General features: G+C 43.8%; 1 protein-coding gene across 4 annotated transcripts; it reads left to right on the top strand.

The window, feature by feature from the left end:
- Nucleotides 1–520: 520 nt before the first annotated feature.
- Nucleotides 521–31282, top strand: gapvd1 (GTPase activating protein and VPS9 domains 1). Of its 4 annotated transcripts, XM_046347451.1 has the most exons (30): nt 832–1042; nt 6346–6557; nt 7030–7297; nt 7504–8079; nt 8224–8307; nt 8436–8570; nt 9230–9419; nt 10063–10137; nt 11909–11944; nt 12192–12346; nt 12535–12664; nt 12896–13021; nt 16142–16315; nt 19333–19470; nt 20678–20812; nt 21464–21574; nt 21938–22018; nt 22687–23033; nt 23227–23314; nt 24090–24122; nt 24887–24958; nt 25080–25199; nt 25283–25412; nt 25607–25719; nt 26048–26207; nt 26496–26683; nt 26938–27151; nt 27378–27450; nt 27575–27772; nt 28126–31282. In XM_046347451.1, the coding sequence occupies exons 2-30, from the start codon at nt 6376–6378 to the stop codon at nt 28264–28266; spliced, it is 4473 nt and encodes a 1490-aa protein (XP_046203407.1). In that variant the 5' UTR covers nt 832–1042; nt 6346–6375; the 3' UTR covers nt 28267–31282. The 4 variants fall into 4 exon arrangements, with proteins under 4 accessions (XP_046203409.1, XP_046203408.1, XP_046203410.1 ...); XM_046347453.1 differs by lacking the exons at nt 832–1042; nt 10063–10137; nt 11909–11944 and adding an exon at nt 521–779; XM_046347452.1 differs by lacking the exons at nt 832–1042; nt 10063–10137; nt 11909–11944 and adding an exon at nt 522–779 and having other exon boundaries at nt 12189–12346.
- Nucleotides 31283–72089: the final 40807 nt, after the last annotated feature.

Below are 72089 nucleotides of genomic sequence, written 5' to 3' on the forward strand. Positions count from 1 at the left end.
CTTTTTTAAAGAAGGTCAAAGGTTATAGACTAGAGGCGGTGAGGAGAGGGAATGTGGACGAATATGTGCTTGTATGAAATCTACTCCACCCCTACGTCATCAAGCAAATTATGTTTACAGGGATCTCAAAATAAGTGCGTAAAGTGATAAAAACGAACTAAGTTAGTTGTGCAAAACATTTGATAGATACATTGATAATTAGCATATTGTTTTGAAACGTGCGTGCTTTTTCCTCCGACAAAACAAAAACTAATTCAATGAGGGTGTGGCTGATTTCAAAACTTTTCGGCAGACTCATGTAGATTCACAGGAGGTTGGTGACACCTTAATTGGGGAGGATGGGCTTAATGGTAATGGCTGGAGCGGAATCAGTGGAACGGTATCAAATACATAATGTATTTGAAAGGTGGCTATCGAGGAGGGGAGGACACTCTTCATTTTGCCTACTAAAGAATTGATGTCTCCTTGACTGCTTATTGGTTTCCATGGAGGAAAGCAGACAAAGGAGAGCGAGTGAAGGACAGACCTTTCTAAATGAGAAAAGGCCCTGGTTACCTTGTCCCAGAATTACCCAGAACGCACCGCATGGCCCACAACTCACGGGCAAAGTATGTAATGGGCGTTCATACAGATCAAAAAAGAGTTGACCTGCTAATTTCTTAAATTATTTCTGACCTCAACAGCCTTGAGTCTCCAAGAGGAAAACGTCTAAACGGCATCATTGTAAAGTCCAAACTCGGACGTCACCCTCAATGAAGTTGAAATGTAAAACAGTTAAGGTAAGGGTTAAGGTTTTAGGGTAGAGACATTCCAAGGACTCAAGAAAGCGCTGACCGCGTCCAGGAGCATTCTATGCCCAGTGCGCATGCGGGTGGAGCGCGTCTTCTCATTATGACAGCTAACGTTAGCAAGCGCTGTAACCCGAAAGAGGGAGTTCAGAAACGTTGTGGAATAGACGTATCGAGCTAACGAGTTATTGCTTACCGCAATTATTTCACGGTTATTGGGAATCCGTAAATTGTTATACTAATCAACTTGTTTGGTAAGTCATTGAATTAGTGTTATAGTTATGTTTGCATGTTTTCCTCGCAGGCCGCCTCCATGCTAGTTTGCACAGATAGCAGGCTAGCTAGTAGTAGCTGTTAGCTACTTCTTGATGTTTGAACACGAACGGTCCTCTGTGATTGTACCGGTTTGCTGCTGCAACTGGCCTACCACGGCAACATTGGCGTAGGTATTCCCTTAACATTGTCCCTCAGTAACTCGATATTTGGCTCGTACAGTACTAGTACTGCCAACATTTAAGGTTAGCTAACTTACGTTAGATCGCTAACGTTAGTTACCTTAACTAGATAACGTTAGCTAGCTATCGTTGTTGATAGCTAGCGCGTTAGCCATTCTCTTCGATAGCTTGATATGTTTGTTTAGGACATAACGCTAATAATTAGATAGCAAGCATTGGTTAGGTAGGTAGCTATCTCACTACTAAGATTTGCCAGCAGCATGATAGCAAACCAGCTGTTTAAAACCACTAACGTTAACTAGGTGGTACAGCTACTACTGTTGTAAACAGCTACTATCGCTTGTTATCATAATGCTTGCAAACCCTAGCAGTGAGATGCTAACAAACAAACCAAAAATTCCGCAAGATGTCGACTGTGCTGCATCAGAGTGAACAAGCTAGGGCCTTGACAAATCATAGGACTGGCTAGTTTGTAACTACTTCAATGTCAGCTATCGATATAGATTTTAAAATCAGAAATTCCGAAATGGTCTGTAGCTTTTTTTCCATGTTAAGGATGACAAAGAGGGGTTGTTATATATGGTTCTGGGCTGCTGGGCATGGCTGGCACACAAACGGTGGTCGCCCCTTTCATTACCCACCCGATCCCTTAGTTAGGTGTACAGTTGAGCCCCACCCACTGCAGGGGCCATGAATGTAGTGCAGTATGATGAACCATAGAAAAAGGCATGTGTGTATCAAGAGGGGCTCAGTCTTTTTTTAAACCCGATGGTCACTATTTATGTTGATTCAGGGATGCACTTGACATTTTGATTAGGTTCATTGTTTGAGCCAAAAAACACACACTCCTCAATTCCTGCAAATAAGAAGTGTGCTCCTAGCTTCTTTAATTTATTATTTAGTTATAGTGATCTACCAGAAATTGGATATAATTCTGGTTCCATTGAATCTCAACTGCCTCTGCCCATGCAATACTAGTTGTGTTTCGGCAAGGTCAGAAGTTAGGAAGTTGAACACTCCAGAGGATGTTTCATTCAGCGTTGAAGTGCACTGCCAGGCTTTGTCTTCCTGGCAGGCAGCATTTCAAACGACATTTTGCAAAATAAAATTTGGAGCATGAATATGTCAGTAAAGGTGTTGATTTAGGCCTATATCATTTATCCTTTTCCTGTATTTGGATGCTACTCCTTTACTCCCTCCCACCTTTGAACTTGAAGTCTCTAAATATTTCCTGCCAGCACTCCTCTTACCTACAGAATGCCCCCCTTTGGTTATGGTGTTTGTAAGAGGAAGCATTTACTAATTTGTCATCTCTGGGCTCAGATAGCCTAACTTAAGTTTCTAGGTATTTATGACAGTACTGCACTGGATTATTCTTTACATGGTTGGGAAAGCAGAAGAGCTAGCCAATCATTGAAATTACTCTCAAAGTGAAACTACTCACTGAAAACATCAATTGGGCTTGTAATGCCACACAGCATATTCTCCCCCAACATTGCCCCTCTTGTCAGTGGCCAGGGAGACACCAGTGTCAGTGCGATTCCCTCTACTTCTCCATCCCAGAATCAATAATCTGAACATAAACATGCTGAGCCTCCTAAGGGTACAGCAGTTGAGTATATTGTGTGTATGGCACATGCACTGTTAAACAGGGACATATGCAGGAGGCTTTGCTCAATAATGAAAATTGTTGTAGGACAGACATAGGCCTAGGCCTACTGGATGTGACAGACAACCTCTGTGGGGAACTCACGAGTGAAAGAGTGCTGTATGCCTGAGCTTCTGTGATGTAGCCATTTTTATCAGATCTCTATTCTGACTGCAGTGCACTCTCAGCTACCCTGCTCACCCTGGTTTTAATTTAATATTTTTAGTTTCCTAATCATCTAAAACAGAATATATGACTGTCCTATGTTGTCAATTGGATATGGGGAGTGGTGGGCCCAGAATGCTGGAATAGGCAAGGTAGAGTTTTGCTATGTCTCTGTTGTGTGAGCTCATTCTTAGAGGAGGTGATTGTAGGGAGGTGCAGTGTGCAACCCAAGGCATTGCACACAGGAGCTGGCAAATGTCTGCAGTCCAATGGAAGGAGGCCTGACGAGTTTCAAAGGGAGATGCGGCGGCTCAGCAGTGGTGTGGCGTGGACCATAGATTATGGTGTACTGGAGTTGGTAACTTTCTCATGCATACAGTCCTACTTGATCTGATGTGGAGGGGAAGTGAAAAGGGGACTTTGGCTGAGTTTCCAGTGCCTTTAGAAAGCCCTTTGTTCTCTTGGTTTGTGTTGTATGTTCAACTGAGGGAATGTTTGGGTTGTGTTCTAAACACCACGACTCTACATCACTGGTTCAGGTGTTGATATGGTGTTTTGATCAGATGGATGGTGTGTTTCCTTGTTCTGAGCTAAGGATTATGTATAGAGGGTTGGGGTGGCTTTGGACTGAGAATTCTATTTCTAGCCTGCCTGCCTACCTGTAACTACAGTCATTCTGTCTCACACATTCCAACCTGCGCCTTTCCCCACCACCTAGTGTTCTTCTGCTTTCAAGTTCCCCTTTTTCCATTACTTACTCATTGGGTACAGTGCATTCGGGAAGTATTCAGACCCCCTGACTTTTTCCACATTCTGTTATGTTACAGCCTTATTCTAAAATGGATACAAATTTTCTCATCAATCTACTCACACAACCCTATAATGACGAAGCGAAAACAGGTTTTTAGATTTTTTTTGCACATTTATTAAAACAGGAATACCTTATTTACATAACTATTCAGACCCTTTGCTATGAGACTTGAAATTGAGCTCAAGTGTGTACTGTTTCCATTGATGGTCCTTGATGTTTCTACAACTTGATTGGAGTCCACCTGTGGTAAATTCCATTGATTGGACATGATTGGAAAGTCACACACACCTGTCTATATAAGGTCCCACAGTTGACAGTGTTTGTCAGAGTAAAAACTAAGCCATGAGGTCGAAGGAATTGTCCGTAGAGCTCTGATACAGGATTGTGTCGGCACCAATGTGTAGAAAGGTACCAAATAATTTCTGCAGCTTTGAAGCTCCCCACGAACACTGTGGTCTCCATTCTTAAATGGAAGAAGTTTGGAACCACCAAGACACTTCCTAGAGATGGCTGCCTGGTCAAACTGAGCAATCTGGGCAGAAGGGCCTTGGTCAGGGAGGTGACCAAGAACACAATTGGTCACTCTGACAGAGCTCCAGAGTTCCTCTGTGGAGATGGGAGAACCTTCCAGAAGGACAACCATCTCTGCAGCACTCCACTAATCAGGCCTTTGTGGTAGTGGCCAGGCGGGAGCCACTCCTCAGTAAAATCCTCATGACAGCCCGAGTTTGCCAAAAAGGCACCTAAAGGACCTTGACCATGAGAAACAAGATTTTCTGGTCTGCTGAAATCAGGATGGAACTCTTTGGTCTGAGTGTCAAGTCTTGAGGAAATCTGGCACCATCCCTACAGTGAAGCATGGTGGTGGTGGCAGCAGCATCATGATGTCGGGTTGATTTTCAGCGACTGGGAGACTAGTCAGGATCGAGGGAAAGATGAACGGAGCAAAGTACAGAGAGATATTTGATAGCCTAATCCAGAGCGTTCAGGACATCAGACTGGGACAAAGGTGCACCTTCCAACAGGACGATGACCCTAAGCACACAGCCAAGACAACACAGTAGTGACTTCGGGACAAGTCTCTGAATGTCCTTGAGAGGCCTGAAAATAGCTGTGCAGTGACGCTCCCCATCCAAACTGACCAGGAAGATCTGCAGAGAAGAATGGGAGAAACTCTCCAAATACAGGTGCCCAGCTTGTAGCGTCATTCTCGAGGCTACCAAACGTGCTTCAACAAAGTACTGAGTAAAGGGTCTGAATGCTTATGTAAATGTGATTTTTCAGGTTCTTATTTTTAATACATTTAGATGAACGCTGTAATGTAACAGTTTGGATAAAGTCAAGGGTTCTGAATACTTTCCGAATGCACTGTAGGTCTACTCAACAAATCTCTAACGCAGAAATGGCTTTAATACCAGTACCAGGCCACAGTTCCTACAGTACCACCTGTCTGTCTGCACTAGGCCTATACCCTTTCTCTTCCACGCAGGACTATGACAAATGTAGTCCTCTCTCTCAAGAGAATACGGCACATGCATCATCTCATGGGCAAGTATACTAGTCGTTCAATAATCTATTGATTAACCTTATATACATTTGACAGAATTTGATTTAGCAGAGATCCCACAGTGTTCATGTTTCTAGAAAACTCCAGTGGCCTGTCCATCATTGGATTTAGCATACTAAAGAAACAGAGACTGCCTTGTGTATTACCCATGATGATAACCTTGCTTATTTGACATGTTTAAAATAAATGCTTCTAAGCCTCTACACTATTTCTACCTCAAACCACATTAATTGATTCTGTTTAATAGTATCAAGCATTTGCACTTGTTACTAGCTAGCAGGCTGTGTCCTCTGATAGCCGTAGCCTTCTGTCTGAGGCAGGGTTCTCTGGGCTGTTTTCACAGGCCTCCCAGCCTTACAATCTTGTCTGTTTTCCTCGGGAGCAGCCATCCACAAAGAGCCTTTTGTGTCATAGAATACTCCAGGAAATCATTTAAATTTAATGTGTTCTTTCTGGTTTGTGTATGTGTGTGAAGAAAAAGGGATTTGCATATTCTTTTGCTGTGAATAATACTACCAAACGCTTGTGTGTGTGTGAGAGTAGGAGTTAATTATTTTAAAGGCCGCCCCAGTATGGGGCCAGCTGCTGAAGATGGCTTGAAGCCACCCCCCACACCCCTCTTCTCTCTTTGCTGTCATTCTCAGCCAGTGGAAGTAGTGTTTCTACCTTCTCTTGACTACTGACAATCCAATTCCTCTGTCCGTGTGTGAGCTAGGATTCTGCCAGCTATGCATCCACAGGAAAATAGTTATTTCCAGCTCTTCATCTGAATTCCTCTCAGATATAGAAATGATACATTGTCCACGCTTATAAATCTACTCCAAAACTGCCCTGTATGTAGCTCTGCCCTGAATGTCTAGGACTCATTCTCCCAGTGTGACTGATCCCTCTCTTCTCTCACTCTTCTGCAGTCCTTTGCCTCTCTGCGTGAGCTGGTAAAGATGAAGCCAGACATCCACACTCTGGCCCATCACCTGAAGCAGGAGCGGCTGTATGTGGCCTCAGAGAAGCAGCTGATCCAGCGGCTCAATGGGGACGTGCTGAAGACTGCTGAGAGGCTGTACCGTGCTGCCTGGATCACCAAGCAGCAGAGGATCAACCTCGACCGGCTCATCCTCACCAGGTCAGCATGGTGCACCCACAGCTACTGTTACACCAGTGCACTTAATTGACACTGATCCAATTGTAGAATAGAAACAGTTCTAATAGGAACTCTCAATTAATTGGCAATTTAAATTGTCCTGCATTTTAAATTGTACAGTAATGTGTGACCTATTAATGAACTAGTAACTTAGTAGTCCCGAAGTCGGATTCCACAGTGTTAACTGTCTTATCTTCCTGATGTGATCATCTTGTTTATGGTAGATCCTGCCAAATACAAACATTGTGCATGCCAGACCCAACTGAGTATTATTTAGTTTAGCAAGTCAGAAGGGAAACTACAAGGAATAAGAGTAGTCCCGTGATCAGCAAGAATATCATACAATTACATTTCACTACAACCACTAATCAACATTGTGCCCCGCTGTTGCCTAATTCCAGCTCCTGGTTTGTGGAGCCTTCTGCTCTTGTAATTAAAGCTCTTTTTCCTACAGTGCTGAGGCTTCTCCGGCCGAATGCTGTCAGCATGCCAAAGTGCTGGAGGACACACAGTTCCTGGATGGTTACAAGACTCTGGGCTTCCAGGAGAGCATCTATGGGGAGTTCCTGGGCCGGGTGCGGGAGAATCCCCGGCTGGTGGCCTCCTGCCTGGTGGCTGGGGAGAGGCTGAACCAGGAGCACACACAGGGGGTCATTTACACTGTCTTCACCTCACTCTATGGCAACTGTATCATGCAGGAGGATGAGAGCTACCTGTTGCAGGTGAGCAGCCCAGACCTCTTCTGATTTATACACTTACACTATAAACATGCTGTTCACACACAGCCAATAGCCAGTTGCACACAAAGTCCAAGCAGCCACATGTTACTATTACAGATTCCCATAGGCAGTGTGATCAGGCAGTTAGTTTCTAACCTCTGCACTGCTAAAACTGATGGTAACAGTGCTGCTGTTTCTATAAATTCCAGGTCCTGCGATACTTGGTGGAGTTTGAGCTGAAGGAGAGCGACAACCCTCGGCGGCTGCTGCGGCGAGGAACGTGTGCCTTCAGCATCCTCTTCAAGCTCTTCTCTGAGGGGCTGTACTCCGCCAAGCTCTTCCTCACCGCCACCCTCCATGAGCCCATCATGCAGCTGCTGGTGGAGGATGAGGACCACCTGGAGACGGACCCCTCCAAGGTGACGGAGCGTTTCACGCCGGCGCAGCAGGAGCGCCTGTTTGGGGAGAAAGGCTCGGAGGGCTACAGGCAGAAGGTGGCGGCTGCTGTGGAGGCCAATGAGGCCAAGCTGGTGACCCTGGTCAACAAGTTCATCGGCTACCTGAAGCAGAACACCTACTGCTTCCCCCACAACCTGCGCTGGATTGTGTCTCAGATGTACAAGACTCTGTCGTGTGTGGAGAGGCTGGAGGTGGGCGAGGTGCGGACCATGTGCACGGACCTGCTGCTCACCTGCTTCATCTGCCCAGCCATAGTCAACCCTGAGCAGTACGGCATCATCTCAGACGCCCCTATCAACGAGGTGGCTCGCTTCAACCTCATGCAGGTCAGTGGAGGAGCCGACAGACTCATACAGCCACACTAGTCTTATATTGACAGCTTAGAGTACAAATCTTGTTTTAACTGTTAAATAACAAGACAAAATATTGTTACCTTTGTATGTATTCTAATCATTATCTTTGTCCTCTAGGTAGGGCAGCTTCTTCAACAGTTGGCAATGGCTGACGGTGATGGAGACCCCAGGAGGAAGAACAATTTGGCCAAGTTCGATAAGGTAATATCCTCAAACACATATCTTAATATGGACCGGTTTGCCCATGGGGTAGCTTTAATTACATTCTGATTACATGTTTTGCTTCTTGCCTTACTATTGAAGTTGACTGTCTGGTTGTGTCACCTCAGAGCTGCGTATCTGCCTTCCTGGATGTGGTAATCGGAGGGAGAGCTGTGGAGACGCCGCCCATGTCCTCCATGAACCTACTTGAAGGCCTCAGCAGGACTGTGGCGTACATGACACACAGTCAGCTGCTCTGCCTGGTACGCTGCTGAAGCCCAGAATCTGACTGTTATATAGTTAGCCTAGCCTAAGAATTGTATACCCCCATGTTTTATACAGGCAACAGTAGAGATTCCTATGTTACAGAAAATGTACATGATATGCCCAAACTTGTCAGAGCAGAAAGAGACATTTCACACAGGTTGTTGAGAGTGCTGTTATGTTTTAAGGACTGGTATTAGGGTTACAAAATTCTGGTAACTATCCCAAAAGTCACAGGTTTTCCAGAAATCCTGTTTGTAAAATTCCAGGAATCAGGAGGGAATAACCAGGAACCCTAGCTGGCATATACCATACTCAAGTATACAAAATAGTCTCTCATATTCCTGGAGTTACAGGAACCTTTCCTTATAACAGTGCAATAATCAACACTTACTCTAGCTGTATTCTGCACATTAGCATGTCTCAAGCGCCACTTTTAGTTTAATTTAATTGTAATTGTTATTGTTATTATTGTTATTATTATTATATATATTATTTTAGTTTAATTGTAAAGCAGAGCCCTGTACTTATCACCTATGGCATAAGTTCTCCTCCAGCTTAGCTATTCATGCATTATTAAAAACATCATAATTAGGTCCCACATAGAGACTATGATGTGAGAGTATTAAATGAAGTAAATCAATCGTATGGTGTTCAGGTGGACTTTGTACGGAGTGTGATGGCAGGGGACTACCTCCGGGAGGAGGAGCACATACTCCTGGAGACCCTAATGGCCAACGTGCCCCAGTCCCGCACAGTGAAAAGCAACAGTCTGGAGCTCACCCCTTCCAACACCCCCCAGCTTTCCCCAACCACCACCCCTGCCAACAAGAAGAACAGGAACTTAGGTACCTACCTCAGCTATTGTTACTGTACATGTGCAGCCACTGGCTCTCTGACAGATAGAATTACATACTGCTTAATGATGTACGGTGTTCATCTCCAGTACTTGTCATTCCCATTATAGGATGTCTTTTCAATAGTGTATTTTTCTGTAACTGATGGCACCAGTTGTAGAGTTCAGTTTGAATCTTCACTGAAACCAGCCTTAATGTATTTATGTACAAACTATAGGTTGTTTCATTCATGGTGATAAATAACCAGGTTGCTAGAGTTTTAATGGCTGCCTTAGAAAGCCCATGTTACGTAGGAAGCTAATGAGGTTCCTGGACTGTTCTACAGGTAATTAGCAGCTTCTAGATTGGAGCTCAATTCCAGAAATGACAACCAATTAAATGACCAAATATAAATGAACCCTTTTTAATTGGTACAGATGGAGAAATGTATACCTTCCTCCATTAGAAATACATTCATTAAATGTGAGGGCACAACATCCTCTGCCATGAAATAAGCAGCTTCAAGCTGCCCTAAAATATGAACCTTTTAGTCAGATTTTAAACTGTTTTATACTGTTGCTACTAAATATTTGCCCTGTATACTCTTTCACCCTCAACCTTCTTCCTTCCTCCTTTGCTGCCTATGAACGATCAGGACAACAGTTAGCAACGTCCTGGGATTCCACAACCACCACCCTGTCTGCACACATTCCATTAGTTACCCCTTTTGGTGGGTAGCCTGGCAGCCCTGTGAGGCTGACTAAAACTAGTTTGTTTGTACCACTGCCAGTCATAAACATACAGTAACAGCCATGATTTTAGCCATGTAGCTGCAGTCTCACTGCTTCACCACCAGATAGCGCTAGATGTGCTCTTGTCCATGTTGTTTTGACCATGCCTGCTTCGCCCTGTGCTTTAGTCTTGTTAACATCGTTTATACCCAGTTGTTTGCTGAATGTTTTCAGACGCATGCTTTTGTCGAAAGAGATATTAAAGTTGCTGATGTTGGGATTGTGCATCCCTCTGTTTGAAGGTCTTGCACCATAACCATTCTGTTTACATCTGGCCCTTCCTTGGACACTGTTAAAAAACCTCCAAACGAGCTTCAATGCCATACAACACTCCTTCCGTGGCCTCCAACTGCTCTTAAATGCTAGTAAAACTAAATGCATGCTCTTCAACCGATTGCTGCCCGCACCTGCTCGCCCGCCTAGCATCACTTCTCTAGACGGTTCTGACTTAGAATATGTGGACAACTACAAATACCTAGGTGTCTGGTTAGACTAAACGATCCTTCCAGACTCACATCAAGCATCTCCAATCCAAAATTAAATCTAGAATCAGCTTCCTATTTTGCAGACAAAGCCTCCTTCACTCATGCTGCCAACATACCCTCGTAAAACTGACTAGCCCCCAGCACTTTACTCAGCCAATTGGATGCAGTCTATCACAGTGCCATCGGTTTTGTCACCAAAGCCCCATATACTACCCACCACTGTGACCTGTATGCTCTCGTTAACTGTACCTCGCTACATATTCGTAGCCAAACCCACTGGCTTCAGGTCATCTAGAAGTCTTTGCTAGGTAAAGCCCCGCCTTATTTCAGCTCACTGGTCACCATAGCAACACCCACCTGTAGCATGCGCTCCAGCAGGTATATTTCACTGGTCATCCCCAAAGCCAACACTTACTTTGGCCGCCTTTCCTTCCAGTTCTCTGCTGCCAATGACTTTAACGAATTGCAAAAATCACTGAAGCTGGAAACTTATATCTCCCCCTCTAACTGTAAGCATCAGCTGTCAGAACAGCTTACCGATCACTGCGCCTGTACACAGCACTTCTGTAAATAGCACACCCAACCATCTCATCCCCATATTGTTATTTTTTGTTGCTCTTTTGCACTCCAGTATCTCTACTTGCACATCTATCACTTCAGTGTTAATGCTACATTGTAATTATTTCCCCACTATGGCCTATTTATTGCCTTACCTCCCTAACCTTACTACATTTACACACACTGTACATATATTTTGTGTTATTGACTGTACGTTTGTTTATCCCATGTGTTGTTTTTGTCGCACTGTTTTGCTTTAACTTGGCCAGGTCACATTTGTAAAAGAGAACTTGTTCTCAACTGGCCTACCTGGTTAAGTAAAGATGAAATAAAATAAATTAAAAACCACACAGCGCACAATGTAGGAACAGATTGTCATCCTGTAGAAGTCCATCAGGTCGGTCATTAGAATGGTATGCATGCCATGTGCAGAGTGTGACTGCTTCATTGTGTTTGGCATGCACTTATGATTTGTGAACCTGATTTGGATGCAGTCATTGACCTGTATTACACTGCACGGGTTATACAGCACATGTTATCTAAGCAGGGCCTAGCAAAATATTCAGTCTCTCAGGAGAGATTCATTGATTTAATTATTAAATGTGAGATTCATTAGTCTAATATTTCTGTTAACTGCAATACTTCTTTCACAATGCAAAACTGAAAGATTGGGAGCAACTAACAGGTTGGGAGCAACTTACAGGTAATCTAACTAGCAAAGCAGTCTGTATGTAGTTGTGTGTAGGTAGGTGAGTCTGTACGTTCGGTTATTTTATAGATGGTATATTGCCTACTTTTTGCTTTTGTTATAATTGAAACCGATCCCAGTCTTTTGCGCACTCTGAATTTCTGTTAATGAGTGAATATTAGAGTAACTCCTTGTCCCCTGCTAACCCTGAATATCTTATTTAGTTAGCCTCATCCCGTCTGTCTTCCTGCTCCCCCAGCAGCCTCCCGCAGTCGCAGCCGTACTGAGCTGGCCCAGCAGGGGGAAGCAGAGGCCAGCTCCATGGAATCCCTGCAGGAGGTGATGCCAGAAGAGGTGCTGGTGATCTCACTTGGAAGCAGCCCGCAGACCATCCCCGGCATGATGTCAGAGAATGAGGTAACTAAGGAGCCTGGATCATGAAGATTAGTTCATTAGGGAGATGTGCTGTAATACAGTTCCACACAATCGTTCAAATCAAAGATCAGTTACTTTTATATATACTTTTATGTAACAGATGTATTTGTCATTATTGGAAGCCCATATCAAGAGCCAGGGTGGCAGTAACCAGTGCTGTTCTCTCTCAGGTGTTGACTGTGCAGCAGACTGATGGAGCACAAGGGTACACTCCTGCAGACGACACCAAGCACCATTGCAAACCAGACAAAACCCTGCGTTTCTCCCTCTGTAGTGACAACCTGGAGGGTATCTCGGAGGGTCAGTGTGCTAACAGCCCACATGCCTTGCTAACTCAGTAGTTACTACAGCAACACAACAGAAGTGTTCAATGTTTGACCATGGAATTAATTTATAATAGATGTTATTAGTGTATCTTTTGTAAACCACAGTAACTGTTAATGTACCTCAAAAATAGGATTCAGAAGAGGACTTTGTAATCTGATGCATTGTAGTTAGAGATGTCACAATGTAATTGTTTTCTTTGCACAGGTCCGTCCAACCGGTCTAACTCTGTGTCGTCTCTGGACCTGGAGGGAGAGTCTGTGTCAGAGCTGGGAGCTGGGCCATCAGGGAGCAATGGGGTGGAGGCTCTACAACTGCTGGAGCATGAACATGGTGTGTTGTGAGAAATCATCAGCTACACTACCGGTCAAAAGTTTTAGAAACTCTACTCATTCCAGTTTATTTATTTGTTTTGCTTTGGCTTATGGTAGAGAAATGAACATTCGATTATCTGGCAACAGCTCTGGTGGACATTCCTGCAGTCAGCATGCCAATTGCACTCTCCCTCAACTTGAGAGACATCTGGCATTGTTGTGACAAAATGACACATTTTAGAGTGGCCTTTTATTGTCCCCAGCACAAGGTGCACCTGTCTAATGATCATGCTGTTTAATCAGTTTCTTTTTTGTTTTTATTTTATTTTTTAAATTTTTTAAATATTTTTTTTACCCAATTTCGTGGTATCCAATTGTTGTAGTAGCTACTATCTTGTCTCATCGCTACAACTCCCGTACGGGCTCGGGAGAGACGAAGGTTGAAAGTCATGCGTCCTCCGATACACAACCCAACCAGCTGTACTGCTTCTTAACACAGCGCGCATCCAACCCGGAATCCAGCCGCACCAATGTGTCGGAGGGTGCACCTGGCAACCTTGGCCCGCCACAGGAGTCGCTGGTGCGCGATGTGACAAGGACATCCCTACCGACCAAGCCCTCCCTAACCCGGACGACGCTAGGCCAATTGTGCGTCGCCCCACGGACCTCCCGGTCGCGGCCGGTTACGACGGAGCCTGGGTGCGAACCCTGGGACTCTGATGGCACAGCTGCCCTTAACCACTGCGTCACCCGGGACGCCCTGTTTAATCAGTTTCTTGATATGTCACACCAGTCAGGTGAATGGATTATCTTGGCCAAAGAGAAATGCTCACTAACAGGAATGTGAACAAATTTGAGAGAAGCTTTTTGTGTGTGTGGAACATTTCTGGGATTATTTTATTTCAGTTTATGAAACATGGAACCAACACTTCACATGTTGCATTTATATTTTTGTTCAGTGTTGTAAGGACCTCTGTCTATCTGCAAAAAAAGAAAAGTCTACTTTTCCAGGACCCTCTCAAAGATAATTTGTAAAAATCCAAATAACTTCACAGATCTTAATTGTAAAGGGTTTAAACACTGTTTCCCATGTTTGTTCAATGAACCATAAATAATTAATGAACATGCACCTGTGGAACGGTAATTAAGACACTAACAGCTTACAGACAGTATGCAATTAGGGTCACAGTTATGAAGACTTAGGACACTAAAGAGGCCTTTCTACTGACTCTGAAAAACACCAAAAGAAATATGCCCAGAGTCCCTGCTCATCTGCGTGAATGTGTCTTAGGAGTGCTGCAAGGAGGCATGAGGACTGCAGATGTGGCCAGGGCAATAAATTGCAATGTCCTTACTGTGAGACGCCTAAGATAGCGCTACAGGGAGACAGGATGGACAGCTGATCGTCCTTGCAGTGGCAGACCACGTGTAACACCACCTGCACAGGATCGGCACATCTGAACATCACACCTGTGGGACGGGTACAGAATGGCAACAACTGCCCGAGTTACACCAGGAACACAATCCCTCCATCAGTGCTCAGACTGGGGCGGCAGCGTAGCCTAGTGGTTAGAGCGTTGGACTAGTAACCGGAAGGTTGCGAGTTCAAACCCCCGAGCTGACAAGTTAACCCACTGTTCCCAGGCCGTCATTGAAAATAAGAATATGTTCTTAACTGACTTGCCTGGTTAAATAAAGGTAAAATAAAATAAAATAAAAATGCTCAGACTGTCTGCAATAGGCTCAGAGAGGCTGGACTGAGTGCTTGTAGGCCAGTTGAAAGGCAGGTCCTCACCAGACATCACCGGCAACAACGTCGCCTATGGGCACAACCCCACTGTCGCTGGACCAGACAGGACAGGCAAAAAGTGCTCTTCACTGATGATTCGCGGTTTTGTCTCACCAGGGGTGATGGTCTGATTCGTGTTCATCATCGAAGGAATGAGCGTTACACCGATGCCTGTACTCTGGAGCGGGATCGATTTTGGAGGTGGAGGGTCCGTCATGGTCTGGGGCGGTGTGTTACAGCATCGGACTGAGCTTGTTGTCATTGCAGGCAATCTCAACGCTGTGCGTTACAGGAAAGACCTCCTCCCTCATGTGGTACCCTTCCTGCAGGCTCATCCTGACATGACCCTCCATCATGACAATGCCACCAGCCATACTGCTCGTTCTGTGTGATTTCCTGCAAGACTGGAATGCCAGTGTTCTGCCATGGCCAGTGATGATCCCGGCTCTCAATTCCATTGAGCACATCTGGGACCTGTTTTAATCGGAGGGTGAGGGCTAGGGCCACCCCCCCAGAAATGTCCGGGAACTTGCTGGTGCCTTGGTGGAAGAGTGGGGTAATATCTCACAGCAAGATCTGGCAAATCTGGTGCAGTCCATGAGGAGATGCACTGCAGTACTTAATGCAGCTGGTGGCCACACCAGACACTGACTGTTACTTTTGATTTTGACCCCCCCCCCCCCCCTTTGTTCAGGGACACATGATTAAATTTCTGTTAGTCACATGTCTGTGGAACGTGTTCAATTTGTCTGTTGTGGAATCTTCTTTCCCATGTTATGTTTACTGAAAATAAACACAGTTGACAGTGAGAGGACGTTTCTTTTTTTTGCTGAGTTTATATATACACTCACACACATACATAAATATACACCCCCCCTCCCCAGAGGTCCTTACTACAACTGCACTTGAAGAAAAGTTCAAAGTTCTTGAAATTTTCCGCGTTGACTGACCTTCATGTCTTAAAGTAGTGATCGACTGTCGTTTCTCTTTGCTTATTTGAGCTGTTTCCCCCCACCTTGTCACAACACAACTGACTCAAATGCATGAAGAAGGAAAAAAGTTCCTCATAAAGCTGGTTGAGAGCGTGCCAAGAGTGCAAAGCTGTCATGGCAAAGGGTGGCTATTTTGAAGAATATACAATATATTTTGATTGGAGACTTTTTTTTTTTTGGTTACAACATGTTTTCGTATGTGTTATTTCATTATTTTGATGTACAGCGTAGAAAATAGTAAAAATAAAGAAAAACCCTTGAATGAGTAGGTGTTCTAAAACTTTTGACCGGTAGTGTATATCAATGTCAGGTATTGTTAAATTGAGCTGTGATAACTTTATCTATTTTTAACCCCTAGCCACCACTCAGGACAACCTGGATGACAAACTGAGGAAGTTTGAGATACGAGACATGATGGGCCTGACGGATGACCGGGATATCTCAGAGACTGTGAGTGAGACCTGGAGCACAGATGTGCTGGGCAGCGACTTTGACCCCAACATGGATGAAGATAGACTGCAGGAAATAGCTGGTAAGACATACAGTACCAGTCAAAATTTTGTACACCGACTCATTCTAGGGTTTTTATTATTTACTGCTTTCTACATTGTAGAAAAATAATGAAGACATCAAAACTATGAAATAACACTTATGGAATCATGAAGTAAACAAAGTTTTAAACAAATCGAAATCTATTTTATATTTGAGATTCTTCAAAGTAGCCACCCTTTGCCTTGATGACAGCTTTGCACACTCTTGGTATTCTATCAACCAGGTTCACCTGGAATGCTTTTCCAACAGTCTTGAAGGAGTTTCAACATATGCCATGTGTGTTTTATTTATATATATAATTTATTTTATTTATTGTTCAGTGTAGTAAGGACTTCCCTGTTAGTGAGCATTTCTCTTTGGCCAAGATAATCCATTCACCTGACTGGTGTGGCATATCAAAAAACTGATTAAACAGCATGATCATTACACAGGTGCCCATTGTGCTGGGGAAAAAGGCCACTGTGAAATATGCAGTTTTGTCACACAACACAGTGCCAGAGATATTTTGAGGGAGCGTCCAATTGGAATGCTAACTGCAGGAATGTCCAAGTTATTTCCAGAGAATTTAACATGAATGTCTCTACCATAAGCTGCCTCAAATGTCATTTTAGAGAATTTGGCAGTACATCCAACCGGCCGCACAACAGGCTACGGACAATGAACGCAATTGCATTTTATCGGAGGCAATTTGAAAGGAAAGGGAAAGTGAGGATACCTAGTCAGTTGTACAACTGAACTGAAATGTGTCTTCCACATTTAACTCAACCCCTCTGAATCAGAGGTGTGGAGGGCTGCCTTAATCGAAATCCACGTCTTCGGCGCCCGAGGAACAGTGGGTTAACTGCCTTGCTCAGGGGCAGGACGACAGATTTTTACCTTGTCCGGGGATTCGATCCACCAATCTTACGGTTACTGGCCTAACGCTCTAACCACCAGGCTAATGTGACGAGATCCTGAGGCCCATTGTTAGGCCCATTTTGTTTTAAAGGTATCTGGGACCAATAAATGAATATCTGTATTCCCAGTCATGTGAAATCCACAGATTAGGGCCTAATGAATTTATTTCAATTGACTGATTTTTCTCATATGAACTGTAGCTCAGTAAAATCTTTGACATTGTTGCATATTTTTGTTAAGAGAATGTAGCACAATACTGTTGTGGTGTATGTTGGATAACGGCATGTTATGGTTTCCTCTCCATAAGCAGGCCTGCCCTATAAAGCACTCAAGTCCTCAAGGGATAATCATTGCTATTTCTTAATTAACTTTTTTCGAGTGATTGGTGTGTTCTTGATTGAGGTCACTCTTGAATGCCCTTTTTAAGTTTAGCTATGGGTAGATGGTTATGTGTGGGTAGAAAATGGGCACTTCGGGCTGAATCCCAACTTGAGATCCTTGTGCATAACTAGAATGTTTCCATTGAAGCATCGATGCATGATTTCAGTCAAAGTATGATTTCATGTGTGCAGCTCATTATCATGATCTGCTATTCATCTAGCTTGTATTTCTAACTTTTTTTTTTTTAACAGTTCCACTCAATATAGCCTATGGTCACATTTATTCTGGAGTATCCCATTTTATTTAGCTAATTCTTTAAAGTAAGGACTACCTTTTAATGTTCTCTAATGGCGTCCGCATACATCCCAGCCGAAACAGTTCGGTAGAATTCGTGCAAATATTATGACGATGTTTTGGACTTCGGTGAGTTTTTTGGGGGGGGGTTGGTTGTGCACACCAAAACATTTCTGGAGGCAAGCTGAAGGTCGAAGTCTACGCCCCTTCATCGGTGATTGGTCAACAGTAGGGGTTCTTGTCATTCAATGAGAGACGACATGTTTTCATGCACATTTTTTTTCGTTGAACAATAATTCACTGAATATCTTAGTTAGATGTAAAATCACGCAAATAAGATTTATTCGGCAAAAATGTCAATGACAGATTTCTTGATTAGTTCTGACTTTTGGAGAGTGGCTACGGCGTCTCAATGGCCAAACGGTACTATTGCTGCTTTTTTTCTCGTTTTCAAGAGGTCTTTTTAAGGGAGTTTGCGAGCACACTTGTTCGGTTCGCCAAGTTCAGCTTGGCACCAGCTGAACTGAAGCATGCTGACGCCTTAAGACATCAGAATTTTTCATTTTATTCCATGCAAAGCTCTCTCTCTCGCTCATATATATTCACTCAGTCTCTGCAGTCTTATTGACCTTGGTTCCTTCTCATTTGCATCCACCATTTTTCATTGCTCGGAATATGGCGTTGGGGGACTTTTCCATCATTAAGTGAATTTACAACGGTTTCCTTATGTGTTTTCTCCAAGGGATTGGGTTATGAGATGCACATTAAATATCCATTAATACCTCATTATCCCACTGATAAGATTACCATGATAATGAGGCAGACATTCTAATTGTTTCACTTCTTGTTGTGCCACTCATTTAATCATCCACCTGAAAGACAAGTGCTCTGCGCCTCTACCTTGAAGACTGTAAACATGGACAGCAGGGTAGAGCTCTCCTGCCGCAAGGAAGGGCCCTGCCCCCGCCCTGCAGACTGTTGCCTGGGCGCTGTCACGCACGTGCGCCTGTGTGTGTGTGCTGTGAAGTGGAAACATGGCATACCTGGGAGTGTGGGTACCACGGGTCGACTCATGATCCGCACCCCGGCCACCATACTCCCACTCACACCTGCTAGCTCTTTCCCCTCCTCCGCATTCTTCCGCCTTGTTAACCTGCCGCAGCATCCCAAATGGAAATGGAGCGACGTCGTGTGGAGGACTTTGTGGGAGGGTGGGTGAGGGGTAATTTGGTTGTGAGTAATGCCCGGCTTAATCAACAGCTCAAAGTCATGGCTCAGGGGGTGGCGGTGGGGTGAGATATTACCATTAACCTTTGACCTTTGGCACAGTTTGTGTGTGTGTGCGTGCGCACACCTTTGGGCCCAGCATGAAATGCCCGTGACCCCAGGCTTTCTCTCTCTCTCTGTCTGTGCGTGTGTTCTCAGGGGCGGCTGTAGAGAACATGCTGGGCAGCCTGCTGTGTCTACCAGGCTCTGGTTCAGTGCTGCTAGACCCATATGGATCCACCATCTCCGAGACCACCAGCGAGGCCTGGAGTGTGGAGGTCCTGCCCAGCGACTCAGGTGGGTTCAGTGTGAAGGGGATTATAGGGGCTGAATGTTGTCTCCTGTCTATTTCACAACTTTCTACATTTTCCATGAGTGTATGTATATTCATTTTCTTGTCTTTCTCCATGCACTGCATCTGCATGAGTCACTCCAGTAGGTGTGTGCACGGTATGAATCTCTGGTTGTGGGCGGACAAGCCAGGTGTGGTGTCCCCCAGTTCCAAATCAAGGAACTGGGTGCAATTTGTCATGTTTGTATGCACTAGCCTGTCTATCAGGGCACATCTGCCTGTGACAGTATAAGGCAGCTCTGGGCTTCCCCAGAGGAACCTCCAGGTGTGTTTGCACCTGTAGTGAAGGAACAGTCATGAGGAAATGTGCAACGTGTGCTGTTATCTGCTGGCGACATCCTCTCACAAATCTGTAGGCTTTGCAACCCTCTTCGGACCATGTTCTATGTATGGACATGTGCTGAGCAGTTCCAGCACAGTGTGAATGTGGTCCCATTGCAGCAGTTACAAACCATACCTTATGATGAACAGCAGGAATCATATCAATCTTGCACTGTCTGTTATTTAGTTAAAAACAAGGTTAAACCTTGTTAGATTACATAAATTCCCTAGAAAGTCAGTGTTTCATGAATATCAATTGAGTGCTAATAAAAGCATAACTAGGGTTTCTTGGGAAAGCCCGGACGGTTAATTGAAGTGCACCATTGCAATATGTGCAGTGTTAAATTGACATGCATGAGTGTCTTGATTGCTTTTTGTTCCGTTTGCTGCCCCTGTTCTCCTCTGTAATAGGGCTATCTGATGCTCACCTGGAGTTGAGCGCTTGTTTCATGGCTAGGCAGCAGAAAACTGCACTCCAAAGAGCACTTCACTAGCACATTATTACTAATGAGCATGCAAATGACTACGGCTGTTACTATGGAGCCTCTGGGTTAAGCTGAACAGCTCCATTGGGCAGCCACAAAATGGGCTGGACTTTCTCTTTTTCTCTGTCAGTTGTAAATGGTTTGTTTTCTTTCGTGCATATGAGCTTTTCTTCGCTATTACTTTGTCCTCCCAGAGAAGGGAGAGCAAACATACAGCAAGATGTACATTGACATTCATAGGCCTATTTTAGGCTGCCTACTGTATGCAAGATCAAACCACAATGACTATAACGGGATGTGACTGTGCTGTGTGTGTGTGTGTGTACCTCCCCATAATCCCCTCCAGAAGCCCCAGACCTGAAGCAGGAGGAGCGTCTACAGGAGCTAGAGAGCTGCTCCGGGGTGGGCAGCACCTCCGATGACACAGAGGTCAGAGAGGTCAGCTCTCGGCCCAGCACCCCAGGGCTCAGCGTCGTCTCAGGTACCCTGCATCTATGTCACTAATTGAAGCTGTGCGGTTACACCCTATACATCAGGTTTCATTACATATAAAACGCATAGTGGGAAATCAAGTAAAAGCAACCTAACCGGTCAGTTACATAGAGTACATGCAGGCTAGTATAAAACCACGTTGGGAGTTGTCTGTGTTAGTTGGAAAACCATCAAATAATGCTAAATAGCCAGGACAATCAGGTTGGTGTGAGTTTGGCAAGGGCACAGAGCTTAAGCCTGGCACTCTGTACTGGTAGCTCAGGTGAACAAGCCGCGCTGACATGTTTGGCGTAGCATCCCAGATTAAGAGGACTGGGCTAGTACCCATGGCTGAGCCCCTATAGGAACATGTCCCAGAGGGGCCGGGCCGATGGATAGGCTTTGTCTGATTATCACTCTTGCTGCTGCTATTTGTGTCACCATCCCACCCATGGGATCTCCCGCTACCAAATTTAGAGGTCCCAGTGGGATCGTTCGGCATATCCTCTCTATACAGTGTGTATGGTGTCATGCTGCTACCTTTCAAATGTCACACATTCAATCCCTCAGAATAGGAGCTAGTCAGCAAAACCAAGTATTCCACCAAATGTAAACATCTCCTGGATGACAGACTTTTGAACAGACATTTTTTCTTCTGCAGCGACATCAGAAGACATCCCCAACAAGACAGAGGACCTGCGGTCAGAGTGCAGCTCGGACTTTGGGGGGAAGGACTCTGTGACCAGTCCAGATGGGGAGGAGTCATCCCACGGTAGGAGAGCGGGAAGAGTCACCTCAACCCTGGCCTGGCTGTGCCATCACTACACTGTCATCAGCATGACCTATCAATCCCTGTCTGCTCTATAGCTGAGCTGCCACGACCTCTCCACTACACTAGAATGCTGCTGACCCTGTTGGAGTCTTTCTGCTATGTTTTCATACAAGATGTTTAGACTATATTTCTCAAATACAAAGTGTAGGTACATGATGATGATGATGACTTTCTTTGTATAATACGAAGCACAGAATAGCCCATGCGCTTTTCAGTGACATGACCAATTATAGCAGAAAGTGGCTCTCTGTTTAGTATATGAATGTCATTCAGAATTCTCTATTTCCCTTCTTGTTGTTTCAGGAGCACATCACAGTTTGGCCTCTCCGCCCTCTCAGGCTGACTCCTTACTGGCCATGTTTGATCCCCTCTCTTCCGGCGAAGGTACTTTCTGCTTCCACAATGCTCTGGGGTCTTTGCTGTGTCGAGTGTCCAATCAAACCCAGAAATGAGCATCATTAAGTCGTGTCTAATGGCATGGGCTCACAGAACAGCTTGAGCTCTGAGAAATGAACCAAAGAGTCCCGCCCCAATTACTGGACAAAACATTAGTGCAATAAAAATGTCTACTGCGTGGGAATGTCATTTCAATTAGCTAATTTGGTGTATAATATTTCCATTGTGGTTTGCTCTTTGTTCTCTCTGCGCTTGGTAAATTGTGGCCCTGTCTTGCTCAGTGTTATTGTGAGTGGAGGAGGAGATGGCTGGAGAGGGAGGGGAGCTGTGGCAGGGCTGTGTGTCTGTGGCAAGGTGAAGGGATGACAGGTTGAGAGACCTCACCCCAGGCACTTTGGCACAGTCCCCTTGTCCCACTGTGCTCATGGCACCAGGCTGCCATTGGAAGCTTTTCAGGAGAGACAATCTACCCTTGGAACAGGTGGCCTACCCACACCTAGGGCTTGTCTCCCACCAACTTCTCTCTAGCACTGTCCCTTACTTTCTAATTGTATTGCTGTTCTTTTTGTTTCTGGACAATCTGGGTAATAGAGTGTGATACACCCCTATGTATAAAGCTGTATAACCAAACTAAGCCATCTTTTCCCCCACCACAGATTCCTCCACTGGTACCATCGTGAGGCCCAAGGTGCACTACGCCAGACCCCTTCATCCTCCGCCTGACCCACCCATCCCAGAGACCTGTGCCCTGGGCCAGGAGCCCCGCTACTCCCTGTTCATGCCCCACTGCCTGGCCCAAGCCGAGCTGGAGCACACCAAGCAGCGCCACTCCTACACAGACAGGCTGGTACGCAGCCGCAGCTCTGACATTGTGTGCCCAGGCCGCCGACCCACCAGCGACCCGGGCCTGAATCGCAGGGCTGCAGCCGAGGAGCGGGACCATGCGGGGGCCTTCTTTATGGGGCCGTTCTCGTCTCCTAGCAAGGACTCCCTGAAAGGGGAGGTGAGAGCTGCTGGTCATCGCTGCCTGTGTCGCGCGTTAGTCCTGTATGCTGCTCTCAAAGCCTAGTTTTAGACCTGCTGCTCTATAGCAATAGTCTAAGTTTGAACTCTACTGCAAGCCTTTCTTTCCTGTCCTACTGTACAGTATGTCACTACGGATTCTAAAACGTACTTGAATCTCTGTATTCCCTAAGGTTGAGGAGAGAAAGGACAGTGATGAGGAAAAGTCTGATCGCAACAGACCGTGGTGGAAGAAACGCTTTCAGTCAGCCATTCCCAAAGGTAAAGAGTCACTTCAACTACTCTCTTTCCCCTCCATCACTGTGTCATTTTGGCATGCTGTCTGTTGCAAAAAATGCTTTTAGTGGGTTGAAAATGGTTACAATTCGTTAGAGAATTGCATGGTTCCTATGTATCGTACATTATTTTCACTCTTTCACGATCTTCTCTTAATCACATCTGTTCCAGAAAATGGAGTGTTTCAGACCTGTACTGTTTGTAATGTGAGAAAGGGAGTGATGATGCGTGATCGCTCCACTTCAAATACTGTTTGTTGTTGAAAGTTTTCCTCACGTCTCACTTGCGCTAGATTTATTTTTAGTTTGTGAAACGAATCATTAATGTGAGGGGCTTGAGCAGGTGTAGATTGTGCGGTGGTACCCCTCCAAGCAGTCCTGTCATCCCCAGCCTAATGGTCATTACATAGACCTCGCTGTCATCACCACGGATAGATTACACATCTCTTGTTGCAGTTAAACACCAAAACCATCTTTCATGGAAGTGTCAAGGAAATAATGGGGCTGTGCCTACAAGAGATGACTGTTTATTACTCTTTTAGATAATGATGTTCCTTTAGTGAACATTGGAAGTTGTATTAATAAAGCCAGATCTGCAAAGAGAAGTGTAAACCTGTGAAGTCCACATAAAGGCCCTTCTGTTGGCCTTGCTACTGCTGTGCTGTGAATACCATGGTGATGTGTAGCCCCTCACACAGAGTGGCAGCCAGGCAGACTGAGTGCGTGAAAGGCCAACCTTGTCTGTTGTGTTCCTCACACAGTGCTGTATTGGACGGCTGAGAGTGAAGTCCCAGGTAACACGTCCCGACACTGTAACTGTCACCATTGAGCTAGCGGCTCTGAAGTCAGTGCCTGAGTTCTGTAGGTCATGAGGCTTGTAGACGTGGCCCTTTGTGATAAAGCTGTGATGTGACATGGTGCCACCTGAGTTGATGTCTCTGGCTCAGCATTCATGCATTTGTTTTGGTTGTCTCCATTTTTCTTTTTGCACTGTACTGTTTGCGATACAACATTGTGAGCCAATGTTATTGGAGCGTACAGAATGACAACCCATTTAGTCTAATCATTGCTAGTCCTCTTCACATTCTTTCCCTTTAAATATCAGTCCTGTAGGATACGTCTGTTATCTGGACTCATCCCGTTTGTCTAGTTGACACGTTATTAGGATGAGCCTCACCTGCTTATTTCTACAGATATATACACTTACTGTATATATTGATATTTTATCATGTGTGTATATCTATGATCTTATTTCTCCATTGCGGTCTGGCAGTTGTATTATTTCAGCCATGTTGGTTTTATTTACCACTCTTTTCCTTTGCTATTTTCATGCAGTAAAAATATGGATAAATCTCCTTCGTTTTGTTCAGTGAGATGATGCTATGCTACGGTATGCATCTCTCCTCTGCATTGTTAGTCAGAAAATACCTTGTATAAACACATGCTGTCATGAAACACTGCTGTGTGAAGTGAGTCATGATGGGACTGTGGTCCAGAGATGGTGAGAGGAGAGCGTAGCTGCACTTCTCCTAGCTCACTCATTATGCCCTCTCCACAGCTCCGATAGCAGCCTTACGGAAAAGGGACAAGCAGGAGAAGGACAATATGGGCCATGAACGTGTCCCACAAGGTCTGTCCTGATTTACTGTCATTGCACTCAGATATGGCTGAATCACGGGGAAAGGAATTGGGCATGTTTCCCATGGTGGGTTTAATCCAAATGTGCCTGTGGTGTCTTCTGTGTGTGTCAGACGACCCTCTGTCCAGGAACTCCCAGGCCCAGGCAGCAGAAGACATCCTTGACAAGTACAGGAACATCAAGAGGACCAGTCCCAGTGAAGGAGCCACTGCTGCAGCCTACGACGCCACAGGTCAGTGTCTTTCTCGCTCAGGTACACCCACTCACACACACACACATTACATCAATTTGAGTGTGTGAATGTGTTGTACACAGAGTTGTGTGGAGAGGAGTGTGTGCACAACTCCCCCAGAGACGAAGCTCTGCAGAACATATCCACAGACGACCTGCCAGACTCAGCCAGCCAGACAGCCCAGCAACACGATTCCAACAAGTTCTCATTCAGGTCAGCCAACACTCATCAACTCACAAGAATCACACAGCTAGGATTTTGATAACCGTAATAATAAGATCTTTGTTTATGCATCAGATTTCATGTGATGCTTAATTAGCCAGAAGTGCTTCAGAGGCAAAAGACAGAGTGATAAGACTGTCAAACCAAATCTACATTTGGCTATTTTTTTTACTCATATTTTGCAGTGATGCAAAGAAGAAGTTGAGGCTGGCCTTGTGTTCAGCAGAGTCTGTGGCCTTCCCTCTCATGGCTCCTGCCACCACACGCAATGGGCTGCCTGACCACACAGACTTTGAAGGTACCAGACGAGCTACTGTAAAAAATCACTGAATCTGTTTTGCACATTCTATCATCACTGTTCATATTATATCTGACCACATTCATTCCTGTAAGTAAGCCATCCCACTACACGTTTACCATCAGGGCACGGCCACACACAATAGAAAGTGAAATCCTTTGAAATGATTACATTTGAAATCCATAAGAGACAAGCTCTGTAGTCATCAGTCACATCCACATGTCAAGGGGGAGCAGGGAAGGCTGATCTGATTACAGCAGTAGCCCTTCTCCCACTGAGGGGCCTGCGTATCTGACCCACCGCCATCTCCCTCCCGTCTCCTTCCCAGACAACGAGATCGTGTGCTTCCTGAAGGTCCAGCTGGCAGAGGCCATCAACCTGCAGGATAAGAACCAGATGGCCCAGATCCAGGAGACCACGCGCTGCGTCAGCCGCTTCGACGCACGCACCTGCAGGAAGCTGCTGGCTGCCATTGCTGAGGATTACAGGTAACTATGGAGGAAGACAGACATGCTGCCGAAGGACCAGCACTGCACATTCACCTCTTCTACTGCAAGGACGTAGTTCTGTGGCATAGTTAGGTGTTTTGTTTGAAATACCTGTGTATGTCGATTGGAAAGGATAAAATAAACATTTTGGTAGACTATCAATGAATGTTGAGTGTACTGTCTTATTTCACTGGTATTATCTCAGATCAACATAATTTTGTCACTGAACACAACTGTTAATAGGCATAATCCATAATGCCTGTGTGTGTCCGTTGTACCCTCCGGTAGGAAGCGGGCACCCTACATAGCATATCTGACACGGTGTCGGCAGGGTCTGCAGACATCCCATGCCCACCTGGAGAGGCTGCTGCAGAGGGTGCTGAGGGACAAGGAGGTAGCTAACCGCTACTTCACCACAGTCTGTGTTCGCCTCCTACTGGAACACATGGAGGCGAAGTCCCTGGACTTCATCAAAGGTCTTTGCTGCTTATTACGGACACAATCACTTTGATATTGTAACCATTAATCTACTCATGTTGTCTCTGCTAGTCGATTGTCTGCTGAATGGCCATAGAGTGGAATTCAAAATACAGACACTAACTACCTGCACCAAACTGCAGTGCCTCAATCTGTGACCTCGCTAAAAAGACTCTCTGGTTCCTCACCCAGCCTTCCAGGAGTACATAGTGCTCAGTGTGTCTCTCTGCTCCCCCCCCCCCCCCCCCCCCAGCCTTCCAGGGGTGCACAGCATCAGACGACAAGACTGCGGCTGTGGAGGACTTCCTGCGCTACCTATACGGGGCCATGGCCCATGATGCCATCTGGCAGTACGCCAGCGAGGATCAGCTGCAGGATGCCCAGATGGCCATCGAGCGCAGCGTCATGAACCGCATCTTTAAGCTGGCCTTCTACCCCAACCAGGACGGGGACATCCTAAGAGACCAGTGAGTAACGGTGCCCGCCACCTCACCTCCGTCACACAGCCACAGCCTCGGTGTGGCTGCAACCCCTGACGCTATCAAATGACCCAGAATCCTCTCCTCCTCCTCTGATGCTACTGTAGCAGCAGTATCTTTGACATATTTGAGTAACCAATATGTATTGCTATGTTATGTGTTCATCTTAGGCTACTGTAGCTATTGCTCTCTACATCCATGTTTCCCCCTCTAGGCTTCTTCAGGAACACATAGCACGTCTCTCAAAAGTGGTGACAGCGAATCACAAAGCTCTTCAAATCCCAGAGGTAATGCCCCACAGATTTGTATCCCCCAACTGTCCGTCAAAGTCTGAGATGTTTAGATTTGTGTTGTTGTTTTGGAGCTCTTACATATTTGACATGCTGAATGCTTTTTCCTGTGTGGCTCCAGGTGTATGCGAGGGAGGCTCCCTGGCCGTCTGCCCAGTCAGAGATCCGGACCATCAGTGCCTACAAGACCCCTCGGGACAAAGTGCAATGTATTTTACGCATGTGTTCCACCATCATGAATCTCCTGAGTCTGGCCAACGAGGACTCTGTCCCCGGAGCTGACGATTTTGTCCCTGTGCTCGTCTTTGTCCTGATAAAGGTGAGCATCCATCGCAAACTGATATAAAGTTACTCTGAGATGTTTACAACAACATATTCAATTTAGATATTGAAAAGTGATACCTCATTAAACCATATCTTTAATTTCACAAACATGGTTATTAAAATGATAGGCTTTGCTAGAAGTATGACCCTCATCTCCCTAAAATGCAGAGGGTAAAACTGAATCCTTAGCAGAACTTCCTTCTCACCTAGACAACTGCATAGTAAATGTGTAGCAGCATAAAGATCTTGCTGTATGATAACTTGTATGGACATATTTACATACGGCATGTATTATACATGGCGGACGTGTGGCTCTCTCCGTGGTTAATGTGAGCCCCCTCCCTCCAGGCAAACCCGCCTTGCCTGCTGTCCACTATTCAGTACATCAATAATTTCTACGCCAGCCGGCTGAGTGGGGAGGAGTGCTATTGGTGGATGCAGTTCACCGCGGCAGTGGAATTCATTAAGACCATCGACGATCGCAAGTGAAGCAGAACGAACAGCCACCTGTATGGGCAGACCGTGGTGAAGGAGACTGGACTGGGAGGCTTCCCAACCAACTGCTCCCTCTCTCTCTGCTCCCCACAGCCACCAGGACCACACCCTGTCTGCTGTCTGTTTGTATAGCTGTACATAGTCAGAGACTGAGAGTATATATGATTATTAAGCTGGCAAAATCCAGGTTTTACAGTAGAGGAAAAGACCTTGGAAAAATGGCAGATTTAAACTAATTAGATGTGTTTTCCTTTCATCTCTTGGGTCTCCTTAGTCATGGTGAGGTGTGGGGGTCTGTATCTAAAGTGTTCTATCTTAAGTTATGATTCTGATGTTAAATTGACTGATAAAGCTTCTAATCAGATGAAAGGGAACCATGTTTCCTAGAGATGATCTCAGATAAATGTAGTAGTAGGTGATGGAAGTTCTTCCTTGTTAAATTGTACAATCTTTCCCCTGAAATACTTATGCTCTTCAGATGCATTGTATCCGGGGAATCACAAAACTCAATAGATACTGAGTATTCGTGACTCAATACATTATAAGATCAATCCAATATACTAATGGTAATGTTTATTTTTAACGCTACCACATTGATAAAAGGGTAACTTTTTTTCATCAAATGTAAACAAATGTAGTCATTTCAGTTCATCCTTTCCTAAATACTTATTTTTATGTGGCAATTTTGACACAAGGGCCCACATATTTATATATGAAATAAAATGTATGTATTTATTTCATTCTATTTAATGCTTTTAAACAAAAAACAAAAAACAAAAAAATATATGGTGTTAGGACAAGGAGCAGTGTTGTCCTTGGACTGAAAAGCCCCCAGGATGAGATATCAGTAGCACGGCTTATTTGGAAATACTGAAAATGAGTGCCTTGAGGGGTGTTTTGTGTAAGTCTTCATTTTCTATACTTGAGTATTAAGGTTCTGCTCTTTATTTTCCATAAATGATTGGCATTACTCCCCCCCCCATTATCACCAGTGAGCCCCACAGCCTCTTTTTAAGAAACCTCTGTCCAACCTCTATGCTGGGAGTGACCTCTGAGGAGGACAGGCAGTGTGTGGAACACCGCTGGTTGTTTCAGTTAATTCCCTTTGCTCTCATTTCCTTCCCATTACCGTTATGCCCTTGAATATCCAAGATTCTACCTCGGTTAGAACCAATGAACCTGCAATTTATTTTTGGGCACAAATCTTTAACATTGGTTGGATAGAAAGAATAATGGAACAGGTATTCACTGTTCAAGGGGCTTCTATAGCATCTTCCCCTGCTACAATGAAGCATACTAGTATGTCATATTTTTACTTTAGGCGGGTCAAAGTAACCTTTAGTATTCAAGGTAGTAAAGCATTTCCAAGCGAATAAAGTTAGGTATTTCTGTAGTTGAATGCATGTATGTTTCAGCATAGAGCAGACAGGCTAGTGATTGGATTAGCTCTACCTCACATGATCAAGAAAGGGACTCTTCACGTGTATGCTCGCGTGGATTATTTTATTTATTATACAATTTTAGAGCGCAGGGATATTCCAGTTTCATAATTTTCTTCCACTTACAGGCATGTTGCTCTTTTGCCTGTTCTGTGTCCAAAAAAAAGAAGTGGAAAAAAACTTTTGAAATCACTTGCAGCCAAAGTCATCAAAACTCAAACTCCTGTTCTGTTTTCATTGCAGCTACAAAAGAAGGAACACACTGTTTGTGCGCTTAGTATTGTGCCAAGTGTTTTGTCTTATTTGATGTGTTAAATGACTGCTTTCATATCACATGAATAGACGGCACAACAAAAAGAACAAACAATCAGAACACTGACATGTTACTGACTGCTGGAAAAAGGCTGTGATGGGCGAGAGGTTTGTATGTTGAATGTGTGAGAGGTTGGCCTGTTAAACAAGTGCATCTGCCCTGTCTCCTCTTGCACTGTCTTATAGGATGGTCTTCTTACTGTAGCTACAGTACTACACGAGCAGTAAGTCCTTGCTGGTAAAAAAAAATCTCTATAAATACTTCTATTTTCCAACTCAGGCCAGGTATGAAAGGGTTGAGAAGAATGAGGCTTGGTTTTCTTTTGAGTCTGTGACCCTGATGTCATTTATTTTTAAAAGTTCAGAGCTAAATTACTCTTGAGTTTTTGTATGGGGTTAGCAACGCTTGAGCCCGACATTCTACAAGCAGAACATTTGACATGTTTTCTACTTCCCTGCTCTTTAGTAATGAGTTGCATTAATTTGAACTACTGCCTCTGACATTAAAATACTCTAATTGAGGTGATTATATGGGTAGTTTAGCTAGGTCTTACTGTTAGTCATAAGGACACACATTTATAAGCAATCTCTAAACATGGAATGTCTTTCTCCCATTCCCGGACTTGTCTTCCTGGTTTTTGAGGAATATGTGTGTACAGCGTCTACCGTTTTTAAATACACCTCTGCTAAATAGATGATACTGTTGTCTAACCTGTTTGAAAACACACCATGTACTATGTCACCAAATACAGATAGACTGTATCTATAACTGTTTGTGGTGTCACTTTAGAGGTACTGTACAGTACAGACCAAATGTGAAACAATCTGGACCTGAATAGTGTTTCAATGTTCCCTTATACATATCAGTGACTCTTTTTAGCTAAAACAAAAAACTACAACCAGCCTTAGTGTCTGACCTGATTGATACTGTTCATACACAGTGACAGAATACCTCGTATTGTGAAGTTCAAGTACACATCCTAACATTGAGAAGTCTGTACTATAGCCTGATATAGCATTGATTGTATGCAAACAAGTAGACCGTTGGTGGACGAAGAGACACTTGCCTATGAAATCTGGTCTTCAAAGCTTTACAATCCTCCCTGTGCTCTGGTCCCTGTACAGATTAGGCAGAATAATACATTTGACATTTGTAAGCTTGCACAATTATGACATATGCAGAGGGATAGGCGATCTGTCTTTAATGTGATTAATGTATTATATAATTCTTAAACTATTAAACAGTCATTTTTCTGTTACTCAGTATCATGTTATTTGTTTGCATGCAAGTATGTGTGAAGGCTTTCTAATGGAGGGATGTTGTAGTCTCATTTTTTTGTTTCATATTCTGTGGCTTTGTAATTCAGATTTAGCTTCAGAGAAATTCTGACACAGGCTGCACAATAAATGGTACATGTTGACCGTATTTTTGCATGGAACATAATTGTTGGAGAGGGCAACAGAGCAAGATCATCCTATCTCGACAGCGCCACATATAGCAACGTCTAACCAAACATTTAATTACTGCTGACAAGTGTATGGCAGATTTGTAATTGGAGATTTCTCATCTAAAAGCATCACTTCACACACAACCTTCTCTAATAGTCATCTTTTTTACAAAAAAAGTCCTCTGAGTGGCTTGCATCTCCTGATATCTTGCAATTGTTAATTTAAATTTAAATGTTCTGTGCAGTTATTTAGTTGGATTAATTAACCAATGGCAAAATTGGCCTGGTTTAGAGTTTGGATCTTTTTGTTTGTGATACATGGTTGATTTCCGATACATTGAGAATGAGGTCTTTGTTTCCCCAATCACTGCTTGCCCATGATCCCAATGTGATCATATCCTGCATTACACAGCTCTGGCTGTATGGGCAACAGCTACGTTTCATTATATACTATATTTTTGTTAAAGTTTGATTCTTGCCATTTTATTATTTGAGGGATGAAGTGGAGAAAATGTGGACTTGGCTTCTCTGACGCAACTCTTGTTTAACATTGATGTCAGATTGTTGCATGAGGATATAAACAGCCCTGTAGCCTGGCCCAGATGGCTCTGGAATAACAGATGATCAGTCCAGCGGGGCTTGTGCATGACTACTAGGGGAACCATGGAATGCCATATATCTCCCCTCACTCGCTCCACTATATTACCTTGAGTAGTTAAACGCTAAATGTGTTAGGTCTATAGAAAACAATCCTGAGGTACTGACCTGTTGCACCCTCTATAACCACTGTGATTATTATTTGACCCCGCCGGTCATCAATAAACATTTTAACATCTTGAAGAACAATTTGGCCTTAATGGCCATGTACTTCTAATCTCCACCCGGCACAGCCAGAAGAGGACTGGTCACCCCTCAGAGCCTGGTTCCTCTCTAGATTTCTTCCTGTGTTCCTGCCTTTCTATGGAGTTTTCCTAACGACCGTGCTACATCTGCATTGCTTGCTGTTTGGGGTTTTAGGCTGGGTTTCTGTACAAACACTTTGGGACATCTGCTGATGTAAAAAAAAGGGCTTTATAAACATATTGGAAATTTGATTACCAGAATGTATTCATCTACACAGAGCGTACAAAACATTAGGAAGACCTTCCTTTTTCCCTCAGAACAGCCTCAATTCGTTGGGGCATGGACTCAACAAGGTGTCAAATGCTTTCCACATGGATGCTGGCCCATGTTGACTCCAACACACAGTTGTGTCAAGTTGGCTGGATATCCTTTGGGTGGTGGACCATTATTCATAAACACAGGAAACACAGCAACGTTGCAGTTCTTGACACTTTAACTGGTGTGCCTGACACCTACTACCATTCCCCGTTCAAAGACACTTAAATATTTTGTCTTGCCCTTTCACCCTCTGAATGGCACACACACAATCCATGTCTCAAGGCTTAATACTTCTTGAACCTGTCACCTCCCCTTCATCTACACTGATTGAAGTAGATTTAACATCAATAAGGGATAATAGATTTCACCTGGATTCACCTGGTCAGTCTGTCATGGAAAGAGCCAGCCTGGTCTCAAGGACGAGACGTAACATAGTAAATGTAAATTCCAGGACACTCAAATTAATATACACTGCTCAAAATAATTAAGGGAACACTAAAATAACACACCCTACATCTGAATGAATGAAATATTCTTATTAAATACTTTTTTCTTTACATAGTTGAATGTGCTGACAACAAAATCACACTGGAGTCACACTCAAAATTAAAGTGGAAAACCACACTACAGGCTGATCCAACTTTGATGTAATGTCCTTAAAATAAGTCAAAATGAGGCTCAGTAGTGTGTGTGGCCTCCACGTGCCTGTATGACCTCCCTACAACACCTGGGCATGCTCCTGATGAGGTGGCGGATGGTCTCCTGATGGATCTCCACCCAGTCCTGGACTAAAGCATCCGCCAACTCCTGGACAGTCTATGGTGCAACGTGACGTTGGTGGATGGAGCGAGACATGATGTCCCAGATGTGCTCAATTGGATTCAGGTCTGGGGAACGGGCGGGCGAGTCCATAGCATCAATGCCTTCCTCTTGCAGAAACTGCTGACACACTCCAGCCACATGAGGTCTAGCATCGTCTTGCATTAGGAGGAACCCAGGGCCAACCGCACCAGCATATGGTCTCACAAGGGGTCTGAGGATCTCATCTCGGTACCTAATGGCAGTCAGGCTAACTCTGGTGAGCAGATGGAGGGCTGTGCGGCACCCCAAAGAAATGCCACCCCACACCATGACTGAACCACCACCAAACCGGTCATGCTAGAGGATGTTGCAGGCAGCAGAATGTTCTCCACGGCGTCTCCAGCCTGTCACGTCTGTCACATGTGCTCAGTGTGAACCTGCTTTCATCTGTGAAGAGCACAGGGCGCCAGTGGATAATTTTCCAATCTTGGTGTTCTCTGGCAAATGCCAAACGTCCTGCACGTTGTTGGGCTGTAAGCACAACCCCGACCTGTGGACGTCGGGCCCTCATACCACCCTCATGGAGTCTGTTTCTGACCGTTTGAGCAGACACATGCACATTTGTGGCCTGCTGGAGGTCATTTTGCAGGGCTCTGGCAGTGCTCCTCCTGCTCCTCCTTGCACAAAGGCGGTGGTAGCGGTCCTGCTGCTGGGTTGTTGCCCTCCTACGGCCTCCTCCACGTCTCCTGTGGTACTGGCCTGTCTCCTGGTAGCGCCTCCATGCTCTGGACACTACGCTGACAGACACAGCAAACCACTCCTTTATTGGGGGTGTCTTGCTAATTGCCTTTAATTTCCACCTGTTGTCTATTCCATTTGCACAACAGCATGTGAAATGTATTGTCAATCAGTGTTGCTTCCTAAGTGGACAGTTTGATTTCACAGAAGTGTGATTGACTTGGAGTTACATTGTGTTGTTTAAGTGTTCCCTTTATTTTTTGAGCAGCGTATGTTAGGTATGGTTACATAAGACAGATGGTTACTTAATGAAAAAACAAAAGTGCAGTGGTTGGTTGGAGTGAATGGGTGGGCTAATAATGCGAACGTCCAGCAACCCAGAGGTTGCAGGTTCAAATCTCATCATGGACAATTTTAGCTAATTAACAACTTTTCAACCACTTCCTACTTTTTCACCAGTTTGCAACTACTTAGTATGTTAGCTAACCCTTCCCCTAACCTTAACCCTTTTAGCTAACTCTTCCCATAACTCTTTAACCTGACTCCTAACCTTAACCCTAGTCTAGCTAATGCTAGCTACCTAGCTCAATAGTGTTGGTCATGCAGCTCTGAACACAGTGAACTCTGATCAGGGTTAATTCAGACTCTCTTTTTGATTATTTATTTTACAAGTTGCTTGATATCAATAGTATATCTCACCAGTCACTCTTTGAGAAAGACAGACACATTTATGCTGTATTGTAGGCATCCACTGTGCTCATTTACCTTTTGTAATGGACATTAGACCTACCCAAACTATGGGATCTTAGGGCAATGGATGTTTACTTACTGTATACTGGACATGCTTACTGCACTTGCCTTTTAACAACGTGGTAAATCAATAATCTGAAAAGTAGAGGTGCAAATAGCCGTGAAGCTGTATCAAAGAAAATATTTTATTATCACAGTGTAATATGCTATAAATCAGAGCTACATGAATGTGTTGGCTCTGGCCAATGGAATGGCCATTTAATGTGGCGTGCTGTCGCTCTCCTGCAGATGGCAGACGCATCATTCTTGACGACGGTCTCCTGAGCTGAGCTTAGACAAAGAACACCAGGGACCTATGGAACATTACCACATTAAAAGTCTATGGACACATGAATGTCAGTTAATGTAAATTATATCCTTGAGAATGAATGAGGATATATATATAAATAAACAAAAACCATGGATAAAAAAAAGTGTTATAAAGTTCAACTAAATTTGGAAATCCTCTTATTACTACTACTAATATTATTGTCTCTACTTATAGGTTTCATTTATTAAACAAACAAAACATTACTTTTGTTGTGTAGCCCCATGTTTTTTTGTAGCCTAATTATTCAAGATTCTATCAAAGTCCCTAAGGATAGAAGAAAACTTATTACAATTAATGGACTACTGACAAAGACAAAAAACTACTTAGTAAGTGTCCATAACATTAAAACCTGTATTTGGTCTTAAACCAAATTGATGCGAACCGCAGAAAGGCTTTTAGTTTGGTCACAAGTGAATCCATCAATTGGCGCCACCTAATCTAATAGTAATAATGAAAGGTGTGCGTCCCCATTCATTTGGGTAACTCACCATTAGCGTTGCACTCTCACAAAAATCGCCACAGTATTTTCGAATTAATGCATATTACCATCACAAGCAGTACATTTAAATTACTGGGTGGACAGACAGAATCAATAATCATTTGCATACACATAGGTCTACATTTGTTGTCGACACGGTCTCGCAAGTCTCCCATATTCCTAACTACTTTTCATTCAAGCATTCAAATGGTCAAACGGTCAACGGTGGCATTGCGAAACTCCCCCATCTAACTCCAGAAGTTTACATTTATAGATTTTTAAAAATCATACCACACCACTGTCCAAATAAATTGGAAATTGGACAGTGTGTGTGTGGTTTCAAAATGGTAGCCATTAATATTTTTGTTAAAATGTTCAAAACCCTGTATGCAAGCTTTTCATCCTCTCTTCTGTAATACTAATCTAACTTCTACATCTGGAGATGTAGTACATCTGGAGATGTAGTGAAGAGAAATTGAATAAGCAAGAGGCCCACCATGAGAAGTAGGCAGGTGATCATGAGGAATCCTTTCACTGAGGAGAAAATAGCAAAAGGCAGCGGCAAATCAATTAAATGAAAGGGGAACCTAGATGTCAAAATGTCAAATACACATTAAAACCTAAATGAAATAGCCAGGAGGATGCTTGGAGACAAGCAGATTAACACTCAGGAGGATACAGTGTCTGTGCCTGGGGTGATAACAGACATAAATAATACAACTCAGCTTTCTTCTCTGAGATAATTCCCACCCAAACTATACAGACTGGGAATGTATCGGCAATGTGATGGAGATCTCCCACTGGTATGATAAAATCAAATCAAATGTTATTTGTCACATGCTTTGTAGATAACCAGTGTAGACTAACAGTGAAATGCTTACTTATGGGTCCATTTCCAACAATGCAGAGTTAAAGATTATGTTTAAAAAATAAATATAGAAATAGTGACACAAGGAATAAAAATGCACAGTGAATAAATAATCAAATAAGTAAAAATAACATGGCTATACTGTATCTGGGGAGTAGAAAATAACATGGCTATATACAGGGCATACCCGTACTGAGTCGATGTGCAGGGGTACGAGGTAATTGAGGTATCTATGTACTGTACATATAGGCAGGGGTAAGTGACTAGGCAACAGGATAGATCATAGTCAGTAGCAGCAGTGTACAATATGTGCTGAGAGTGAAATTGTGTGGCGTCAGTATGCATGTGTGTGCATGTTATGTGTGTGTGTGTAGAGACCAATGTGTATGCATGGACCATGATAGAGCCTTAGTGATGTGGATACAGTTGAAAGCTCAGCACTCATGTCAATAGACTCAATCATGGTACATACTATTTCACTACTAAATCATGACAGAACCTGTGGTATTGATGCATAATATTTTTAATTTATTTCAACATGATCAAGAAAATAATTAAAACGTATAGTATTTGAGTTGTTCAAGTTCATGTTTAAATAAAGCTGTAGCCTATATAACTTAGAAATTCAATGTCTGATACACACACAAAAGTATGTGGACACCCGCTTCAAATGAGTGGATCTGGCCATTTCAGCCACAATAGTTGCTGACAGGTGTATAAAATTGAGCACACCGCCATGCAATCTCCATAGACAAACATTGGCAGTAGAATGGCCCATACTGAAGAACTCAGGGATTTAATGTGGCAGTGTCATAGGATGCCACCTTTCCAACAAGTCAGTTTTCTACCCTGCTAGGGCTGCCTGGTCAACTTTAAGTGCCATTATTGTGAAGTGGAAATGCCTTGGAGCAAGAGAGGCTCAGACGCGAAATGGTAGGCCAAACAAGCTCACAGAACGGGACCGCCCCGTGCTGAAGCACATAAAAATTCTGTCCTTGGTTGCAAAAACTCACTACAAAGTGCCAAAATGCCTCTTGAAGCAACGTCAACACAATAACTGTTTGTTGGGAGCTTCATGAAATGGGTTTCTATGGCGAGCAGCCACACACAAGCCTAAGATCACTATGTGCAATGCCAAGCATTGGCTGGAGTGGTGTAAATCTCGCATTGGACTCTCTGGAGTGATGTATCATGATTCACCATCTGGCAGTTAGACAGACAAATCTGGGTTTGGCCATTGCCAGGAGAACACTACCTGCCCAAATCATAGTGCCAACTGTAAAGTTTGGTGGAGGAGGAAAAAAGATCCTGGGCTGTTTTCCATGGTTTGTGCTAGGCCCCTTAGTTCCAGTGAAGGGACATCTTATTACATTCTAGACTATTCTGTGATTCCAACATTGTGGCAACAGTTTGGGGTTATTACCTTTCCTGTTTCAGCATGACAATGCCCCCGTGCACCAAGCGAGGTCAATACAGAAATGGTTTGTCAAGATCGCTGTGGAAAAACTTGACTGGCCTTCAGAGCCCTGACCTCAACCCCATCGAACACCTTTGGGATGAATTTGAATGCCGTCTTTGAGCCAGGCCTAATCGCCCAACATCAGTGCCCGGCCTCACTAATGCTCGTGGCTGAATGGAAGTAAGTCCCTGCAGCAATGTTCCAACATCTAGTGGACCACCTTCCCAGAAGAGTGGAGGCTGTTATCACAGCGAAGGGGGTTGCATAATTTTGGAATGAGATGTTCAATGAGCAGGTGTTCACATAGTTTGTCATGTAGTGTAGGTTCCTTTGTGCACTGAATAGTATTAGGCATTGTGTCAAGTACAGCTGTCTGTGTGGTTAGAGCATAGCGCAAGTTCAAAGTTGCACTTAACTTAGTTTCTAAAGCAAGCTTTCTATGCATGTGTAATCACCCATGGAAACAAGAATTAGATGCGCTTAGCCAGCATTATGTTAATGAAAACAAATAAAATTACCCTTTGGACTTGACAGTTAAAAGGTGCACAAATCTCTTTTTCATACATAGCATTCACATAAATGGCAACAGTAAGGTGCTGCCATTACTGTACAGGCACTTTCCTTTGTTCTTGCAATTAAGAAGCATAGTTAGGTAGACAAAAATCCCCTGGAGAGAGAGACCACAAGGCATTTCCTGAAGCATACATTTCTGATGCTTCTAAATTAATTGAACTGATGTTTGAGAAAAACCCGTTTGTAACAATATACAGTTGTGAATAATGTGTGTCAAAAACCAGTTTCTTTGGATCCCAGGCCAACACAGACAAATGTAAGGTTAAGGGTATGTAAGGTTCTGGGTTCACACCAACCATACATTCAGTCCCAGAGATAGTCCATGTTGCTGGAGGGTTGTTAAAATGGCCACCACCACCACCCTTCGGTCTCTCATCTTCCAGTTGGTTTGTTTGTTCGTCGGTATTCACTTGGCAGTCGTTCCTCATCGTCGATTGTCATAAAGCATCTGTGGCATCCAGCCAATGGTCCAGTCCAGTGCAAGCGACAGAGGGGGGAGAAGAAGCATGAGCAGGGAGCCATTCTGAGCAGACATATTCGACCACGCTCACATGCATGAGTACCCTTTGGTTGCAAGGTCATCGCCGTGTGGCGCTGATGACAGACGTTTTGACGTGTTCTTCCTCTAGAAACCCCAGAGTGAAATGGAAGCTTCTTTTTAAGGAGCCCAGATAGCTTGTTAGTTGATCAGGCTAAGGTGTGGCAGACCTGGGACAACTCCTGTCTCCAAGGAGACCAGCCAAGGGGGAGTTTCCAATTGGGGGAAAAACAAGGGAAGGGAACACATGACGTGTGTGTGTGTGTGTGTGTGTTCAGTCAAAAAGTGATACTTATTTTTTTACATACTGTACTATTAATCAGTTACAGAAACTAGGCATAGTCCCACAATACTGGCATTATCTTCCTAAGTGCCGCATACTATTTTAAACTGAATCATTTACACAAAAACATTAGCTACTGCGGCACACATGCTGTCCAGCAGAACATAGTGCCAATGACTGGCCCTCAGAGTGAGTATGATCTGACAGAGCATGTGATGCTGCTACTGATTATGTTGATCTCTGTCAGGTTGGATATCACAGATAAGTTCAGAGCTGGAGCACGTACTTGACTGGGAGCATCAAATTGGTTAGATGATCACCTCACCCACACTCACCGAGGAGGACTTGGGTACTGACCCTGTACTTGTGTGACCTGCTTTGGTTATGCTGTCCATAAGCAACAGGTGATGGGCTTTTCTGGGTGTTGTCTGTGTCATTGGCCTCTGGTATGAGACGACGACTGGCTCTCATGACCCGGGGTGGACTGGCTGGCAACATGCCTGATCTAAAAGTGAGCTGTCCTATCATTGACATCAAGTGAACGGAAGATGTCATGTCATGTCTTCATCTTGTAAGGGTTCAAGCCACATTTCAGGAGTGATCTGTCATTGGAGAGAAGCAAGAGGACAAGTACATTAGAGTTTCTAATTTGAGAAACAGACGCCTCACAAGTCCTCAACTAACAGCTTTATTAAAACCTCTTAGGGCTAGGGGGCAGTGTTCTGAAGTTTGGATGAATGACATGCCCAAAGTAAATTGCCTGTTACTCAGCTAGGATATGCATATATTTGGTAGCATTGGATAGAAAACCCTCTAACATGTCTAAAACTGTTAACATTTACATTACATTTAAGTCATTTAGCAGACGCTCTTATCCAGAGCGACTTACAAATTGGTGCATTCACCTTATGACATCCAGTGGGACAGTCACTTAACAATAGTGCATCTAAAACTTAGGGGGGTGGGGTGAGAGGGATTACTTAACCTATCCTAGGTATTCCTTAAAGAGGTGGGGTTTCAGGTGTCTCCGGAAGGTGGTGATTGACTCCACTGTCCTGGCGTCGTGAGGGAGTTTGTTCCACCATTGGGGGGCCAGGGCAGCGAACAGTTTTGACTGGGCTGAGCGGGAGCTGTACTTCCTCAGTGGTAGGGAGGCGAGCAGGCCAGAGGTGGATGAACGCAGTGCCCTTGTTTGGGTGTAGGGCCTGATCAGAGCCTTGTTCAGGGAGGGGTGTTGTTTAGGGAGGGGTGTTGTTTAGGGAGGGGTGTTTAGGGAAGGGTGTTGTTCAGGGAGGGGTGTTGTTCAGGGAGGGGTGTTGTTCAGGGAGGGGTGTTGTTCAGGGAGGGGTGTTGTTCAGGGAGGGGTGTTGTTTAGGGAGGGGTGTTGTTTAGGGAGGGGTGTTTAGGGAGGGGTGTTGTTCAGGGAGGGGTGTTGTTCAGGGAGGGGTGTTGTTCAGGGAGGGGTGTTGTTCAGGGGGATGAGGTGTTGTTCAGGGGGATGGGTGTTGTTCAGGGAGGGGTGTTGTTCAGGGAGGGGTGTTGTTCAGGGAGGGGTGTTGTTCAGGGAGAGGTGTAGTTTAGGGAGGGGTGTTGTTCAGTGAGGGGTGTTGTTCAGGGAGGGGTGTTGTTTAGGGAGGGGTGTTGTTCAGGGAGGGGTGTTGTTCAGGGGGATAAGGTGTTGTTCAGGGAGGGGTGTTGTTTAGGGAGGGGTGTTGTTCAGGGAGGGGTGTTGTTCAGGGAGGGGTGTTGTTCAGGGAGGGGTGTAGTTTAGGGAGGGGTGTTGTTCAGGGAGGGGTGTTGTTCAGGGAAAATAATAATAATAATAAAATAATGTCTGTGAGTATAACAGAACTGATATGGCAGGTGAATACCCGAGGAAAAACCATCCGGAAAATGTTTTTCTGAGGTCACAGTCCATTTCAATACTTGTCTATGGGATATACAAATAAATAGCTCCCAGATTGCAGTTTCCATGGCTTCCACTAGACGTCAACAGTCTTTAGAAAGGGTTTCAGGCTTGTTTTTTGTAGTTTTTCAAAGGTGTCTCTCATTAGAAATGTTGTCTTGTTGCGCGCATGAATGAGGTGTGCGCTGTTCGTTATTTATCTTACCTATTGAACATACTATTCTCCGTCTTAAATTGGATCATTTATTTAGATATTAGAGTACCTGAGGATTAATTAGAAACATTGTTTGACATGTTTGGATGAACATTACTGGTAACTTTTTGGATTCGTTTGTATGCATATTGAATGAGTGAATTACTGAATCAAGTGCGCGGACATTTTTGGGATATAAATAAGGACTTTATCAAACAAAACAACCATTTGTTGTGTAGCTGGTACCCTTGGGATTGCAAACAGAGGGAAATCTGTAAAGGTAAGTCATTTATTTTATCGCTATTTGTTACTTTTGTGACGCCTGTGCTGGTATGGAAAAGTATTTTTGTGTGGGGCGCTATCCTCAGATAATCGCATGGTATGCTTTCGCTGTAAAGCCTTTTTGAAATCTGACAATGCGGTTGGATTAACAAGAAGTTAAGCTTTTAAATGATATAGAACACTTGAATGTTCATGAATGTTTAATAGTACAATTTTGTCATTTGGATTTGGCGTGTTCCAGCTTCACCGGATGTTGTCGATTTTGATCCCGCTAGCGGGATCCATGCGCCAAGACTAAATAGTACCCGCAAAACACCAGTCTCAACGTCAACAGTGAAGAGGCGACTCCGGGATGCTGGCCTTCTAGGCAGAGTTCATCTGTCCAGTGTCTGTGTTCTTTTGCCCATCTTAATCTTTTCTTTTTATTGGCCAGTCTGAGATATGCCTTTTTCTTTGCAACTCTGCCGAGAAGGCCAGTATCCCGGACTTGCCTTTTCACTGTTGACGTTGAAACTGGTGTTTTATGGGTACTATTTAATGAAGCTGCCAGTTGAGGACTTGTGAGGCATCTGTTTCTCAAACTAGACACTCCAATGTACTTGTCCTCTTGCTCACTTGTGCACCGGAGCTCTGAACAACTCTAGACCACCTTTACTCCACACACAGAGACGCATACAAAGCTCTCCCTAGCCCTCGATTTGGCAAATCTGACCATAATTATATCCTCCTGATTTCTGCTTACAAGCAAAGACTATAGCAGGAAGTACCAGTCACTCGCTCAATACAGAAGTGGTCAGATGACGCTACAGGACTGTTTTGCTAGCACAGAGTGGAATATGTTCAATAAGAGCATCGACAATGTCGTACCCACAGTGACCGTATATACTTTTCCCGAACCAGAAGCCATGAATTACAGGCAACATCCGCACCGAGCTAAAGGCTAGAGCTGGCACTTTCAAGGAGCGGGACACTAATCTGGAAGTTTATAAGAAATCCTCCTATGCCCTCAGACGAACCATCAAACAGGCAAAACATCAATACAGGACTAAGATTGAATCCTACTACATCGGCTCTGACACTCGTCGGATGTGGCAAGGCTTGAAAACTACTACGGACTCTAAAGGGAGACCCAGTCGCGAGCTGCCCAGTGAAGCGAGCCTACCAGAGGAGCTAAATAACTTTTATGCTCACTTTGAGGCAAGCAACACTGAAGCACGCATGAGAGGACCAGCTGTTCCGGATGACTGTGAGATCACACTCTCCATAGCCGATGTGAGCAAGACCTTTAAACAGGTCAACATTCACAAAGCCGCGGAGCCAGAAGGATTACCAGGACATGTACTCAAAGAATGCGCGGACCAACTGGCAAGTGTCTTCATTGACATTTTCAACCTCTCCCTGGCCGAGTCTGTAATGTCAACATGTTTCAAACAGACCACCAAAGTTCTTGTGCCCAAGATAGCGAAGGTAACCTGCCTAAATGATTACCGACGCGTAGCACTCATGTCGGTAGCCATGAAGTGCTTTGAAGGCTGGTCATGGCTCACAACAACACCATCATGCCAGAAACCCTAGACCCACTCCAATTCGTAACAACCACAACAGATACACAGATGACATAATCTCAATCTCACTCCACACCGCCCTTTCCCACCTGGACAAAAGGAGCACCTATGTGAGAATGCTGTTCATTGACTACAGCTCAGCTTTCAACACCATAGTGCCCACAATGCTCATCACTAAACTAAGGACCCTGGGACTAAACACCTCCCTCTGCAACTGGATCCTGTACTTCCTGACGAGCCGCCCCGAAGTGGTAAGAGTAGGCAACAACACATCTGCCATGCTGATCCTCAAGACTGGGACCCCACAAGGGTGCATGCTCAGCCCCCTCCTGTACTCCCTGTTTACCCATGACTGGGTGGCCACACATGCCTCCAACTCAATCATCAAGTTTTCAGATGACACAACAGCAGTAGGCTTGATCACCAACAATGATGAGACAGCCTACATGGAGGAGGTGAGGGCTCTGGGAGTGTAGTTCCAGGAAAATAACCTCTCACTCAACGTCAATAAAACAAAGGAGTTGATCGTGGAATTTAGGAAACAGCAGAGGGAGCAACCCCCTATCCACATCGACGGGACCATGGTAGAGAAGGTGGAAAGCTTCAAGTTCCTCAGCATACACATCACTGACAAACTGAAATGGTCCACCCACACAGACAGTTTGGGGAAGAAGGTGCAGTGATTGAACAATGCCTTTTCAATCTCAGGATGCTTAAGAAATTTAGGTTGGCACCTAAAACCCTCACAAACGTTTACAGATGCACAATTGAGAGCATCCTGTCTGGCTGTATCACCGCCTGGTACGTCAACTGCACCGCCCGCAACCGCAGGGCTCTCCAGAGGCTGGTGAGGTCTGCCCAACACATCACTAAGGGGCAAACTACCCACCCTCCAGGACACCTACAACACTCGGTCGCAGGAAGGCCAAAAAGATCATCAAGGACAACAACCACCCGAGCCACTGCCTGTTCATCCCGCTATCATCCAGAAGGCGAGGTCAGTACAGGTGCATCAAAGCTGGGACCGAGAGACTGAAAAAAAGCTTATGTCTCAAAGCCATCAGACTGTTAATTAAATAGCCATCACCGCACATTAGAGGCTGCTGCCTACTGTATCTTAGTCTATGCCGCTCTGACATTGCTCGTCCATATATTTATATATTGTTAATTCCCTTCCTTTACTTAGATTTGTGTGTATTGTCGTGAAATTGTTAGATATTATTTGTTAGATATTTTGGTATTTGCATTTATTACGGATCCCCATTAGCTGCTGCCATAGCTACTCTTCCTGGGGTCCAGCAAAATTAAGGCAGTTTATACAATTTTAAAACATTGCAATACATTCACAAATTTCACAACACACTGTGTGCCCTCAGGTCCCTACAAAACCACTACCACATATCTACAGTACTAAATCCATGTGTAGGTATAGTCCGTATGTTATAGTATGTGTGTGTGTGTTTCTAACTGCAACAGTTTTAGCTGCACTGTTGTAACTAGAAACACAAGCATTTCGCTACCCCTGCAATAATCTGCAAAACTTCTGTATGTGACCAATACAATTTGATTTGATTTATACTGTATTGTGCAAAGCATGAGGTGGATTAAGCTCTCGCAAAAAAAGTGGAAATGGATCCATTTTGAGAGAGAAGCACAATGCCCCTTGCCACTAACTGTGATTTGGCTTTATAACAGTCCACTAAACACTGAGCTGGGGATCACTTACTGGGATGTAATTTGAGTGACACCTCTGGAGGAGAGAGTTTATTTTCCCACTGGCCGCAGCTCCCTGTCTACAAAAAGGAACAATGGCCCTGGGCTTCATGGGTTACCAGAGGGAACTGCTGTTGAGGAAGACACACATCTTATCAAATTATAATACATCAGGATCAATTGACTTTTTCAATATACTAATGTTTTGCGTACAGTATGCTTCTTATTTTGTGAAGGTATTTGAACCGAAGGTTATACAGTGAAAGTAATCAACAACTGAATCAATTAATATATTTAGTGTAGAGTGGGAAATATAACACCAACTAGCAACCACTTCATATTTATGGTTTAGAAAAGACATCAATAGAGCAGAATAATGGAAAACATACCAATTAAACATTGATTACTCCAAAACATGATCCATGTTGTTAGAGGTCATGTGCAGACTAACATTATGTATAGTAGATATGTGCAGATATATAGTTTGCATCAGTTCTCTCTGTATGTGTGTGTGTGTGTTTCTCTGTCTCTGTGTCTCTCTGTGTGTGTGTGTGTGTGTGTGTGTGTGTGTGTGTGTGTGTGTGTGTGTGTGTGTGTGTGTGTGTGTGTGTGTGTGTGTGTGTGTGTGTGTGTGTGTGTGTGTGTGTGTGTGTGTGTGTGTGTGCGTCTCTCTGTGTCTCTGTCTCTGTCTCTCTCTCTCTCTCTCTCTCTCTCTCTCTCTCTCTCTCTCTCTCTCTCTCTCTCGCTCTCTCTCTCTCTTTTTGTGTCAATACTGTATGACCTCGGTCTCATGACAAGCAATGACGCAGTAACAATGGGAGATGCTCTCTCTCTTTCTCTTCCTGCAGCACATCTCATTCACTCCATCACTCTGTCACCAACGATCCTCTGCTACCCCACAGAGGAGTCCACAATGCTATATATTAATTAAGTGTTTCAGAAATAATAATAATAACAATAAAGAAATCCCTCCCTCTCTTCCTCCACCCCTAGACAACATTAAGAAGTGTGTGAGAGAATACAGGGGAGAGCTTCTCCTCTCTGGAATCTAATATCCCGATGTTACATGGTGCAGCCTAAACTGATAAATTGCAGATTAAATGACGGTCACAGTTCACTTCATCCTCCACCCTACACCACACTCCCCTTCATTTCACACGTTTCTGCTATTCGCTTCCTTCTTGGCCTGTCAATTCTGCCTAATCGTGAGAGGCACTAAAACACTAGGCCCTGACAGAGCAGGATCAAGAATGATGAACATCTTTCAGTGGTAAAAAAAAACTCCAGCTCCTAACTCCAGCTCCTAAGGCTTGCATTACTTATGCAGACATCAGCGGTGTACCAGCACACAGGAATTATGCCTGCTGACATAATATACATGAGGTACATATTGTGAGGCTGGAGCAGCCTTGACAAGGTATAGTTATAGTAGGCAATGGTGATCCCGAACACACAACGGACACAGTGGCTTATTAAAGACCTACAGCATCCATGTCAATATTCCATTCTTTAGGGTTGTGTCCATGCATACCCATGTATTTTGCCTTCATGCTATTACACATAACCATCCATGGTATTTATCGTATGTACACTACCTATACACCACACTTTTTCCTCTAGCTTTAGGATTTGATGATCCTTAAAACCTTTGTAATTCTCCACGTGAAGATAAATCCAGTAAATATTATTCGCACCTCTATACGTAGGTAATTATTTATATTTTTTTAGTGAGGGCAACAAGCCCATCTACCCCCTTTGAAAACAAAGAAAGAAGTCATTAAAAACCTAACTGCATGCCATTAATGTCTGCTATGGAAATATTTGTAATGTATATTATAATTCTCTGAATAAATTAGAGGAATATTCATTTCCATGTAAATGTATTCAAGGCTAAGGAAGAGAGTGTGGGGGGTGCACATTAGGCATCATTTTTGTATTGCAGCCCTCATTTTTACATCAAGCTCTTGCCTTATTGCCTTGTCATTAAATTCTAAAATAATGGTGAACTCACAGTTTCTCCATCCTAATTGCCCCTACCGTACAATTGCATTCTCAAGACAATAACGATGCAGTGTGCCGGTAGCATGTGTCTGCCTATTAATGAGAGTGTATTTCTAACTGAGGAGGACAATTTATTTGGAGTTCAATTCCCTGTGTTAATGAAGCAGAGTGGCTCCTCTCAGTCTCTCTCTTTCTTCTTTGTACACATATTGTTTGATGCCTTTGAGGAGACAGCAAAACAACTGAGCTCATTGAAACTTCACATATCTGGAGGAACCTGGGATTTCTGCATGTCGCTACTAATCTAAATATTGGCTGAAAATCAAAGAGAAAAAATGCTCATTAATAAAAAGTTGGGAGGGGTTAAGAGCACGCTACTCGAATAAAATGCAACTCCAGTCTTAATTGCATGGCTTTACAAGGAGCACAGCGTGCATTTCTAAGGGAAGTCTATACATGGGTCTATTTAAAATTAGATTAGTAATTTATTTCTCTCTCTATTGAAATCTGATCCCTGCAGAGATCCCTCTCTTGGATGCTCCACATTCGGCAAACTTTCTCTTTATTACCTTTCAGTTGCAGCCAGATCACTATCCTCTAATACCACCTGCAACACAAACCAACACACCCCGTTCCAACATGCAAACAGTGAAAGCTTGGTATGTATCCCTTAGTTTCTTTAACATGTTTTACAGGCCACTCGCGTGCCTCAAGGTTCACAGACCCAGCGGGAAAAAAATGAGACCTTTGCCCTCAGAACAGCATAAATTTGTCCTGGGCATGGACTCTACAAGGTGTCGAAAGCTCTGGTCTGGGTTGATTCCAATGCCTCCCACAGTTGTGCCAAGTTGGCTGGATGTCCTTTTGGTGGTGGTCTATTCTTGATACACATAAGAAACCCTTGACCATGAAAAACCCAGCAGCGTTGCAGTTCTTGACATTCCAGTTCTTGGCCCTGTGTCTGGCACCTACTACCCTACTCTGTTTAAAAGCACTTACAGTTCATTTAGAAAGTATTTACTTTTTCTACATTTTGTTAAAACGTCTTATGGATAGCCCCCTTTATTACATTTTCACCTAAATGATATCTAACTGCCTGTAGCTCAGGCCCTGAAGCAAGGATATGTGTCATGTATTGTATTGTCATGTCTTGTCCCTGTGCTTTCTCTTCTCTTCGTTTCCCCCTGCTGGTCGTATTAGGTTTCTTTCTCTCTCTTTATCCCTCTCTCTCTCTATCGTTCCGTTCCTGCTTCCAGCTGTTCCTCATTCTCCTAACGACCTCGTTTACTCTTTCACACCTGTCCCCTATTTTGCCCTCTGATTAAGTCTCTATTTCTCTCTCTGTTTCTGCTTCTGTCCTTGTCGGATTCTTGTTTGCGTTGCCTTTGTTCCGTCCTGTTGTATTCTGCCTCGTCATCAGATACTGCGTGTGAGCAGGTGTCTCTATCCGCTACGGCCCGCGCCTACCCGAAGGGACCTGCAGTCTGTTGCCGCTAGCCCTGCAACTCTCCTCAACAACTAGAAGGGGGACTCTCCTGTTAAACTAGAGGATTTGTGTTTTCCCTGTTTGGACTTCCCCTGTAATGATTGAGGATTTATGTTTTCCCTGTTTGGACATTAAAAGACTCTGTTTCTGTTATATCGCTTTTGGGTCCTCACTCACCTGCATAACAGATATGCATATTATTGGTACCATTTGAAAGGAAACACTTTGAAGTTTGTGGAAATGTGAATTGAATGTAGAAGAATATAACACAATAGATCTGGTAGAAGAAAATACAAAGAAAAAAACAAACATTTTTGTCTACCACCGTCTTTGAAATGCAACAGAAAGGTCCCACTTCCAGCCATCACTCTGGTTATAATTCCGTTGCTGTTCGCAAGATGGCAGCAATGTATGTGAAACGTTTCAGATGGATAACTTGAAGTATGAGAGAACTACATGACATTTAGTCTAAAGTCACCCAGGTACATTTGGGCAAATAGTGAAGGAGACATTTGCATTCATATGACTTTTTTCTGCAAGAATGTCGTCAAATCTGTATACTTGAACTTTGATTTAGCTTTTCCAGTATAAGTAGCCATATTATAAGTTAAACATTTGCAAAACAACCAGTTTTCATAACTTCATTACTCTGAATATTCTTATAATTTTTGTCCAAAAGGAAAAGGCATGCTGTCGTACAAGGTCAGTAGCTACATTTTACGACAGATACAGGGTTTCCAAATACTTCTGTAAAGCCCGGCTCATTGGCGATCTAGCTAGCTTTGTTTGACCCCGATTGGTGATTATTTGACAAAGTTAGAGTCGTTCAAGTGAAGACCGCCCGAGTCATCGGCGTGCCATGAAGGCGTCGCTCTCTGACTAAATATGGTGTTCTATAGGATATACTACACCCCTAATGATATAGTGAAGTCTGGTTACATTCTAGGATCTCAGTGGAATACATACAAATGTGATTTGACTGGTAGAAACAACGTTTAGAGTTAGATTTTCATATATTCCTTTCTTTGCAAATTGAACGAGTGGAAATACAAAATCGATCGTGCATGTTATATGGACTTTTTTAGGATATGAAAAGGATTTTATCTAACAAAACAACACTTCATGTTATCTCTGGGACCCTTTGGATGATAAATCAGAGCAAGATTTCAGAATGTAAGGGAAAACCCCCCTAAAATGGACAAAAATGAATGGGAACTTATTGGCACTGTACGAAACACATACACGATGTACAATACTACTCAAATGGATGATGGCATTTCATTCAAAACTTATTGCAAATGTCATATGGCAAATGCTAAGTGTCATACAGCAAAAATCCAATAGATGAAAATCCAATAGCTTCATAGTAAATTATCACATTGCAAATGCACATCAAGACCCAAGGGTCAAATTTTGAAAATTTGAAATGTAAAACAAATACTTATCACACCATTAAAAAAGTGCTTTCTGGATTGTTTTTCAAAATTCTTTTGATTCTTTTGTCAATTATACATGTATACGAACTGTACGAACATACTTTTGTCATATTTTATTGTCATATTTCTAAAACTTGTCGATAAGGCATATGTTTTGTACATTTGCAATTTGATTTCATAGGAAGTCAAAAGTCGAAGTCAAAAGTCAGTGAACCATTGCCAAATGCCATAAGAAATGTCCAAATGCAATATGAAAGTATTGAAAGTGCCAAATCACGATGTTTTGTCCATTTGCAATATGATATCATAGGAAGTCAAAGTCAAAAGTCAGTGAACCATGTCCAAATGGCTTTTATAATGCCCAAATGATATATGGCACTATGTTAAGCCATGAATCAACCTAGATGCTCTATTTGTCATGTATGATGAGGGAGAAGTGGGACTCTTGTTATTTAATGTTTTTTTTAAACGTCAAATATGACCAGGGGTGCCCCCTATTGGATGGGCACGGGTGGGGGGTTCTCCCTACCCAACCGTAGACCACTTGCTCCTCCTAAAGGCATTAAAAACCTTTTAAAAATGTGCTCGTGGTAACCCATTCCAATCACCAGGTGCACAGCTGTTCGTATGCAATATGTTTCAATGGGCATTTACCATCACGAATTCGACATGCTAACAAATGTGAATGGCCCAATGAACTCGGGATGGCCGGGCAGTGATAGTGGTTCCTCGTCATCGCTCGTTGTGTTGATTTCAACATGTCCATTTGGTGATGGTCTATCACTGTTTAACCTGTTGCTTCGAGCAATCCCGTATCCGGGAGCGTAATTATAGCCTCAAGCTCATTACCATAACGCAACGTTAACTATTCATGAAAATCGCAAATGAAATTAAATAAATATATTGGCTCACAAGCTTAGCCTTTTGTTAACAACACTGTCATCTCACATTTTCAAACTATGCTTTACAACCATAACTACACAAGCCTTTGTGTAAGAGTATTGATAGCTAGCATAGCATTAAGCCTAGCATTCAGCAGGCAACATTTTCACGAAAACAAGAAAAGCATTCAAATATAATCATTTACCTTTGAAGAACTTCGGATGTTTTCAATGAGGAGGCTCTCAGTTAAATAGCAAATGTTCAGTTTTTCCCAAAATATTATTTGTGTAGGAGAAATCGCTCTGTTTTGTTCATCACGTTTGGCTAAGAAAACCCCCCGAAAATTCAGTCATTACAACGCCAAACTTTTTTCCAAATTAACTCCATAATATCGACAGAAACATGGCAAACGTTGTTTAGAATCAATCCTCAAGGTGTTTTTCACATATCTATTCGATGATAAGTCATTCGTGGCAGTTTGGTTTCTCCTCTGAAGTAAATGGTAAAATACACGCATCTGGAGATTACGCAATAATTGCAACGGAGGACATCAACCGGAGCACCTGGTAAATGTAGTCTCTTATGGTCAATATTCCAGTGATATGCCTACAAATACGTCACAATGCTGCAGACATCTTGGGGAAACGACAGAAAGTGTAGGCTCATTCCTTGCCCATTCACAGCCATATAAGGAGACATTGGAACAAAGCGCATTCAAAATTTGGGGCATTTCCTGTTTGAAATTTCATCTTGGTTTCGCCTGTAGCATCAGTTCTGTGGCACTCACAGATAATATCTTTGCAGATTTGGAAACGTCAGAGTGTTTTCTTTCCAAAGCCGTCAATTATATGCATAGTCGAGCATCTTTTCGTGACAAAATACCAAAATACCCCCTATATCCAAGAAGTTAAACATATTGCAAATGGACACAAGTCAGCCAGTAAGTCACTATCCATCAGTCAATTAGATATCATTCTGACACCAAACTATCACATACAGTGGGGCAAAAAAGTATTTAGTCAGCCACCAATTGTGCAAGTTCTCCCACTTAATTAATTTTCATCATAGGTACACTTCAACTATGACAGACACAATTTGAAAAAAAAATCCAGAAAATCACATGTAGGATTTTTAATGAATTTATTTGCAAATTATGGTGGAAAATACGTTTTTGGTCACCTACAAACAAGCAAGATTGGACAGCTTTCGATAGAAAAGCTGTCTACAGCATTGTGATGTAGTTTTACGTATGCGGGCACATTGCGTAAGTGGTCACATGGTGGCTCTGAGAGAGATTCTCGCGTAAAGTACAGAGGTAGCCATTAATCCAATCGGTCCTAGAGAAAAAGGAATTGTCCCAACGGATATATTATTGAATAGATATTAGAAAAACACCATGAGGATGGATTCTAAACACCATTTGCCATGTTTCTGTCGATATTATGGAGGTAATTTGGCATTGTGGTGATGTCACGCCTTGGTCATTGTATTTTGTGTTTTTGTTATATGTTTGGGTAGGCCAGGGTGTGACATGGGTTTATATGTTGTTTTCGTATTGGGGTTTGTATTAGTTGGGATCGCGGCTGATTAGGGGTGTTGTTAGGCTTGGCTGCCTGAGGCGATTCTCAATCAGAGTCAGGTGCTTATCGTTGTCTCTGATTGGGAACCGTATTTAGGGAGCCATGGTTTCGCTTTGTATTTCGTGGGTGATTGTACCTGTCTCTGTGTTGTAGTCACCAGATAGGCTGTAATTAGTTTCACGTTCCGTTCTGTTGTTTTTGTATTTAGTTTTTCATTCATTAAAGTCATGAGTAACCAACACGCTGCATTTTGGGCCGACTCTCTTCTTTCAAAAGACGAACGCCGTTACAGGTGACCGCAATTTCCGGGCGATTTCTCAGCCAAATGTGAAGAACAAATGGAGTTGTTTTGCATACAAAAATAATATTTTGGGAAAAAATGAACTTTGGCTATCTACCTGGGAGTGAAAACATCTGAAGTTCATCAAAGGTAAACGATTTAATTTGATTGCTTTTCTGATTTCCGTGACAAGGTTGCCTGCTGCTAGCAAGGCATAATGCTATGCTAGGCTATTATAAACTTACACAAATGCTTGTCTAGCGTTGGCTGTAAAGCATATTTTGAAAATCTGAGATGACAGGGTGATTAACAAAAGGCTAAGCTATGTCTCAATATATTTCATTTGTGATTTTCACGAATAGGAATATTTTCTAGGGATATTTATGTCCGCTCGTTATGCTAACTAGTTTCAGGCGATGATTACACTCCCGCATGTGGATTTGGGAGTCGCTAGAGGTTAATAACTCAAAATGTGTTGAGGCCTCAACGCCATCTTGTTCCTTCAAAGTGTTTTGTTGTTAGGAGCTCTCCTCAAACAATAGCATGGCATTTTTTCGCAGTAATAGCTACTGTACATTGGATAGTGCAGTTATATTAACAACAATGTAAGCTTTCAGCCAACATAAGACACTTATATGTACCGACATTTGTTGTTTCTCTAAAATCTGTGATCGTGACACAAGGCGCTGCATGATTTCCAACTGTCCCGTTGATGGGACGCCTATCCCTTAAGTTAAAGCCTTATTCTAAAAAGTATATATTTTTTAATCTCTCATCAATCTACACACAATACTCCATAATGACAAAGCAAAATTCATTTTGTAATAAATTAAAAAAATTAAAACATAAATACCTTATTTACATAAGTATTTAGAACCTTTGCTATGAGAAATTGAGCTCTTTTGCATCTTGTTTCCATTGATCTTTCTTGAGATGTTTCTACAGCTTGATTGGAGTCCACCTGTGGTAAATTCAATTGATTGGACATGCACACACCTTTTTATATGAGGTCCCACAGTTGACACTGCATGTCAGAGCAAAAACAAAGCCATGAGGTCGAAGGAATTGTCCGTAGAGCTCCGAGACAGGATTGTGTTGAGGCACAGATCTGTGGAAGGTTACCAAAAAATGTCTGCAGCATTGAAGGTCCCCACAAAAACTGTGGCCTCCATAATTCTTAAATGGAAGAAGTTTGGAACCACCAAGACTCTACCTAGAGCTGGTTGCCCAGCCAAACAGCAATTCGGGGAGAAGGGCCTTGGTCATGGACGTGATCAAGATCCCAATGGTCACTCTGACAGAGCTCCAGAGTTCCTCGGTGGAGATGGGAGAACCTTCCAGAAGGACAACCATCTATGCAGCACTCCAACAATCAGGCCTTTATGGTAGAGTTGCCAGACAGAAGCCACTTCTCAGTAAAAGGCACGACAGCCCGCTTGAAGTATGAGAAAAAGGCACCTAAAAGAATCTCAGACCATGTGAAACAAGATTCTCTGGTCTGATGAAACCAATATTGAATTCTTTGGTCTAAATGCCAAATGTCACATCTGGAGGTAGCCTGGCATCATCCCTACAGTGAAGCATGGTAGTGACAGCATCATGCTGTGGGGATGTTTTTCAGCAGCAGGGACTGGGAGAACAGTCGGGATCGTGGGAAAGATGAACGGAGAAAAGTACAGAAAGATCCTTGATGAAAACCTGCTGCAAAGCACTCAGGACCTCAGACTGGGGCGAAGGTCAAATCAAATCAAATCAAATCAAATCAAATTTTATTTGTCACATACACATGGTTAGCAGATGTTAATGCGAGTGTAGCGAAATGCTACCTTCCAACAGGACAATGACCCTAAGCACACATTCAATACAATGCAGCAGACTTGGACCAGCTCTGCAATGCCATCTCCTCCCAAGGAGCCACCATTGGTAGGCACGAGGAGTTGTTTCGCAGTCTGATGGAAGGGTTCCAGGCCGTGACCGAACGTTACCACCTAGCATTGGACACATTGTGGGAGCAATTCTGTGGGTTGTCTACTAGGCAGCCTACCACGACTGTAACCTCCCAGACCCTCAGTAACCCGGCTGGTAGCAGCGCCATCACCCTGGTTTCCCGGGAACCCCGCTTACCTCCTCCGGAGTGCTTCGATGGAGAGTTGGGCAGCTGTTGGGCGTTTCTCGCTCAGTGTTCCCTCGTCATGGATCTGCAGCCTTTCTCTTCCTCGAACCGCTCTAAGATAGCATACCTCATCACGCTGATGTCTGGGAGGGCCCTCATCTGGGGTATGGCTGTTTGGGAACAACAGTCGGCCACATGCTTCAGTCTGTAGGGATTCGTGGTTGAGGTGGAAAAAGATTTTGAGGCTCCGGTGTCCGGGAGAGAGTCTGCCCGGAAGTTACTCCAGCTTCGGCAGGACTCCCTCAGTGTGGGAGACTATGTGGTGGATTTCTGCATGCTAGCAGTTGAGGATGCCTGGAACCGGGCAGCGCTGTTTGACACGTTCCTGAATTTATTATCGGAGGAAGTAAAGGATGAACTTGCAGGCCGGGATCTACCGACGGACCTCGACACACTCATTGCTTTAACCATTCAGATTGATGGTCGGCTACGGGAACATAGGAGGGAGAAGAGGTCTGATTGTGGTCCTAATTGCTCACTCAAGGATCCCACCTTACATCTGATGAACTCCGGAATTCCACGGCGTCTATGTCCCCAAGAGGATCCGAGCTTACCCGAGTTCCTCCAAGAGCCTTCAAAGACTGCCGATTCACCTCTTCCCAAGCCAATGCAGCTCGGCAGGGCTAGGCTGTCTTTAGCCAAATGCATACGCAGACTTGACATTGTGGTTGTTGTCTGTATTGCAGTTCTTCCAGGCATTATGTGTCTACCTGTCCCTTCAAGAGACCTAGCTCATTCTTTGGAGTGATGGGTGGGTCGTAAAGACAATTTTTCTTCTCCCCTTACTCACCCCCTTCTCTATGCCGTCCTGCTGTGCGGGACCAGTCCAAGTCTCTCATCGACTCGGGAGCCGATGTGAGTCTTATGGACGTTACCCTGGCGTCCGAGCTTGGCATCCCCACTCAACCCCTCTCCATTCCCATGGATGTTAGAGCACTGGCCAGCCGCTCTATAGGCCGGGTCACCCACCATACCACCCCCATCAACCTACGAGTGTCAGGGAACCACAGCGAGACGATCCAAATCCTGTCAGTTGAGTCTCCACAGGTTCCCGTGGTATTGGGATTCCCTTGGCTCCAGCGATACAATCCCTCTATTGACTGGGCTACTGGTGCCATCGTGGGCTGGAACCCGTCCTGACACACTCAGCCCTGGGACATCTTCCTGTGGGCTTTGAAATTGCCCCGAACCTCTCAACCAGCCCTACGGAGTACCAGGACCTCCGAGAGGGGTTCAGTAAGTCCCGGGCCACTTCTCTTCTGCAGCACCAACCGGTATCCAAGAAGGTCAAGCCTGATGAGCTGGCACACTGCTATAGCCCCGCGGCTACACCCCCGGAAGCCGAGATCTTTCCCCCCCACTCCAAGATCATTAGCCCCTCTGTTGCTCCGTACCCTCCGTATACTTCCTATCTTTCCTGAGTCTAGAATTAAAGCCATGTATAACAGCCCTTTGTCTCCTGTTTCCATTGATTTATTTTATTTTGAAGGCATGTATAAATAACAACTGCACGAAGACAGACAGTGACTGAAAGGCTGACACACATGTCACAGTTACAAACAGTAGCTAGTTATAAATTGTCTACAACTTGTCCCGACAATTCCAGACGAAGCATGCAGAGAAATATAGGAATATGTCTTCTGAGTAGAGCGCAAGTGCATCGAAAGAGTTGCTTTCTCAGTTGCAAAAGCAGCAAGGACTTTTCACAAAACTAAACAAAAGCTAAACATAGCAAGCCTTTTGCTGGAGGCAAATTCATTAAAGAATGTGTAAATGAGCTGAACCCAGATCAGAAAATTATTTTCCTGCATTGTAATATCAATCTGTAAATGTGTTCTGAAAATGAGCCATGTTGTGGATACTAAAGTGGTAAACTTCATAAGAGCAAAATCCTTAAACCACAAGGCAGTTTTTCTCACTGTTGGAAGAGACTGAGTCAGGTCATGCACATCTCCCTTACCACACAAACGTGAGATGGCTGAGTTTGGGGAAGGTGCTTAAAAGGGTGTGGGACCTGAAGTTGGAGATGGCTGAGTTTTTGCAAATGAAAGGAAAATGTGTGGATATCTCAACTGCAAGATAAAGAATTGTTGGCTGATTTTGCCTTCACCGTGGACCTCATGGCCCTCATGAATGAACTGAATAGCGACATCAAAAACTATACTTAACTTCACTGTTTTAGTCAATGCCCATCAAAGACTTCACTCCTCGCACTGATTGAGTAGTTTAAATGTAATGTTGAGCTCTCTCTTTCTTGTGTTTTTGTGCATTCTCATTAACAAGAGTTCTGTCCGTGGTGCTGAATGCACAGTGTACTTTTCCCTCCGTGTAGTTCATTACATGTTTAATATTGAAAATACAGACAAAAAGGCGAACATGGATGTGGTTTATTTCCGTGCATGTTAAAAAAGTAAAATAATAAGCATATCTGGAAGTGATTTACAATAGATATATTTGCCAACACAGTCATACATATGATGAATAGTCCTGTAATGTGATTCTGGCCCGCAATGGCAAAAATATATTTTAATGTGGCCCTGCATGAAAAATAATTTCACAGGCCTGGTCTATGTCATGGAAAAAGCAGGTGTCCTTAATGTATTGTATATTCAGTATATTTCCACACTATGAGGTTGGAATAACACTGTGAAATTGTGAAAATTATTATAATGCCCGTTAAGTGTAAGAACTATTTTAAAAGACCGCCTGTCACGCCTGCTCATGCTCTTCCCCCCTGGCGCTCGAGGGCGCCAGGCTCCCCAGCATTACAACACTCCTGCCACCATCATTACACACACCTGCCATCCTCCGTCACACGCATCAGCGATTATTGGACTCACCTGGACTCAATCACCTCTGTCATTACCTCAACTATATCTGTCTGTTCCCCCGCTCTTTTCCCCCCTACAGCATTGATTGTCTTATGTCCTTGTATGATGACGCTGTTCCTTTCTTGTTTAATGTCTGTTCCTGATTAAATGTTTGACTCCCTGTACTTGCTTCTCTGCTCCAGTGTTGGTCCTTACACTGCCTGAACATTCTGCTTGTTTTGGTGGGAGGGAGTTTTGGCCTTCCATGGTGACACAACCATGCAGTAAATTAGTTAATAGACCAATAATAAAAAGAGTTCCAAACCTCTCTGCCAATAACACATGTTCTGTTTTCCCCTTCCCACTCAAGCCACTACCAGACAGTCCTAGCAAATGTATTGGTTGAGAAATTGTTCTTTGTTTGCTAAGAAGCCATTTTTGTTTATTTTTTGAGCATTTGAATAGAAAACAGTCACAGGAAGGTCCTTAATTGTTACCCAGAAATGATTTGATGTTCAGATAAAAACGGCTGAATTGGACCTTTAACGTTTAGTGTAATACACTAGGGAGGTAAGCCTACTGGGGCCATTGAATACTTGTTTCAGAGAGGGTTGTAATATCTTGAATTGGCCCCAGTAGACATGTCTTCCTCTTTGCTCTGCCTGGCTCTATGGAGTCATCACCAAAGGCTCTCCTCTCCAGACCTGGCCAAACCCTCCAGAGGCCCCGCTAGTCTAACCTACCTTAAACATCCCCTCGGCTCTCCTAGGCTCACACGTTTAGCAATGCTTCATCTCCACATCCTTAAAAGCAGAAATTAATGACAAGCACAAAGGCACTCATTTATAATTGCTTCATTATGCGGGTGTGTTCTCTTGACAATAATGGTGTTTGTGGTGTTTTTCTAATTATGTGACTTTTTTTCTCGTTATCAAGGACTTCAGGTAATTGTGGAGGAAATAATGACTGCCTGCCTGGTTGCTGTGTCTCTTATGGATTGTGCATCACATACAGTCTTAGTGCAGCCAGGAGCCTTATCAGTGAGGCCACTCTGTTCTCCTTTAAAGCATCCTCCATTTGCAGTGGTGTTCATCCAAATGGCATAAATAGCTCAGACGTTTTTAATGAGGTGTTTATTTCATAGTGTTTAACTTTAGCTTTATGACAGATTACCATTGGCGTATATTCTAATGTATGCTATGTTGTTTTTTTCACGAGTGAAGTTGTGTTTATGTTTTATCGTTAATTAGCTCCAGTATCTGTTTCTTCCTCACCTGCTGGATCCTTATGTAACGTACCTTGTCCTCCTCTTCTGAGAAGGAGAAGCGAGAAGGAACGGAGGACCAAAACGCAGCGTGGTAAGTGTCCATAATGTTTATTTTAAAACCAAACATAAAACAACTGAACACTAAGAAATACAAAACAATAAACGTGAAATGAACTAAACAGTCCCGTGTGGCGACAAACACTGACACGGAAGACAAACACCCAACCCAAAACTGAAACCCAGGCTACGTAAGTATGATTCTCAATCAGGGACAACAATTGACAGCTGCCTCTGATTGAGAACCATACTAGGCCGAACTCAAAACCCAACATAGAAAAACAAACATAGACTGCCCACCCAACTCACGCCCTGACCATACTAAAACAAAGATAAAATAACAGAACTATGGTCAGAACGTGACACCTTGGCTCTGTTGTTTCCCTTTTCTTTGCTTACTAATACATCTCGTGTTCTAATGTACAGTAGCTACTCAAGAAAACCTTTTGCATTCATTTTCGAACGATCTAAAGTAGCTTGTAAATATACATCAGCTTGCGAAAGTATTCACCCCCTTGGCATTTTTCCTATTTTGTTGCCTATTTAAAATTGATTTTTTTGGGGGGGTTGTATCATTTCATTTAGACAACATGCCTACCACTTTGAAGATGCAAAATATTTTTTCTTGTAAAACAAACAAGAAATAAGACAAAAAAAACACAGAAAACTTGAGCATGCAAAACTATTCACCCCCCAAAGTCGATACTTTGTAGAGCCACCTCTTGCAGCAATTACAGTTGCAAGTCTCCTGGGGTATGTCTCTATAAGCTTGGCACATCTAGCCACAGGGATTTATGCCCATTCTTCAAAGCAAAACTGCTCCAGCTCCTTCAAGTTGGATGGATTCCGCTGGGGTACAGCAATCTTTAAGTCATACCACAGATTCTCAATTGGATTGAGGTCTGGGCTTGACTAGGCCATTCCAAGACATTTAAATGTTTCTCCTTTAACCACTTGAGTGTTGCTTTATCAGTATGCTTAGGGTCATTGTCCTGCTGGAAGGTGAACCTCTGTCCCAGTCTCAAATCTCTAGAAGACTGAAACAGGTTTCCCTCAAGAATTTCCCTGTATTTAGCACCATCCTTCACTTCTGACCAGTTTCCCAGTCCCTGCCGATGAAAATGATCCCCACCGCATGATGCTGCCACCAGCAGCTGTGGGGATGGTGCTCTCGGGGTGATGAGAGGTATTGGGTCTGGCCAGACATAGCATTTTCCATGATGTCCAAAAAGTTCAATTTTAGTCTCATCTGACCAGAGTACCTTCTTCCATATGTTTGGAGAGTCTCCCTCATGCCTTCTGGTGAACACCAAATGTGTTTGCTTATTTTTTTCTTTAAGCAATGGCTTTTTTTCTGGCCACTCTCCTGTAAATCCCAACTCTGTGGAGTGTACAGCTTAAAGTTGTCCAATGGACAGATACTCCAATTCTCGCCCTGGAGCTTTGCAGCTTCTTCAGGGTTATCTTTGGTCTCTTTGTTGCCTCTCTGATTAATGCCCTCCTTGCCTGATCCGTGAGTTTGGTGGGCGGCCCTCTCTTGCCAGGTTTGTTGTGGGGCAATATTCTTTCCATTTTTTAATAATGGATTTAATGGTGCTCCGTCAAAGTTTCAGATATTTTTTTATAACCCGACCCTGATCTGTTCTGTTGTCCACAAATTTGGCCCTGACCTGTTTGGAGAGCTCCTTGGTCTTCATAGTGCCGCTTGCTTGGTGGTGCCTCTTGTATATATACTGAGATCATGTGACATATCATGTGACACTTAGATAGCACACGTGGTTTTATTGAACTAATTATGTGACTTCTGAATGTAATTGTTTGCACCGGATCTTATTTAGGGGCTTCATAGCAAAGCGGGTGAATACCTAAGCACCCACTACTTTATATTATTTAAAAATATATATTTTTTTCATTTCACTTCACCAATTTGAACTTATGTCCAAATGTATGTATGTCCATTACATAAAATCCAAATAAAAATCTATTTAAATTACAGGTTGTAATGCAACAAAATAGGAAAAATGCCAAGGGAGGTGAATACTTTTGCAAAGCACTGTATACTTAGTATACCAAACATTAGAAATATCTGGACTCTACAAGGTTGTGTCAAGTTGGCTTTTGTGTCAAGTTAGTTAGATGTCCTTGGCGTGGTAGACCATTCTTGATGCACACAGCAGCATTGCAGTTCTTGACACAAACTGGTGTGCCTAGGACCTACAACCATAACCTGTTCACAGGCACTTAAATATTTTGTCTTGCCCATTTATCTTCTGAATTGCGCAAATACACAATCCATGTCTCAATTTTCACAAGGCTTGCAAATCTTTCTTTCACCTGTATCCTCCCTCTACACTGATTTACAGTTTTTTTTTTTACAATTGCTTACATACTAAAATTGAACTTTTCCCACAATTAGCAAAACCTTACACGCAGGGAGCAAAACACAAGGCTAGATTTGCACAACTGTAAGCACATTGTCAGCGTCACACTATTTGCTAAAAACACTAAACACACTTGTATACATCAGACACAGAAGTATATCATGATGAAACTTCCTTGCTAGCATGTAGGTTGACCTGCCTTCAACCAAAATGGAAGGAGACATAAGAAGAATGAGGGTGAGAGGATGAGTACAAGGAGGAAGAGGCCGAGCCAGAGGTCGAGGAAGACCTGAAGCAGGAGGAGAACGTGCACAAAGAAGAAGAGGACCAAACTTATGAAATGACATTCGTGCAACACTAGTGGACCATGTTGTGAACCACGGATTGACGCTGAGGGAGGCTGGACTGAGAGTTCAGCCAAATCTTAGCAGATATACAGTGGCATCTGTCATAAGGACTTTTTGACAGGAAAACAGGTAGATCTGTCTACAGTTAGTGATCACCCGCCATTCACCATGTCAGCACTTGTGATACTCCTTCATGTGACATTGTACAGTAAGTTACATGTATTATTCTCTACATAGGATTGAGGGTAGGGAACGACAAGGAGGAAGGGGGCCCATATTCACGCAAGAACAAGAGGGAGAGATAATAAACATGGTTTTGGCCAATAATGCTATCAGGCTCAGAGAACTATAAGCCAACATTATCGGTGACCATGCCATTTTCAATAATGTCATCAGGTCTCTGTCCACTGGCACGCATCCTGAAAAGACATCAGGTTCAAATGAAACAACTTTATCGAGTGCCCTTTGAGCAGAATTCAGAGATGGTCAAACAGCTGCAGCATGAGTATGTGGAGGTTTGTAATTGTTAACTTTTGCACTGTGATGTTGCATACTGCACACATTACTTTTTTTACATTGACTGTATACTAGTTATATCCTGAACTACACAATCTTGTCTTTTCACTGTATTTCAGGGAGTTTTGCAGATGGATGCTGAGGAAATCCTGCATGAATTCATATATTTTGATGAGGCAGGGTTCAACCTCACAAAAGCAAGAAGGAGAGGCAGAAATATCATTGGCCACAGGGCTATAATCAATGTCCCAGGGCAACATGGGTGTAACATCACCCTTTGCGCTGCCATTTCACAGCATGGGGTTGTCCTCCATCATGCCAAAATGGGCCCTTACAACACACCTCTCATTCTTGCATTTTTGGACCGATTGCACCACATCGTCACAGCAGGTAATGAAATGCACCAGATGCAATACACGGTCATCTGGGACAATGTGCCATTCCACCGCTCTGCTTTGGTCCAGAACTGGTTTCAACACCATCCACAGTTGACAGTACTATACCTTCCACCATACTTTCAGTTTCTAAACCCTATCGAAGAGTTTCTCTGCATGGCGGTGGAAGGTTTACGATCTCCAGCCCCGGGCTCAGGTACCCCTCATTCAGGCCATGGAGGACGCCTGTGACCAAGTCGACGCCGCAGCTGTGCAAGGATGGATTCGTCATTCAAGACGGTTCTTCCCGCGTTGTCTTACTAATGACGATATTGCTTGTGATGTTGATGAAATTCTCTGGCCAGATCCAGCTAGGCGAAGAGATAATGTATAGAATATTTACTGCAGTATTTTCTGTACAATATTGTCAGTTTTTTTCAGATTATTTGTTTGTTTGTTGTTATTTACTGTAATTGTAACATGTACTGGATACAGTATTTTATGTTTGTCTGTTTGCTGAGCTAACAGTGTTATGCACACTACTGTAGTAGCATGGAAACTGGGACATGTTTTGTTGTGATTCTCCATGTTGACATGTTGACTGATTTTGTGTATATGGAGAGAAATAAATTATATTTTCCTCAGTCTGCAGCATTGGTCTTGTGTAGTGTTTGTATAGCTGCACTTTCTCTGTGTATTTCATTTACAGTACTCTAATCACTGACCATTAGACTTGCTGAAAGTGTTTTAGGTTAGCAACAGCAGTGTAACTGGTTCAAAAATATTGAAGTCATATGAAATGTGTCTTTCGTATGGTAACAAAATATTATTTTTATGAAGTCATGTATAGTTTTGACAAGTGTTTCATTTTGCAAATGATCTGAAGTGTTGTGCTACTATGGTGTAGGGTTGTGCTAATTGTGTTTAGTGTTTTGACAAACCGGGCCCTGTTTTCAAAATTGTGCTTAAACAATTAAAAAGAAACTGTAAATGGATTTAACAAATTACATTAATAAAGAATCATAGCTTTCACCTGGATTCACATGGTCAGTCTGTCATGGAACGATCAAATCAAAGTTTATTTGTCACGTGCGCTGAATACAACCGGTATTACAGTGAAATGCTTACTTACAGGCTCTAACCAATAGTGTGTAAGTAAAGAAATAGAACAGTAAAAAGACATTTGAAAATAATAGTCGCAAGGCTATATAGAGACACCGGTTAGTCAGGCGTATTGAGGTAGTATGTACATGTAGGTATGGTTAAAGTGACTATGCATATATGATGAACAGAGTAGCAGTAGGGTAAAAAGAGGGGTTGGCGGGTGGTGGGACACAATGCAGATAGCCCGGTTAGCCAATGTGCGGGAGCACTGGTTGGTTGGGCCAATTGAGGTGGTATGTACATGAACGTACAGTTGGTTACTATACATATAAGAAACAGAGTAGCAGCAGCGTTAAAGAGGGGTTGGGGTGTGGGGGACACACAATGCAAATAGTCCGGGCAACCATTTGGTTACCTGTTCAGGAGTGTTATGGTTTGGGGTAAAAACAGTTGAGAAGCCTTTTTTATCCTAGACTTGGCACTCCGGTACCGCTTGCCACGTGGTAGTAGAGAGAACAGTCTATGACTGGGGTGGCCGGGTTCTTCGACAATTTTAGGGCTTTCCTCTGACACCGCCTGGTGTAGCGTTCCTGGATGGCAGGCAGCTTTGCTCCAGTGATGTACTGGGCCGTACGCACTACCCTCTGAAGTGCCTTGCGGTTGGAGGCCGAGCAATTGCTGTACCAGGCAGTGATGCAACCGGTCAGGATGCTCTTGATTTTGCAGCTGTAGAACCTTTTGAGGATCTCAGGACCCATGCCAAATCCTTTTAGTTTCCTGAGGGGGAATAGGCTTTGTCGTGACCTCTTCACGATGTGTTTGTCTTGACAATTTCAAAGCAAAATACAAAAATTGAGCATAACAAAAAACATCATACTCAAGATAATTCAAATATGTAGGAAGACAACAGATACAACTAGAGAGAAAAGGCTTTGTGTGATGCATCTCCCCAAAGTTTCCAATATTGTGTTGCACTGATGATGTTAGCATCACTCATAATGCCTTCTTTATGGGGTGATCTCATTCAAAAGTGAGGTCTGTGAGGAGATTAAACACCTATATTTAATACCTGGTGGGCTGGGTGGTTTCTTTTTCATGCAACATTGCTGGATATGGATAATGACGTAATAATAATTAAATAATTTTACGAACAGACGGAGCTGTGCTGTTTACAACTGCACATAATGGTGACCACCACTGTTATTTCTATTTGAATCCATTCAAGAGTGAAACAATAATAAGCCCCCAGTGTCATTTTTATTCTCCTATACAAAAAGAGAAAAAATACTCATCCTGACTCACTCTCTCTCATTCTCTCTCTCCCTTCTTCCCTCTACTTGTCTTTTTCTTTTTTAGTTCTGCTCTTACAGCATCCACCACCATTGCTGTCAGGAACCTCAGGGGCGGACTTAATTAGTTGCTAAGAGAAAGCTGCCAGTAGCGGGGTCCTGGGAGCGCTGGTAAAGCACTGCAGATTTTAGTTTGCTCTGAACTTTGATAATTATCAGGTAGTCTGTAATTTTCTCCTCTCCCATGTGGCCCCTGACAAAGAGCTGCACTAATGTAGAGGGGAGAATGAGAATCAGAATGAATGAACAGAAAGTATGCTAGAGGATGGCTGACATTTTACATGCTTCTAACCAACTGTGTTATTTTGTTAGTTTTTTTGCATTGTTTGCAACTCATTTTGTAACTTATTTTGTACATAATGTTATTGCTATTGTCTCTTATGCAGATTGCAAATGGCTGACGCCATTTCCGGTCACAACTTGCAGACTTGTTTACGTGTTGCTGTGCGTTTTGTGCGTTTTGTTGCCAACCTTACTTTGCTACCTGACAACTTTGCAGTTTTTACTTTTTAATTACGTTTATAATTTTGGTTTTTCCCTCACCCAACATTTTTTTCATTCAACTTTTTCACTCCGGAAGTACTCAAGTGTACTTCCGGCGCAGACAGAGATGGCCGCCTCGCTTCGCGTTCCTAGGAAACTATGCAGTTTTTTGTTTTTTTTTACGTGTTATTTCTTACATTAGTACCCCAGGTCATCTTAGGTTTCATTATATACAGTCGAGAAGAACTACTGAATATAAGATCAGCGTCAACTCACCATCAGTACGACCAAGAATATGTTTTCCGCGACGCGGATCCTGTGTTCTGCCTTACAAACAGGACAACGGAATGGATCGCATGCAGCGACCCAAGAAAACGACTCCGAAAAAGAGGGAAACGTAGCGGTCTTCTGGTCAGACTCCGAACAAGGGCACATCGCGCACCACTCCCCAGCATTCTTCTTGCCAATGTCCAGTCTCTTGACAACAAGGTTGAAGAAATCGGAGCAAGGGTAGCATTCCAGAGGGACATCAGAGACTGCAACGTTCTCTGCTTCACGGAAACATGGCTTACTGGGAAGACGCTATCCGATGCGGTGCAGCCAACGGGTTTCTCCACGCATCGCGCCGACAGAAACAAACATCTTTCTGGCAAGAAGAGTGGCGGGGGCTTATGCCTCATGACTAACGAGACATGGTGTGATGAAGGAAACATACAGGAACTCAAATCCTTCTGTTCACCTGATTTAGAATTCCTCACAATCAAATGTAGACCGCATTATCTTCCAAGAGAATTCTCTTCGATTATAATCACAGCCGTATATATACCCCGCCAAGCAGACACATCGATGGCTCTGAACGAACTTTATTTAACTCTTTGCAAACTGGAAACCATTTATCCGGAGGCTGCATTCATTGTAGCTGGGGATTTTAACAAAGCTAATCTGAAAACAAGACTCCCTAAATTTTATCAGCATATCGATTGCGCAACCAGGGGTGGTAAAACCTTGGATCATTGTTACTCTAACTTCCGCGACGCATGTAAGGCCCTGCCCCAATCCCCTTTCGGAAAAGCTGACCACGACTCCATTTTGTTGATCCCTGCCTACAGGCAGAAACTCAAACAAGAGGCTCCCACGCTGAGGTCTGTCCAACGCTGGTCAGACCAAGCTGACCACACTCCAAGACTGCTTCCATCACGTGGACTGGGACATGTTTCGTATTGTGTCAGATAAAAATATTGACGAATACGCTGATTCGGTGTGCGAGTTCATTTGAACGTGTGTCGAAGATGTTGTTCCCATAGCAACGATAAAAACATTCCCTAACCAGAAACCGTGGATTGATGGCAGCATTCGCGTGAAACTGAAAGCGCGAACCACTGCTTTTAATCAGGGCAAGGTGTCTGGCAACATGACCGAATACAAACAGTGCAGCTATTCCCTCCGCAAGGCTATTAAACAAGCTAAGCGTCAGTACAGAGACAAAGTGGAATCTCAATTCAACGGCTCAGACACAAGAGGCATGTGGCAGGGTCTACAGTCAATCACGGACTACAGGAAGAAACCCAGCCCAGTCACGGACCAGGATGTCTTGCTCCCAGGCAGACTAAATAACTTTTTTGCCCGCTTTGAGGACAATACAGTGCCACTGACACGGCCTGCAATGAAAACATGCAGTGTCTCCTTCACTGCAGCCGAGGTGAGTAAGACATTTAAACGTGTTAACCCTCGCAAGGCTGCAGGCCCAGACGGCATCTCCAGCCGCGTCCTCAGAGCATGCACAGAACAGCTGCATACACATCACAGACAAACTGAATTGGTCCACTCACACTGACAGCGTCGTGAAGAAGGCGCAGCAGCGCCTCTTCAACCTCAGGAGGCTGACGAAATTTGGCTTGTCACCAAAATCACTCACAAACTTCTACAGATGCACAATCGAGAGCATCCTGGCGGGCTGTATCACCGCCTGGTACGGCAACTGCTCCGCCCTCAACCGTAAGGCTCTCCAGAGAGTAGTGAGGTCTGCACAACGCATCACCGGGGGCAAACTACGTGCCCTCCAGGACACATACACCACCCGATGTTACAGGAAGGCCATAAAGATCATCAAGGACATCAACCACCCGAACCATTGCCTGTTCACCCCGCTATCATCCAGAAGGCGAGGTCAGTACAGGTGCATCAAAGCTGGGACCGAGAGACTGAAAAACAGCTTCTATCTCAAGGCCATCAGACTGTTAAACAGCCACCACTAACATTGAGTGGCTGCTGCCAACACACTGTCATTGACACTGACCCAACTCCAGCCACTTTAATAATGGGAATTGATGGGAAATGATGGAAATATATCACTAGTCACTTTAAACAATGCTACCTTATATAATGTTACTTACCCTACATTATTCATCTTATATGCATACGTATATACTGTACTCTACATCATCGACTGCATCCTTATGTAATACATGTATCACTAGCCACTTTAACTATGCCACTTTGTTTACTTTGTCTACATACTCATCTCATATGTATATACTGTACTCGATACCATCTACTGTATGCTGCTCTGTACCATCACTCATTCATGTATCCTTATGTACATATTCTTTATCCCCTTACACTGTGTATAAGACAGTAGTTTTGGAATTGTTAGTTAGATTACTTGTTGGTTATCACTGCATTGTCGGAACTAGAAGCACAAGCATTTCGCTACACTCACATTAACATCTGCTAACCATGTGTATGTGACATTTTTTTTGTGATTTGATTTGATTTGATCTGGACGTGGTTTGTCAGGACCTCCAACAGCTGAAGCTAAGTAGTAACATTAACATGATGCCTTCTAATTGCAGTCGCTTTACTCATAATATACAGGAGAACAATCACCTTACAGCGAAGATAGCTGTGTTGCAAGCCCAGGTTCAGATGCAATTGTTAGGCAAGGGTAATTTCAGGGTAGGAAATGATGAAACAGCGTCTGTGCCACCAGTAAGTGGGAGATAGTAACGTTAGTATAAATCCCCTCACAAGGTCCCTGCAGCCGGACAGCTTTCTCGTGGTTTCTGGAGGGAAATGCTGTAGGAATGCTCAACAGGTGTCGCTCATTCAGCCGACAGAAACTTTCAACTGGTTTTTCCCATTTAAGCAGCGAGTCGGAGTCTGAGGCCGAGCCTTCTCTTGTCTCTACTCCTCCCGTTACAGGGTCTGAGACTCTGAAGCTTCCCACCATTAGCTCTGACAAATTGAAAACCCTAGTCATTGGCGACTCCATTACCCACAGTATTAGACTTAAAACAAATCATCCAGCGATCATACACTGTTTACCAGGGGGCAGGGCTACCGACGTTAAGGCTAATCTGAAGATGGTGCTGGCTAAAGCTAAAACTGGCGAGTGTAGAGAGTATAGAGCTATTGTTATCCACGTCGGCACCAACAATGTTAGGATGAAACAGTCAAGAGGTCACCAAGTGCAACATAGCTTCAGCGTGTAAATCAGCTAGAAATATGTGTCGGCATCGAGTCTCTGGCCCCCTCCCAGTTAGGGGGAGCGATGAGCTCTACAGCAGAGTCTCACAACTCAATCGCTGGTTGAAAACTGTTTTCTGCCCCTCCCAAAAGATAGAATTTATAGATAATTGTCCCTCTTTCTGGGACTCACCCACAAACAGGACCAAGCCTGGCCTGCTGAGGAGTGACGGACTCCATCCTAGTTTGGAGGGGTGCTCTCATCTTATCTACCAACATAGACAGGGCTCTAACTCCTCTAGCTCCACAATGAAATAGGGTGCAGGCCAGGCAGCAGGCTGTTAGCCAGCCTGCCAGCTTAGTGGAGTCTGCCACTAGCACAGTCAGTGTAGTCAGCTCAGCTATCCCCAATTGAGACCGTGTCTGTGCCTCGACCTGGGTTGGGCAAAACTAAACATGGCGGTGTTCGCCTTAGCAATCTCACTAGGATAAAGACCTCCTCCTTTCCTGTCATTATTGAAAGAGATCGTGATACCTCACATCTCAAAATAGGGCTACTTAATGTTAGATCCCTTACTTCAAAGGCAATTATAGTCAATGAACTAATCACTGATCATAATCTTGATGTGATTGGCCTGACTGAAACATGGCTTAAGGCTGATTAATTTACTGTGTTAAATGAGGCCTCACCTCCTGGTTACACTAGTGACCATATCCCCCGTGCATCCCACAAAGGCGGAGGTGTTGCTAACATTTACGATAGCAAATTTCAAGAGCTTCTTATCTGCTATGACTACAAGGTCCGATAGGAATTCAGGGAATTCAATGAGGAACGCTGTAAATGGCCCAGGAGGCCTGTAAACAGTAGCTATAAAAAGTGATTGAGTAGGCTGCATAGATTTCATGACTATTCATGACTACGACCCCCCCCCCCCATTTGTTTTTTAGACTGCTGCTACCCACTATTTATTATCTATGTATTAGTCACTTCACCCCTACCTACATGTACAAATGACCTTGACTAACCTGTACCCCCGCACATTGACTTGGTACCCCCTGTTTATAGCCTCTTTATTGTTATTTTATTGTGTTACTTTTTATATTTTTTACTTGAATTTATTTGGTAAATATTTTCTGAACTCTCTGAAACTGCACTGTTGGTTAAGGGCTTGTAAGTAAGCATTTTACGGTAAGGTCTACACATGTTGTATTCGGCGCATGTGACAAATAAAGTTTTATTTGATTTGTCCTACCATTGCTTACACTTGGGATGGCTGCTGTTTCAGGGGGGAATGATTACAATATAACATCATGACAAGGTTCTACCTGAGTGGGTGTGACAGTGGAGCTTGCATGCTGGTCATGGACGAGATAGCAAAGAAACAGGACATATCATTCAGTATTTCCAAATCAGGAGTAAAATATGGAGAAAGTGAGCCCAGGGTATATAATTTATATGCAGCTATGTGTGAGCAGTGACAGGGACTGTGTTTAGTTGGTTCCTATCTTACATGCATCACATTAGGAATCTGAAGTGCCTGCGACGAGAGGAGGTTGAATTGCCATTGACCTGACTGAGCTAAAATGACATAGATTCAGACAAATAGAGCACTGTGCTGAGTGTGGAAACAAGATGGATGTCTTCTGGCAACATTGCAACACACCACAGGCCCTTTCTCACAATGGACAGAAAGTAAGCGTAAATCTTCAAAAACAATTCTAGCTACATGAACGTCAATCGGTTGAAAAAGTTTGGAATATTTCATGTTTTGAAACTGAGAAGTGATTGATATTGAAATAAAGTATAAAACATACTATGGATTATTTTGTTCACATTATATGATTCAAGAGGTTCCTGGTATAAGTTTTCAATATTCTCTGGAGGAAGAGAGACTGCTTTTATTGTAGGCTCAGTGTCATGCCCGGGGTGTAGTGGAGGAAGAAGTCAGGCGCAAGAAACAGAGAGTTCAGACCACACCGGTGAGTGAAAACGAAGCCAACCCGAACAAATGCCCCAAAACACAGGGAACTAAAAAGTTCAGTAAAACACACATACACGGACAACCGTGACTTACAGTCGTGCACAATCGTACACTGAAAATAATCCCGCACACCCTGCAGGCGGGCCGGCTGGATAATAAAGCCCAACCAATTAACCTAACAAAACACAGGTATAACTAATAAACAGACAAGGGGAAAACGACCGCCGAGCGACACCCAAACAGGAAGGGGAGCCACCTTCGGTAGGAGTTGTGACAGTCCCGCCCCCCCCCCGGCCTCGAGGGCGACCTGGAGGGCGAGGCGCAGGGCGATCCGGATGGAGGCGATGGAAATCCCTCAACATTGACAGATACAAGATGTCCCCCACCGGTACCCAGCATCTCTCCTCCGGACCGTACCGCTGCCAGTCCACAAGGTACTACAGGCCCCTCACCTGGCATCTCGAGTCCAGAATGGTCCGTATCTTGTACGTCGGGGACCCCTCGATGTCCAGAGGGGGAGGAGGGACCTCCGGCACCTCACCGTCCTGGAGGGGACCAGCTACCACCGGCCTGAGGAGAGACACATGAAACGAGGGGTTAATACTATAATAGGAAGGGAGTTGTAATCGATAACACACCTCGTTTATTCTCCTCAGGACTTTGAAGGGCCCCACACACTGCGGCCCCAGCTTCTGGCAGGGCAAGCGGAGGGGTAGGTTTCGGGTCGAGAGCCAGACCCTGTCCCCCGGTACAAACACGGGGGCCTCACTGCGGTGGTGGTCAGCACTCCTCTTCTGCCGTCCACTGGCTTGTTTGAGGGATTCCTGGATGGCCCTCCAGGTCTCCTTGGAGCTCTGCACCCACTCCTCCACCGCAGGAGCCTCGGTCTGACTCGGATGCCAAGGTGCCATGACCGGCTGGTAGCCCAACACACACTGGAACGGAGATAGGTTTGTCGAGGAGTGAC

This window comes from Oncorhynchus gorbuscha, linkage group LG04, assembly GCF_021184085.1.
Source record: "Oncorhynchus gorbuscha isolate QuinsamMale2020 ecotype Even-year linkage group LG04, OgorEven_v1.0, whole genome shotgun sequence".
Classification (NCBI taxonomy): Eukaryota; Metazoa; Chordata; class Actinopteri; order Salmoniformes; family Salmonidae; genus Oncorhynchus; species Oncorhynchus gorbuscha.

What these genes read in the sequence shown, in the direction of transcription:
- gapvd1 (XM_046347451.1), top strand. Translation starts at nt 6,376, where the DNA reads ATGAAGCCAGACATCCACACTCTGGCCCATCACCTGAAGCAGGAGCGG. An exon ending in GCATGATGTCAGAGAATGAG is followed by an intron (nt 12,347 to 12,534) that starts GTAACTAAGGAG and finishes GTTCTCTCTCAG; the next exon opens with GTGTTGACTGTGCAGCAGAC. An exon ending in TCCAACAAGTTCTCATTCAG is followed by an intron (nt 25,413 to 25,606) that starts GTCAGCCAACAC and finishes CATATTTTGCAG; the next exon opens with TGATGCAAAGAAGAAGTTGA.